Below are 72,089 nucleotides of genomic sequence, written 5' to 3' on the forward strand. Positions count from 1 at the left end.
TGTCTTACAGTACTGAAAAAATGCAGTGTAAAAATAGTATGAAAACGGATTGAGCATAAAACATTTTCACAAGGTTTAGAGATGCATTGTTGTCATTTTCCCATTTATTTCCTATAAACTCTTAACTGCGTGTATCTTATATAATTCAGCAAGCTTTGAAACACAATTATTTTGTAATCACATTTCAGCCTTTAGTCTAGAACATTCTAATGTTCCATGCTCAGCTCTTATCTAGATGTTCAAGTCTTAGTCCTAGCCTGTAAGTTGGTAATATAGTGTGCTCTCATTCCTCCTTGCTGTTTCCCATCTAACTCTGAGCCTCCATCTTTACAACGAGTTCCTGTCTGTATTGTTCGAAAGACCGCAGTTTTACTGATGTAGATCAGATAATATTTGCTTTAAATGTGGAAATATATATAAACTAAATGTGATGTGCAAAACACATCAAAATAGGAACATTCATGAAATTTATAATCACCACAAACGGGCCGCTAATTACAGAGATGTTTTATTCGCCGTCAGTCCAGATTGTAATTTATAAGTAAAACTATCTGATTTTTGAAGAAATGTATGTATGATTCTGTATTGATCTGCATATTTAAAAGTAATCGAACTTATAATGGCAGACTTTCTCTTAAATTATTCCATAGACTATCTTTCAACTCCTCATTAAATATGATTGCTAAATATTTAGTTATTTAGGTGTGCGTTATAATGCAAAATTTATTGTTACAACTTAGATAAAAACTAAACACTATACATTCTGACTTCACGAATAGAAAATGCTTATATAACGATTAGTTTGTAAACCGCACTCTACTTTCAAACATAAACTAAAATGACCGTGTACTTTATCATCCTAAAATGTCCGTGTACTTTATCAATTTGGTTTTAGTTCATTTTTACCTTTGAAATAACTAGAAGTTAAACAATACACGCTGAAAACTTTAAAATACATAAAAATTGCTTAAAATAAGATTTTTGTATGAATTATTTACGGCTTACATGAGGTAAACCGATTGATTTGTCAAAAGCCGTGTACTTTGCCTTAGATTTCAACTCTGAGAAATCAGTTGGTCAAGATTTTCAGAAAAACTTTAGGATATTAGAGAAAGTTCTTTATTATCGTCGATAGAGCTCTTAAATGCGGGGTTTATGGACTTTATTTCACAAAAATTCTCCAAATATTAAGAAAGTTATCTTTAAAAACCTTACCTGAATCGACTTGTTGACATTTGTTGCCGTGCACTTTACCAAATAAGTCACGTGAGTTATCCACCGTGTTTTTAGAGTCTGGAATACTCGGAAAATGTTTACGTCGTTACGCGTTAGTTGTGACCGGGCAGATTACAACAAATATTTTCCGACGAGCAAATAAACTGCTCTAGCTCGACTTTTGCTCGAACAATATCTTGCCAGGGGAAGTAACTGTTCCATTTTTTAACTTATTTTCAATAGTCTTGGGCTATATTAATTGTCTTTTATAAAGATCACTCGATGACATCGATGACTACACAGCACAGACGATAAAGCCTCATTCGTCCTTTCAAGAGCAGGAATGACAACGATGACTACACAGCACAGACGATAAAGCCTCATTCGTCCTTTCTAGAGCAGGAATGACATCAATGACTACACAGCACAGACGATAAAGCCTCATTCATCCTTTCTAGAGCACGAATGACATCGATGACTACACAGCACAGACGATAAAGCCTCATTCGTCCTTTCTAGAGCACGAATGACATCGATGACTACACAGCACAGACGATAAAGCCTCATTCGTCCTTTCTAGAGCACGAACGACATCGATGACTACACAGCACAGACGAGAAAGCCCCATTCATCCTTTCTAGAGCAGGAATGACATGGATGACTACACAGCGCCGACGATAAAGTCTCATTCGTCCTTTCTATAGTAGGAATGAAAACGATGACTACACAGCGCCGACGATAAAGTCTCATTCGTCCTTTCTAGAGCACGAATGACAACGATGACTACGCAGCACAGACGATAAAGCCTCATTCATCCATTCTAGAACAGGAAGGACATAACGAGCAATAGGGGCTATATGTAAGTCATGACCAACCTCCCTACCAAGTTGGAGGATCTTAGGCCAAAGCATACTTTAGTTTTCAATTGAACAAAGTTTTTGTATCCAAGATAACCTTGACTATGACCGTTGACCTACTAGCCTCAGAGTTATATACAGGTCATGACCAACCTCCATACCTAGTTATAAATCGGACATTTTTTGTGCTAAATATCACCCTTTGACTCAGAATCAATAAGGGTCATCTGCTGGTTATGACCAACCTCCTTACCACGTTTGAAGGCAGAACGCCTAAGCATACTCAAGTTAGCAATCCGACAAGGTTTCGTGTTCAAGATCACCGCGACTGTGATCTTTGACATACTGTTCCGTTTTTCATTTTATATGTGGAAACAGGATATAGAATAACATTAAATAGAAGTTTATTAAAAAAGCGCGCCAAAATGTCAAATGTCCATGAAATTGTGCTCAAGCCTTGTGTGCCTCGACGTTTGAATTAGATGTGAGAACGGGCAGAATTTTTAAAACAGTGAAAAATATCAAATTGATATATTCATTGTTTGAAACAGTGACATATCAAGTGTTACAATACTTAAAAATCAGCATTTTTAAAACAACTGGAAGAGATATAACAAAAAGAAACTATATAAAGTAAGACCATCTTTATTTGAGGTTTGAAAAGTGATACAGTAAAAAACTAGAATTTTTTTTTCTCTTCAAAACAAAACATAAATTCTTAATTTAATATATTGGATTACAATTTAATACAATTTGTTTAACAACTGATTGATATAGATAATGTAAATTCTGATTATCTTCATGCAACTGTAAAGTTTTTTTGTATTTTTTGTATTAATATTTGTTCATTATTTTTTATGAGCTTCCACGATGACATTTTTCATTGTTTCTTTTTGGAATTGCCCTTCTACGACAATCCGTTTATTTTGTCATAAACCATCAACAAATACAAATAGCTGCAACAAAAACAGTCAAACAGTGCGCTTAATGATAAGTATATATACTTGTGCAAGGTGAACTTTTAACTTATAATTCGATATGTTTAACAAAATCCCTCAGAAAAAGTCGAGAAATATTCTTATTTTTTAAATGTGTTTGAATAACTTTTAGATCATTATATAAATAGCACATAATGTTTATCTGTTTCGATCTTCTTTCACAAATGAAGTAGGTCTTGTAAATACTGAAATCTGACTTAAAAATAATATTTATAATATTATATTCTTTTTGATAAATTTTATAGCCTATGACAATACTTTTAAGTTTAAAAAAAAAACAATTGTATTCCACATCTTTTAAAAACTGCCTGTATATCACACCAGAACGTCAGCAAAAGGTGGCATTTAACTAAAAAGTGTTCATAGTCTTTTACTTCATTGCAGTGTAGACATAACAGACAATCGTTCAACTTCCACATGAACGTTCAACTTCCACATGAACGGGTTTAAATTTGTTGATATAATATTGTGTAACAACTTTATCTTCAACTGTTTTACTTTATTATCAACAATGGATTTCGTTGTTTATTTATTATGTGTGTTGGCAATGTACATTATACAAGTCGGAAAGAAACTGTCAGTCATATCAGCAAAGGTTTTTTACGAATCTGAATTTTTTGAAAAGGAAACATACAAAAACAATAACAATGACAACAACAAAAGCTTCAATTCTTTATTTTTTTAACAATCATTAACTTGCTGTCTTTTTTGCAAGAAGAACACTTTTTGTCTCAATGCAATGAAGAAACAGACAACTATAGTTCCAAAATCTGTGATCTATTATAAATATCATAAAACTATGGCTATTTTCATCTAAAAAGATTTAAATTACATTCAATTAAACAAATGGTATACAAATCTTATAAAGTACAATAAAATAACCTATAAAATATAATATTCTATCCTATAAAATACAACAAAATAGTCTTTAAAATATAGTAAAATATTATATAAAATACAAATTGAATAGACTATTCTATAAAATACAATAAAATAGCCTTTAAAATACAATAAAATATCCTATATCCTATAAAATACAATGAAATATTCTATATAAAACAGTTAAATAACCTATAAAATACAATAAAATAGCCAATAAAATACAATAAAATAACATATAAATACAATAAAACGTCCTATTAAATACATTAAAAACCTATAAAGTATGATGCAAACAGCTATCCTTTTAAAATATCTTATACAATCCAAGACAATTTTGATTTGATTAAAATACAATAAAATATCCTAGCAAAAAAATATCTTAAAACATGAAATTGAGCTGCCGTAAAATATGAAAACAATTCTTTGAATATACAATGTCTATGAACAATTTATGTTTTTTTAATACAAGTTTGAACTGAAACTCTGACCTATTGATTAAAAAATAAACCTGTTTCACTGAACACTATTTTTGACTACAGTTACAATGACAATCATATCATGGGTCATTTTGACCTATATTTTAACAAATAATTGACTAATTCTTCATAACATTGTTAAAGTTAACATCGTTTTTAAAGATGCACTCTTACTCCCAAATAAGATTTACCACATTTAATAATAATGTTTTAATATACCAAAAAGGATGAATACACGTCGAAAACAATGGTTCTTATTAAGGATACCAAGTTTAATTTGAAAGAAATGTGAATAAAACACGGTATTTATACTATAGACTATAGTAAATCACAGTAAATCTTTTAGCATTCACCAATCATTTAATATTTTTGCACTTTCTCTATTAAATACAAGGTTACGATCTTGTTATCAGTAATTGATAGTTTCCATAAATGCATTATTTAGTTAGTAGTTAAAGGTTTATCTGTCAAAATTTATGTTTGTTATACATGTGTACGTAATGATTTTGAACAAGAGTGTCACTTAAAAATCATTGTTAACATCATTGTTAACATCAATGGTGTTAACTTTAAAATCTTCATGGCGCTGGAAGTTAAATCGATACACTTGTGATCTGCAGTTATTTCCAACAAAATGAGCAAACAGTTTTAGTTTCATATTTAATGCAAATACATAAGCACATCATAGAATATTTCAACTTTTAAAGTTAACAATTATGACGTTTACTAGGTTGTTAACTTTAGCGACGTTCTGAACCATCCGCCCATTGTGTATGATATCGTTTCTGTATTAAACTTCTTCTTTATCATTTCAAAAGGCAAAGATGAAACACAATGTAATATACATATGATTCAGAAGCATAATCACAGTCACAGATAAAAACTGCAGCTAGAGATCCTGCCATAATTGAGTATTTTCATGATCATAAATTTTAGAGATCAAAGTTACCTAGAAAAACTACAAGACTACACTATGATCACAAGCTATTTCTATATAATAAAACATTACACTGTAAACCATAACATATCATTTTGAGTTACCATGTATCTGTATAAACATTTTTATGTAAATCTTGAAGAAACAATTTGATATATTCACCCAGCTTTTGTTGTAAATGCTGTAATCTATACATCTGATAAATAGACAACTGTTTCAGAGTTTAATTACAATCAACATACATTGTCTTCATCCATTAACAAACATTACTATGTTACTGCCAAGACATACATCAATTATAAATACAAACAAATCTGTTACAGGTATAATGATGATACATGATTATTGCATGTACTAGGTGGATACTTAGTTAAAAAATACACACATACTAAGTGAGCAATATAATTAATCCTGAAATATATTGGAAACAATTTAATTAAATTGTACAACAACTGTATTGAATATATACAGACATATCTTCATAAGACTTACAGCATAGCATAAAATGGTTTTCAGGTTCAACAGTATTCTGTGAACATAACAAATTCTGTTTTCCCTAATGTTGTTGCTTTATCTTCCCATTTCTCTGTTTTCCCTAATGTTGTTGCTTTATCTTCCCATTTCTCTGTTTTCCCTAATGTTGGTGCTTTATCTTCCCATTTCTCTGTTTTCCCTAATGTTGGTGCTTTATCTTCCCATTTCTCTGTTTTCCCTAATGTTGTTGCTTTATCTACCCATTTCTCTGTTTTCCCTAATGTTGTTGCTTTATCTACCCATTTCTCTGTTTTCCCTAATGTTGTTGCTTTATCTACCCATTTCTCTGTTTTCCCTAATGTTGTTGCTTTATCTTCCCATTTCTCTGTTTTCCCTAATGTTGTTGCTTTATCTACCCATTTCTCTGTTTTCCCTAATGTTGTTGCTTTATCTACCCATTTCTCTGTTTTCCCTAATGTTGTTGCTTTATCTACCCATTTCTCTGTTTTCCCTAATGTTGTTGCTTTATCTTCCCATTTCTCTGTTTTCCCTAATGTTGTTGCTTTATCTACCCGTTTCTCTGTTTTCCCTAATGTTGTTGCTTTATCTTCCCATTTCTTACTCTAAACAGTGTGAATAGAGACTGAATTTGGATAATATATCTTGTTTAGCATTGTTGATGTAATTTTCAACTCCAAAGTCAGTTTAACCATACAAAAATTAATCAATTTTGTTATATCAGAAAAAGCGTCATGCCATATTTGTATATACTCGTCTCTTATTCTCTGCGTAAATATATTAAGTATTTATGAAGATACATGTAGTTAGTACTATCATCCAGAACAAAATAGCTAACAATATTTAAACAATATTCCCAAGACAAAAATAGTGCATATAGTTAAACAATGGAGAACAACATGTATTTTGACATCTGTAAAGTTATGCACTTCTTAAAATTTCTTAAAATTGGTGGTAATTCATGACTCTGTAAAAATAAACATACATGAGAAGAGCAATACAGAACATATTAATAACACTGGTATACAGTTTATAACTATTGAAAACTTGTAGCAAGTTATTTTAAAAGCTGGTCATACAAGAGAAAGTTATCAAATATCTTAAAATAATTCAACCATATAATATGGAAAGGATTAACTAAATCTTTTAACAATTATCTTTCTATTTCTCCTATATTGAAACAAAAAGTGTTCTTTTATATTTCATAAATGGCAACATTTAAGGGCATCAGTGGTCTTGACATAATTGTGTCAAAGTCAAAACATCCACAGCAATCAGTAATGACAGTCCAAAAGTTAATAGGTTGAACAAGTGAAAACAATGATTAAGGTACTTGTTTTTCAACTTAGCACAATTTTTTTTTATTCTCATCCAAATTTGCCCTTATCTGAAATAACTCGACCATACTTCTTTATTTTACAAAAAAGTGGTTGAAAATGGGAGAAAACACAATAAATTAACATACCAATTAACATTTACAAGTTATTTTTGATAAAAAATGTTAACATAAGTGTCGACCAGCCTCTTAGAATATGAATGAGAATCCAAGAGTATTTTTCGCTGGCTTTGCATTAAAACAAACGCTAAAGATAAATACATCGGTTTTTTCATTCAAGTTTTAAACAAATAGCTTAATAGCTTCAGGCACTATTAAGAATTGTCTTATACAAATCATCAATTTTTACACTTTACGATAATTCAGGGGCTCCACCCCACTGTCTAGTTGGGGGTAGACGTTGTCTCCTGTATGGTTAAACAACGCCGTCCCATTGGTCAAATGATCATTCTCAGAGAGGAATTTCACATTCTGTACCGAATTCATGTGGAGAGATTCTTCCTCGGGTTCGTCAAGAGGTTTCAGTGAATTACGGAACTTCTGAAACATCAATTTATTTTCAATAAATTCTTAAAAGCATAAAAAGTTCGATCAAAGGGAATAATTTGACTTAAGTTAAAGCCACATATGCATATTTTGATTGGTATTAAAGTTTTATACAAAGTGTCATGGGCTTACCGGTATCTTACTCCATTTTCACTATTAATACAATTGTTTTGATTAACCAAAAAATGATGAATAAATGTCGAAAACAATGGTTCTTAAGAAGGATACCCAGTTTAATTTGAAAGAACAGTGCAGAAAATACGGTATTTCTACCTTATGAAATGATAGTAGATCTCAGTAAATCTTTTAACACTCACCAATCATTAATATTTCTGCATTTTCAACTATTAAATACACGGTTACAATTTTGTTATCAGTAATTTATTTTTTCCATAAATGCATTATTTAGTAAGAAGTTTAAGGTTTATCACTTAAAATCAATGTTTGTTATACATGTGTTTGAATTGATTTTGAATAAGAGTGTCACTTTAAACAATTTTGGAGGTATGGACAAGGCAATAAAATGTACAATGCCTATGAGGACAGGGCTGTCGCCGCTGACAACAATGGTATGACATTATTTTCCAAAAACAGAATAGTATAATAATAATATTTAGTATAATAAGTATGATAGTTTAACAAAAGATATGGCTTTAGCAATTGTACAAAAAATAAACATCATGAACAAAATATATTCTAATATATAATATATTTTACCTCCCACAAGGAATTTCCTTTAGTTGAGATCACAGTGTGCACCATTCCAGCTGGAATACACACAATGGACATGGCGGCTAGCAGCCAGCCCAGCACTGTGGCCCAGGTAGGATACTCATACCCGGCCATGGAGAACGGCTTGTACTGAACCAGGCTGAATATCCAGATGCCCTGTAAAGGTGAGTGTTCATACTTTAAATTTTATGAAAGATAAAAACAGACATCTACAACTCTATTTCTGTCATGACTCGTTCAAAGATTATTCTCTCTTAAGCAGTAGATATTTATCATGATTATTTAGTTTTGTACCATCTAATTACACCAAATTACCGGTAGTTACATTCCAGTAGAAATTTGTATTATAGTAAATCAGTTAAGTTCTTGGTTTGGTCAAAGCTTTCCATAATGTTTATTGATTGGTCAATATTTATCCCTTACTAACCAATCAAATCGTTTTAATGAGTCTACTAGCTAAAAATAAGGCCAAAAATAACCTGTGGATACTTGTTTATACAATAAACTGCTGAAATACAAATCTTCCATCAAAACTAACTTACTAGAATGAGGAGCGGTGAAATGAAGTACCAACAAATAATGAAGAAAATGGGTGGCGCAGCCCCGCTTGACTTCTCAATGTCTTTTGCAAGACGCCTAGCACCTGTGAGGATGAATATCACCAAAGTATGATTAAAGGTTTTTAGTACATGGAGAATAAGTGTTTGTTCACTGTAAATTGCAACATATTTCATCCTATGAACACCAAAAGCAAATATTTCACTTGAGGCGTATTTACTTTTGGTATTCATGAGGTGAAATCTATTGCAATCTTGCACTAAGACAATTTCTTATTTCATTATTATATTTTTTATGCTCTTGTTTAACGGAGGTTTTCAACTTAATCCATTATAGTATGCAATCCTGTGCTGTCAGTTGCTTCTTATTCAAGGATTAGAGAGTATTAAACATTTTTATTTCATTACTAGAAAGGCTCACCATAAAACCATGTGATGGCAATGACTTCGAAGAATGCCAGGTACATAAGGGACATGGCAGCTGCATAGTAGTCGATCAGTTGGAAGAAATAGATACCACCCTAAAATGTAAGGGTATAACCAAAACACTCAGTCATATTGCTTAGTCATTGGTGCAAAATATTGTAAAGTTTCTTCATCATACCTAAAACTCAGTAATGGCCGATAATAGTTTTAAAAACATTGCAAATGAACAGACTAGAGTGTACAAAGGCCAGCCTGTATTTAGCATTATAAACTAGCTGATTGAATATTTTTCCCATGCACTAGTTTAGATGTCCTTTCAATGCAAAAGTAAATACAAAGAAGTAACAATGCCCGTAATATTTGACCCTAAAATCTGTAAAGGTCATAATCAAGCTTCTTTTGAGGCTGGGTATATACTGGTAGTCATTTTTAAGCAAAAATTTGCACTATTACCCGGTACAGACATACATCAGCACAATGTGTTAGGGATGAAGTTTTGTCTTAAGATCATAACCCTGATATATATAAAATAAGAATAGCCTACCTGAGTAACATTAGGAAGGCCACATAGGTAGGATACAATGCAGACAACCAGGACCAGTATCTCCTTCCTCCTTAGGTACTTCTTCACTTGGAGACCAAAATGGTCCTGTATGGTGGTCACTATTACCTCCACAGATGCAAACTGAAGAGTAGTTAGAATTGTTGGAACCAGTTAAGAATTTACCAAGTTTGCAGGCAAACAAATAGTGATTTTAATTTATTGACAGAAAAAGTCCTTAAATACATGATTAAACTAAAGTTGTCACATTATTGATGAATTCTTCACAAGACCTCAACTTTTTTTCCAAAACGAACTAACAATGCCAAGTCAATTGAAAATTCACATTGCTGTACAGTCACCTCCCAAGTCATGGTCAGCATTAATTTTGTTCTTTAAGTGTAAAATAGGTCAAGAATGATAAATATAAGAATTTTTCGTTTTGAAAAAAACTCTTTGATATCTATACCTGACTGTCAATTCCCAGAGTAACAAGCATGAGAAAGAACAAAACAGAGATGAGCTGGGACACGGGCATACTGGTAAACGCCGCAGGGTAGATCACAAACACAAGGCCGGGACCTACAACAGAAAAATGAGTTGACAGTATCACAACCAGAATTTAATTGGTGAGTTCTGGTGTTATAGACTCGTCTACAGTAATGCTTTCATTATAATGTAAAATAGGGCCAATAATTATTTTTGTTCAGAACTTTGTTTAAGTTAAAAAAGTTGTTAACTTTGTCATTGTTAACTTTCAAATAATTACTGCTCTGGAAGTTTAGTGGATACAACTGTGATCTGCTGTATTTCTAACAAGATTTGAGACAACTGTTTAAGCTATACTTGTTTAGATTATACATGTGAGCATATAATTAAATATTTTATGTTTAAAAGTTAACAATGATATCATTAATCACGTTGTTGATTTCAATTAAGTTCTGAATAATCTGCCAAATATTTAGTTACAATTCAGTTTATGACAGAATCCGACGATGAGATGTATATCCATTTATTCTGGTACATAAAGATGGATGAATACCATCATGTTCAGTCTGTGCATGTTTAATTATATGCCATGCTTCATAATTATTTGTAAACCTTTTTCATTTCATTTCATGTTGAGACCATGTAACAATTTTTGAATTACAATTGCAATGAAATTCGGCCATTTTGAAACTTGGACTGTTTGTCCTACATTTGCAAACACTGTTTATCATATCTTTGTTACAAATTATATCATTTTGTTCTTGTTCTATCTTTTATAGTGAGTCAAAAGATTGTTTTACAAACAACAAAAATGAAGCATATAAAAATCAAGTTTAGTCATGTTTCAATTTAAATTTGGTTCTTTAAGTTATGCCCAGTACTATTCTGTATTTCTTTCAAGGTTACTATTATTCAACAGTCCAATTAATTCTCTCTCCTGGATAAAATGAACTGGAACTGAAGAACATTAGTCACGGGTCAATGTAAATTTTGTTTTTTAAATTTTTAAGTTATGCACAGTAATATTCTGTATTTCTTTCAAGGTTACTATTATTCAACAGTCCAATTAATTCTCTCTCCTGGATAAAATGAACTGGAACTGAAGAACATTAGTCACGGGTCAATGTAAATTTTGTTTTTTTAAATTTTTAAGTTATGCACAGTAATATTCTGTATTTCTTTCAAGGTTACAAATTATTCAACAGTCCAATGTATGTTCTACGCCAGATAAAATGAACTTGAACTGATGGACATTAAAGATAAAAATTCCACATCTTGTTTAAAATCTGGTGTGTATACCTTCCTTGATAACATCTTCCACATCCATGCCCTGGTTATAAGCCAGATATCCCAGTATGGAGAATATAGCCAGGCCCGCAAGGATACATGTTAACGCATCCACTATGCCTATGACCAGCACATCTCTGAAGTTTATAAAGGAAGATGAATTAGTTATTTTAAACAATCATTGTTAAATTCACTCAATTTCAGGAACCTTAACCTCAATTCTTATCTGTTTTTTAAAGCTGAAAAATAGGAATAACTTGGCAATTATTCAAGCCTTGTAATTACAAATGTGTACAGCAAGCTTCATTCAAATATCTCCACAGCAAGGAGGGCAAGCTAAAATTATTTGTTCTTTACTAAGAAACAGTGTTATAGTATTGTTTTTCCTTAGATTATACAGGCGCAAAACTGAACAAATTTTTTAAACAGAGTGTTTATATATGATTTTGTGTAAAATTCATAGACATTGTCAACTTTTATATAAAGTTTTGTTCTGATATCTTAAAATGGATTACCGTAATGATACTATTAGGTTGACAGGATATATTTCATTTTAAGAGCCCTGTGCCCTAAATATATAAAATAATTTTCCATTCAGCAAACTTCTTAAAATCTGTTGATAATCAGCCATGAATAGAGTCATATAACTAAAATACTGAATACGCTTGTCACAATTGTCCATGAGCTTAACTAAATGAAATATGGAGCGAGAGTTGCTAGATGGGGAAACACAGAACTAAGAGCTTACTTGAGGATTCTATGGCTTTTGCTGTTATAGCTGGACATGGTGATGATGCCACCGAAGGCAATTCCCAGGGAGTTGAAGGTCTGAGCCGCAGCAGCTACCCACACCTACAAAAACTGCCTTTAACCACACGAACAAATACATTACATGAGCTGTTGATCATTTATTTATTTTTATCATATGTTATGAAGTCATTGTATGCATAGTGACATTTGATGCATTGCGTCTGCTATGTTGATTCTCAAAATGTAGTGGTGATTCCTCTGCGGTCTCCTTATAAAAGCAACAATAAAGCAATGATGAGCAACAGTTATCCTTAAACACTTTATTTCTGATATGAGTCAAACAACTTACATTTGCATCTTTGAGGAGTTCCCATCGTGGAACAACAAAGTAGAGGACCCCATTTATGGCCCCTGGCAGTGTGAGGCCTCGCACCAGCAGTATGACAAGGACGAGGTACGGGAATGTCACAGTGAAATACACCACCTGAAAAATGACAGCAGGTTGTAGTTAGAAGTTTATTTCATTCATGTAGTCAGAGGCGTAGCTTGCCCTCTATTCATGTGGATTCATAATTGTGCTAAGTGGGTCCGGGGGCATGCCCCCTTGGAAAATTTTGAAAACAATGGTGCAATCTGGTGCTTTATTTAATACTGGTAACTGGACAGTGTTAGGATCATGTAGTCAAGAATGTATACTGCAACTTTGGCTGATTTTTGTCTTTTTTTTCATCCTCATACTCGCGTATAGGCAGCTACGCGCCTGGTAGTAACATGTTTGCAGCTTTATGCATGTTGAAAAAATCATGTTTAAAATACCATTAATGACTGATTTAATATAAGATGCTAGTGTATATACGCAGGCAAAAAAATCTGTGAAATACTCGAAAAAAACACTTTAAATCTATGTTATAGATAACCAATTTACAAAGTTCGAATAAATCGGCCTTGTGTTTCATTATCTTAGATGGAATACCACTTTGTTCAAACCCTCTTTACTGACAACTGAGGGTAAACAACTCTTCCAAGCATGCATATTTGTGCCAGCATGTTCAAGGGAGTTACCTTTCCTGTGAATCGTGGTCCTTTCCATATACAGAAGTAGACGAGTATCCAGCACATGAGCAGAATGAGAGAGAGGTCCCAACGTAGGGCGCCCGGCTCATCGATGCCGGAAGTCTTTTCAAGAACACGCTGTCTGAAAATCATAGAGTGGCATATTACAGTAACTTGAGGGACTTGGTTATGTTAATAGTTAAATACTATGTGACTGACTACTGGTTGAAAAGGGGAATCATTTTATGGACAGACTCAAGCCAACTCTAGCCTTAGCATTAATCCTTAACTCTTGAGCTACAATTTTATCAATGAATGAATTTTTCAATAACTGAATGTTTAGGTTTTCAAAGTTCAATAGACTGAGAAGTCATTGAGAGTTCAGTGAGCAAAAAATAAGACCATTTTATCTCAAAAACCACCACTTTTAGCTGGTTATAAAAAAAAGTGTTGATCAACTACAACTATTACCTTTAAAAAGTCATCTAAATGGGTTAAACTATTTGAGGTTTCTCATTTGTAATAATGTACATGTAACTAATGGTACTGTACTGAATGTTGTTCTATTAACATACATAACATTAACCTGAGCCAATTAATCAAATAAATAACACCACTTGGAACATTGAGAAAACAATCAATGAGGCTTATTATTAGCTAATATCTGCAGGGTTATCTTTTAGAACATTTAGAACATTTTCTGTGAGACTGAATGACAAGTAAAACAATAGTAATATTGATCATTGCAGTCAATACTTTTGTAGTACACTGTACAGAAAAAAAAATCAGGCACATAATTGGATAAAAACAAGAAGTTTACTATGCCTGAAGTTTTAATTATTGTAACAGATGGTGTTTGTAAAACATGTATACGCCCCTAAAGGTAGCCAGTAAGTCATTTTGCATTAAATGTAAGGCAACGACCAACATTCCTTCCAAGTTTGAGGTTAGTAGGTATATCTATTTACCAGTTCTAAATGTTGCTTTAGGAGATGTGTTTTAGTTTCTAGTAAAACATGGCAGCTCCACCTGACAGCAGTATAGTAATTAAAATGGTCAATTGACGTAGTATCCAGTATGTTTATAATAGCACAACAATGGTCAATTAAAGTGGTATCCAGTATGTTTATAATAGCACACCAATGGTCAATTGAAGTGGTATCCAGTATGTTTATAATAGCACAACAATGGTCAATTGAAGTGGTATCCAGTATGTTTATAATAGCACAACAATGGTCAATTGAAGTGGTATCCAGTATGTTTATAATAGCACAACAATGGTCAATTGAAGTGGTATCCAGTATGTTTATAATAGCACAACAATGGTCAATTGAAGTGGTATCCAGTATGTTTATAATAGCACAACAATGGTCAATTGAAGTGGTATCCAGTATGTTTATAATAGCACAACAATGGTCAATTGAAGTGGTATCCAGTATGTTTATAATAGCACAACAATGGTCAATTTCCTACAACTTTCAACTTTCAAACTAAACCTTTTAAGTTATTAATCATAAAAAAGAATACCTGTTTTGAAAGATGACCATGACTGTGGTCACTCTCGTGACAGTTTAATGTTATCAAGGTTGAGGACCTTAAGTCCAAACAATCTTTATATATTGATCTTACAAGGTTTAAGTGTTAAAGGTCAATGTGACCTGCTGACCTCAAAATCAATAGAGGTCATCTACCAGACATGACCAAACTTTCTACAAAGTTTAGAGACAAAAGGTCCAGGCATAAAGTAGTTTTTAGTGTACTGGTAGTGTGTTTTTTAATGTTCAAGGTCAATGTGACCATGACATTTGACCCACTGACATAAAAAATAGAAGTAATCTGCTGGTCATGACCAATCTCTCCCAACCCTAGGCCCAAGCATTATCAATCAGACAAAGATTGGTCCACTGATAGACTATATAAAGTGCAGAAAATACCTCAAGCCATAATAAAGGGATAATCTTACAGCTTTGTCTTATTTATTCATAAGTATATTAAGCACTTTATCCTTTCTTAATGCTTACAAATAATTTCATTCAGAAGTTACTTTTTATTAAAAGATCTTTCACTAATATACATATATGCTAAATGATTGAGATTAAGTTATACCATACTTCCATGGGACAGGATTATTTCTCGATACGCATATTGCGAGTCAATAAAACACAAGTCAAGTAAGATGCTTATAAGTTTAAATGAAACTACCTGGTAGTGAGCCATTTATACACAATATACAAGGAAAGTAATAAAACTGAAACACAATATCATAATAACATTCTTGTTAAGTATTTGTGACTTAACCTATGTCATGTTCTAGGTTTGTCATCCATAAATCCTTCAACAAAATGAATATCTAAAAGGTCATGTATAAGCAGTTGGGAGTAATGAAAATTATATTTTGTACATTTCATTTATGGAATGACAATTAACTCAGTTTGGTCATTCAGCAGTTAGTCTGCTGTTATTGATTTGAAGGTAAACACGGTTTATTTAAATCATAAACAAAGGCAGGGTCAGAAGAAAAATATCATTTGTAACACTAAGAGGCTTAATGTTTGTTAATATAAATTTTGCATTATTCCTTTATAATAAGTGGATCTCAAGTATAATTCTAGTTACTGTGAATCTACCTGTATAAACAATTATTTGAATTGTAATAGGCTGGTGATTTAAAACGTACTTGTAAATATGACCAAAAACATAATACAAAATTGTATTGACAATTGTTCATTTAAGTGTAAGATCGTAATATATTTCATTGAGTAGGCACCAAAAGAATTATGAAATATTTACTTTAAATGAAATATATTGCGATCTAAGAACGAAACGAACAATTTTTCATTTTTATTATCTTCCTCAAAGGGATATAGAATGACAGTTAATTTTTGTTTTTCAGAAATGCATGCCAAATTGTATTGAATTTGTGTCCCAGCCCAGTGCACACTGACATTTGATTTGGAATTTACAGCAAGCTAAAATTACAAAAAGTGAAAAATATAAAAATATTATTTCACTCTTTGAAACTGTGTAATATCATTTCTATTTCACTAATTAGCATAATCTATAAACCACCGAAATCCATGCAATAAAATTTCGTAACATTGTCAAGAAAATAAAATAATACTAAAAATTGTGTGAGTAAATAAAATACTTGAACACACCAGTTATGTTTTAACTCTGAAAACTGCCTCTTACAAGCTATTCTGTCAAATTTAATCAAAATCATGCGAAGTTTCAGGCGCCTGCACAAGTAAAGAGCCCAGGGTCGGGCTTAAACACAAGACCATTTGACTAAAAAAGAAACATCTATACCACAAAATCACCACATTATTTGTGACAAATGCCAAACAATGCAAGAATATGTCTCTATGACTTACTCAAAGAAGTCTTCTGATGGGGAGAGGCTATCATTTGAACGAGAGACGATTATTGTTGCGTTGGTAATTGGGTCCAATATTGTTTTATTGGCCCCGTCAAAGCAATGTTCGGAGTTCCAGTCATGATTGCAGTCGGCCCAAGGCAGAGTTGAGGTGAACGAGCTGAACATGTAGTAGAACGCCCACGATATGATCACGTTGTAGTATGTCGTAAATAAGAAGGAGATCACAACTGTGGCAAGCCCAGCTCCTAGGGAAAAAATGTTTGTTTAAGGTAACTTTCCCAAATTTTTAAGGTAGGGTAGGTAGGGATTTTTTTTTATTTTTATTTTCTTTTTTTCAAAATCTGTCATAAGTTCAGAGTGTTTCCTTGCGCATGGCAGTCTTTCCTACATTACTGTCATTGCCTGACTTTGTTTTATCATATAAACAATAATTCTGATCGTCCAATTCGCATTTATCCGCCCTTCGTAACTCTCTATTCGCTAACAAATTTTTTTTTGCTCAGAAACGGAAAAAGATTGGTAGGGTCGGGTTACCCGAAACAGACATATTTTTTTTAAGGCCTAACAACCGACTTTGGATCCGGTTGCAGATGATTGTTGTTTAAGGTTTAATTAAAACACATTAATGCAAGCAATGACTTTGTAAACAATCAACCAAGCATGAGTGTTTACATTCACATATTTATTGTTCTGTAGCTGGCTTGAACATACCTTTGACACTTAGTCAACATGATAAATATGAATATATGCCCAGGCAGTTCTGGTTAATACTCTTCTTTGTTCCAATAATCTTGTCATTATATTGTAATATTTATTGAATACTTATATTTCACTTATGTTATAATGTCAATATTTAAAACCTATATTTTACTTAATTACAAATATCATTGATAAATGCCATCTAGTATGTTCTGTGTTAATCTTTAATACATGACTCACCTTAGTGCAATAACTCAATAACTGCATATGGAACTAGAAGCAGATATTGAGTTACTGCACTATGGTGACAACATTTTTTTTTTGTTCCAATAATAAAACTTTGACTTAATTGATACTGTGTATATAAAATAACAATCATATTAAACCTATTCTGGTTTAACTGAACAGTTCCATCTTGATGCTTCATGTTTAAGATACAATTGATCAATGATCAAGGGTCATTGTTGACTTATTTTATTGTGTACATGTATCGATATTGTGTAAACTGCTTAATTAAATGAAATAAGCTTTGTAGTTGCATCATGTTCTGCTTCCCCAGAGCAAACCAAAATTAGGACCATTGTCAGTGAAATTCTGTGGTATTCAATTTAAATATGGTCTTTCTATGCTCATTTCTTCTCAATGCCATGTACTGCAAATTTCTCTATCAAAGCCTACAAACTTCATTATTACAATAGGTTTACCATATAATGAATGAACAAATACATTTTTTATGCATAATTTGCCCACAATATAATGATACAAGAAAAACATACATTAATCAAATGTACCATGCACGAACAATTAAGTTAAATTTATAAATAATACTGCACGTCTAAAAAAAACTATTTTGCAATCATGCCTTTAAATAATGACAAAATGCTTAACTTTATTTATTTTGAACACATGTTTAACTTTTTGATTTTTGATATGTCAATTACACTCTCGCATGTAACTGTTATAGCCATGCCACGAGTTTATGTTATAGTAACATCAATTATATGTTCTGTTCCATTCTGTTTCTGTAACTATATGCATTCTTGTACCTCCATCAATCATGCTAAAATTAAAAATTCCAGGGGCCATACCCCTAACCCACATCATTTTAAGTCAAACTATGCCCCTACTCATTAACACATGACATTCAGGACCCAAAGCCTTGATCATTATTGCTACTTCCAATTATACATATTAGTTGAAATCATGTATGGACAAATAGAATGGCAGAATGTTTCAAGATATTCCACTTTTTATATTGTTAAGCACTTTTTCTGCTGTACTTATTAGTGAAAACCTATTTTATTAAACAAATATTTCAAACATTGCAGCATAATGTATGTCATTCTATCATATACATGATATATTGAAACAGATTAAAACAAAAGCAGAGCTTATAATGTTTCTTTCTGAATAATTTTAAACGAGGTTTACAGAGTTTCCGCAAAACACTGCACGAGGGTTAAGATGAACCTATCTTACACGAGCAGCTATGGTAGATGATTTTTCTTCCACTTCGTTTTAACAAAATAAAGTCAAAATAAATGTATTTTTTGCTTGAACTATTTTGTGCGCAGTTAAAATAAATGCGTTAGGATATTTGATAATTTGTGGTTGTCATGGATATGCGCGTAGTGTTTCAGATTTGGTTAATGGTCAAATCAATTTTTAAAGCTGCACTCTCACAGGTATACCATTTTTACAACTTTTTTACTTTTTGTCTTGGAAAGGGCAATTTTTTGCGTAATATCTGCAAACCAATGATATATGATTGCTGACAAAAAATCAGATCGTAGATTTTCATATTTCCGTTCGAAAATTAATGTTTTATGGCTTAAACCTTTACTAACAGTTTAATAACAAGAGCTGTCACAGATCACAGCGCGCTTGACTATTCCGCCGCTTTTCAGTGTAAGGATTGAAAAGTTTTGGCGAAACATGGATCACTGTAAAATTAGATTAGACTTCAATGCAATACATGATGTATTTGACGAGATATTAACATAAATGTTGTTACATGCAAAATTTTAACCAGAATTTCAATAATAAAGGGCCGTTAAACAGTTAAATTAACTTGGTTATTCAAGTAGGTTGAGTGGTTGAGTACCATTGTTTAAAGTCTCAATGCATTACATGAAGTAGTTGCTGATATATTAACCTATGTGTGCATACATGTAAAACCTTAACCAGAATTTCTAAGTCGCATAATAAAGGGGCAAAAATGATATAATATGCAAGACATAGTTATCTTTCCTGATTTATTAAGAAGGTTGAATGGTTAGGAGCCTGTGTATATAGTTTCAATGCAATACATGATGTATTCGAATTTCTATGTCAAATAAAAAAGGGCCTAAATTTAAATTTAATGCAAACTAGAGTTATCTTACTTGGTTGAGTACCATTGTATAAGTCTCAATGCAATACATGAAGTAGTTGCTGAGTAATTGACTAAAATGTGGTTACATGCAAAACCTTTACCAGAATTTTTAAGTCGAATAATAAAGGGCATTTATTTTGCATTATATGCAAACTAGAGTTATCTAACTTGGTTGATTAAGTAAGTTGGATGGTTAAGTACCATTGTATAAAATCTCAATGCAATACATCAAGTAGTTGCTGAGATATTAACCTGAATAACCAGATATTAATGCTGAATTCTCCTTAGAACTATTTAAAGCTGCACTCTCACAGATTAAACGTTTTGACAACTTTTTTATTTTTTGTCTTGGAACGAGACAATTTTTGTGAAAATCCATGTAAACCAGTTATATATGACTGCTGACAAAAAAAATTAGAACAGACTTATATGTTTAAGTTCAAAAATTGATGTTTTATACATTTTTCTTAAACCGTTAGTAACGGTTTAAGCCATAAAACATTAGTTTTCGAACGGAAATATGGAAATCTACAATCTAATTTTTTGTCAGCGATCTTATATCATAGTTTTGCAGATATTTACGCAAAAATTTGCTCTTTCCAAGACAAAAAATAAAAAGGTTGTAAAAAGGGTATATCTGTGAGAGTGCAGCTTTAAAGAAACAGTTTTAAACTGAAATTGAAGGTCTTTTATAATAGGTACTTATTGGTTGAATTACAAAATATTGGGTATTCATATCAAAGTTCTTATATTATACTGTTCCTTTATACTTTCAGTGAATATCATATAACCGGATGCTTTAACTTAATTTTGCACTGAAAAAAATACAGGTGGAATTTTTGTAAGCGGACAAGAGGATAATCATGGTAATGAAAAAGGCCATTTATGTGTAACTGACAAAACCATTCCTACTTTCATATTGATACATTGCATAAGCATGTCCATAGGTAGACGCAAAAGGTAAACATGACAAGAAGTCAATTAGGTGGGGCTTTGTCAATAGCAAAAATAATTTTAACCATTAAATAGTTTTTCTTTTATTCGAGGGCTTCATGGAAGCTAATCGTTTAAGCCTAGTGCATGACTTGCAAATAAACAATAACAGGATATATGAAGGATAGAATATGATTATAATGTTCCAGTGCATTTACCATTTTTTAGGGTAAATAATACTTCAGTACTAAGTGACATTAGGTATAATTGGTTGAGTTGCTTCTAGAATTTATTTAATTTTAATAATAAGCCGTTCTATTTGAAAGTAACTTCTCTGGCACAAATTACCTTTGAAAAAAGGGCAGAGCCTGTTGATAGCCCCTATTGGCCCCTGCTGTGTCAACTGGCCCACCGCCATCTCCATGTAGAGCAGAGGGATCCCACACAGGACCAGCATAATGAGAAACGGGAGTAGGAACGCCCCTAGGAACACAAAATATGTTTATTTAAACATGTTTATTTTATTATTATTGTGAAAAGAAGAAACAGGTTGTGTAGTTCATTTTATTTTGCTAGGCTCATTTTTTCAGTTTGTTTTGCTTTTTGCCAATTTCACATTTTCTGATATTATTATTTATCAATTGGCAAATATCTGTAGATTATATTTTTTTAAATATTCTGTAAATTAAAATTTTGTAGGTTTTAGATTTGTGAAAAAAACAACACTTTAAGAATAAAAAACTCTCACAGAATTTAAAGGGACTTGTTTAAATTTTATGGGGTCAGACATCGAAAATATTACTTGCATGTAAAATGTGAACATAAATTCTTGTTCTAACAATTAATGAAACATCATCAAGTTTAAGTTTAAAATTAGAGTTCTATTGTTAATAATTATTGAAATGTGACAAATATGCTTTATTTCACTGAAAAGCGTTCATAACGCTTTTTAAATTATATCATTCAATGCTTTGGTTTACAAAAATGCTGTTTTAAAATAAGTATCTGCAGGTTGCTGTTTGATGTTTGTTCATAATTGTAAATAAGATAACTAGATTTCAACAACATTAAAAAAAATGCAGCCATTAAATCTATGAATAGGTCCCTTTACATGATTTGGAATATGACAACTTTTTCATTAATATGATAATCATTATACATGTTCTTGGAGATACTACCCCCACCACAACCCCCACATTTCTAGCTTGGAAAGCACCAACAAAACTCACATGCGCCCCGGCCATTAGAATCTCACCCAGGCTACATGTTTCTTTGTGAGGGCCATAATAGCTTCTTATTAACCAAGACACAAATAACCAAAATTCATGTAGTATTTCATGATATATTTACCAAATTTAATCACATTTCAAACCATCACCCATCATAATGAAGCCTTAAAGAAAATCTATCTGATTAAAATCCTCAATTTGGTGCAATTATTCAAGAAAGATAGGAAGGTCGCGTACCTTAGTAAGATTTGGGGTGAATGACCTCTTAAATTGCTTTCAATATTTGACTGAAACCAGTCAATACTTGAAAAAAGAGAGAGTAAATATTTGCCAATAAAATTAGGCCATATTTTTTCAGCCTGTTCAAATAATCTTCTATCCTTGATATTTGCAAAATCTTGCAATACTATCTCTAACCTTCACAAATAAACAAGTAAATTAAAGTCTTATATTATAGGATAATTACACTAGCATATCTAGATCTATGTCTGCATATCATTTACAGACAAATGTGCTATATATATGCCTTATTATGCTTCTATGTGCATCCAGATAACATGTCTACATGCATCCAGATAACGCTTCTACAGGCATCTGGATGATGCTTAAGCAGGCATCCAGATAACGCTTCTACAGGCATCCGGATAACACTTCTACAGGCATCCAGTTAACGCTTCTACAGGCATCAAGGTAACGGGTCTGCATATCATTTACAGACAAATGTGCTATATATATGCCTTATTATGCTTCTATGTGCATCCAGATAACATGTCTACATGCATCCAGATAACGCTTCTACAGGCATCTGGATGATGCTTAAGCAGGCATCCAGATAACGATTCTACAGGCATCCAGATAACACTTCTACAGGCATTCAGATAACTCTTCTACAGGCATCCGGATAATGCTTTTACAGGCATACAGATTTATAACAATTCTATAGATCTAGGTAAAGCTTCCCGGATAATGCTTCTATAGGCATCTGGATAGTGCTTCTTAAAGGCCAATGTCCAGTGTATTTGTTTATTTTCTCAGGGCCATTTAGGGTCCATTTCTAGAATAAAACCTCCAAAACTGCACAGCAGGATACTCAGATCGGAGACCTAATAAGAGGGCACAGGGCAATTAGAAAACGATCAATACACAGAGATTGGAGGGGTGGGGTCACTAGGCCTTCTCCAGGCATCTGTATTAGGCTTCTACAGGCAACCGAATAATTCTTCTACAGGCATAAGTATAATGTCTTATACAGGCATAAGGATAATGCTTCTACAGGCATAAGGATAATGCTTCTACAGGCACAAGGATAAAGCTTCTACAGGCATCTGGATAATGCTTCTACAAGCATCCGGATAACACTTCTACAGGCATCCAGATAATGCTTCTACAGGCACACGGATAACGTTTCTACAAGCATCCGGATAACGCTTCTACAGCCATCCAGATAATGCTTCTACAGGCATCTGGATAATGCTTCTACAAGCATCCGGATAACGCTTCTACAGCATACGGATAACGGTTCTACAAGCATTCGGATAATGCTTCTTGATCAGGCATGCAGATAATGCTTCTTAAGGCATCTGGATTAGGCTTCTTCAAGCATCCAATTAGCCTAATCCATATCTATAACTCTTCCAAAGTTTACAGGCATTAACCCAGTATGGCCCTTATTTGGTCTAGCCAAAAACTTCTCCTGAATTACATTTAGGGTAAAATATGCTTTTCTGAAAGTAAATTTCTTCTTATCTTAAAATATTTTAATCTTAATATTTGGCTTGACATTTTAAATATCAGATATTGTTTTGGTAAACTTGAATGCTTGAAAGTTCAAACTTAATGTCAAACAACTGCTCGCATGGTGTTCTACCACACACAAACTTCCCAAAAATGTCAAACAACTGCTCGCATGGTGTTCTACCACACACAAACTTCCTAAAAATGTCAAACTGACTCGCTACATACATGCCATATCCCCCGGCGGGGGGAAAATTCCCCGGAATTTCGATCCATCCCCCGATCTCCCGGCGGGAGATAAAAATCCCCCGGAATTTAAAAAAAAAAAAAAATTTTTTTTTTTTTTTTTAAATTTTACATCAGGCAATAATGACAAAGTGAAACCACAGTATGTGAGTGTAACTCTCCAAAAGGAAACTTTTACAACAAGTGATCAATTAATTTGTAGTAATTATCAAAGGCAAAGAAATATTACTATTTTGGAAGGAAGAAATTAATAATATAATTTAATTGTCTCGAAAACATATTTTTCCAATGACATATTTTGTTCTTCAAGTGCATTACAGTATGACATGACAGTGTATCATAAAAATATGATAAATCATGACATAAAATAATTCTGTATAATGAAAAAGTTAAGAGGTTTTCAAAGCAAACTATATGTGAATACATTTTTTCATAAGTTGCGTCTAAAAATACTTTAAAATTTCGCCAACTTAGACCTGCTAAAAAAAATCCCCCTGAATACAACCAAAATCCCCCTGAATTTTCAGCCTTTTGAACAAATCCCCCTGAATGGTCTCCAGAAAATATGGCATGTATGTCGCTAAATGGTATCAAGTATATGACTAGTATAAAGTAATGATTGCTATGGTTACTATTTATGCAAGTCATTTCCAAAGACATGTGCATCAAGCATACAATATATGTTAGTTATGAGCAATTGAGTCAACATAATTATGTATACGATATAACCAAAGCATTTTCAACGGATTTTGTATTTAATATTTTTGTTATATAAGCCGATAAAACCATGTACAAATTAAGCTTCCCGTGCACCGTTGTTACATAATTACTGAATGAAATGTAAATACCTCCGCCGCTTTTGTAACACAGGTACGGAAATCTCCATACGTTTCCTAAACCAACTGCGTACCCGGCCGTGGCCAACAAATATTCCACATTTCGGCTCCACTTTTCACGTCCCTCGACCATCTTGCTGTTGACAGAATGCTACTTTCAGTTTAACTGCTGGTTCAGTTGCTGTCAGGTGCAGTATATCAATAGCAGGGTTCCGATTCGTTGATCACTGACATACTTCCCACGAGCATACCCCGCGCTATAGTAAATGGCATTAAATGCGCAACACACACACGAAGTGTTTACTTAAGCGTTAAAAAAATTCTTTGTTTCCACTAAGACGATCGACGCTATTTTTTCCTGTAGAAAGTTTTCAATATAAAGTGGTCAATTTTAACATGTTCACTCAAATAAATTCACTTATTTTTGCGTTTTGGTCGATATGTTTTGTTTTTTTTTCAGTAATTTTCTAATCAAGCGAATTCATTTGGGTGAACAATTACATGTTAAAAGTTGACTATTTTATATTTAAAACCTTCTACAATAGTGGTATACCCTGTTATATGTCGTTAAACCCTTCTACAGTAGTGGTACACCCAGTTATATGTCGTTAAAACCTTCAACAGTAGCGGTATACCCTGTTATATGTCGTTAAAACCTTCTACAGTAGCGGTATACCCTGTTATATGTCGTTAAAACCTTCTACAGTAGTGGTATACCCTGTTATATGTCGTTAAAACCTTCTACAGTAGTGGTATACCCTGTTATATGTCGTTAAAACCTTCTACAGTAGTGGTATACCCTGTTATATGTCGTTAAAACCTTCTACAGTAGTGGTTTACCCTGTTATATGTCGTTAAAACCTTCTACAGTAGTGGTATACCCTGTTATATGTCGTTAAAACCTTCTACAGTAGTGGTATACCCTGTTATATGTCGTTAAAACCTTCAACAGTAGTGGTATACCCTGTTATATGTCGTTAAAACCTTCTACAGTACTTAGTGGTATACCCTGTTATATGTCGTTAAAACCTTCTACAGTACTTAGTGGTATACCCTGTTATATGTCGTTAAAACCTTCTTCTTTATAGAATATACTAGATGAACCATTTCAGGTGAGACCTTGACCCCGAAAACCACTATCAACAATTTATATGATTCGGTTCTTTAATTTAAACATAACCATGTAGCAAAGTAAAAGAAAATTTTACTACGTGTCATACATTGATCGGTCTTTATCCGTTTATGGAAACAGGACGCTGGGGGCAAAACTTTACCAAAATAGTTTCTGTAGCAGGGTCCGGGTACAACCACGGGTTTCCTTGTATTTTAATGCCTATGGAAGCGTTTTCTGGCTCATGATAGCACCTTTTCTGAAAAATGACACGCGGGCCCCAGACCTACATTTCGTACGTGGACGTACACCAGTGAGGGTTAACATTTAAAAAATCAAATGTTGCTGAAATCCCCCTTTTTTGGAACGCAATAATAATGGGATTTTTATGGAGTATTCCAGACTTAATCTGGTGGTGCGCGGTACGCAGAAATCTGAATATAAGAGCATAACTGGGCATTATCGGGTACGCAAACTCTCTAAATGTCCATACTCATTTACTGATGATTTATTTCCCTTTTAACGTATTATACGGAGTATTCGGAACGCAAGGAGGTTGGGGTGTAACAGCTTTAGTCACGGAGTAAAATACCAAATCCGCAGACCTTTGTGCATGCTAATGCAGAGAGTAGCTAAAATTATGCTCATATAATTATATCATGTGCAGTAACCAATGTAACAGGAATATTCAAGCCAGAAGAACTGTTCACGAACGTAATTATAGCCAGCATTTGCAATGTAAATCAACTTAAAACATAAATATTACAGATTTTTTTTGTGAACGTTAAAGACTAACAAGAAAAACTGTGATACAAAGTTTCACAACGGGCCCACAAACAGATCTACCATGTAAATATTTTGAAGTTGGTGATGGCTGATGTCGAGTCAAGGCTATGAAGGAATTAAAAGGGACCTATTTTGGTAAAACATTAGTCTATGCACAACTACAGTTTATATTTAACACTTCTTCCAGGTTTCAGTACAACTATCTGTTTTGTGACAGACAGACAGCAATAAATCAATGTCTCTTGCTTACTCGGGAAAAGACATAAATAAATTGACACTAACTTTACAATGCATCAGAGTCAAGTTTTCATATATGTTACATAGATCAGCTGAGGAATTGGTCAGTAACTTATCAATACGGCAGTATCGAGTTTCCTTAAAGCATAAATTGGTCAGCTAAGAAATTGGTCATTTAATTCTGAATGAGGCAATAATTGGTCATCTATATGCACTGGACCATGAAATGTAATGACCATACAACAATTTAACACCCCGAGAGGCTTTGTGCTAAATGTGACAACACGCCTTTGAGGCTTAATGGACTATACAAGTTAATGAACAAATAATAAATAAAAATGAAAAGATTACACTTATTTCGCCATTAATGATTCATGCTTTATTTTTACATCATATGAACATTTCATTAGCAACAGTTTGCCTTGTTTTCCACAAAACAATTTCGAAAATACAACAGATTAAAGAGAAATCTATTTCATTTAAAATGATCAATAATGGATTGGCAAACAACATTCTTTTGATCGTTCTTTGATGTAGTGCAGATAGTTTTCCACAAGTTGTGAGGCTAACATTTAAAGCTACATTTACAATTAAAATAATTGGTTCAAACAATTATAAATGAAACACCTAAAAAAAGTAATTTAATCCGTGATATCTTCTCATCTTTTCACCAAACCAGCAAAAAAAAAAAAATTACTCAATTCATTTCAATGAACTGCCATTTTCAATAAAAAATACACAAACATCCGTCTTTACGTACACTTTAAGGAGTATATAAAATAAATTAAATAAACAAAATAAGTCTTAGAAAATCTTTAATTTCAAAACCTATTTTTTTCCTTCTTTGTCTATATGGTCAGCAATTGGTCAGCAACTCTACTCTATTTCTATATCGTCAGCTAACTCGTCATCACTTTAGTACGTGCCCAGAAACGTCCCGAAAACAAACGTACGAAAGACAACTCTGTAAAAATGAAGACTGTGTCTACATTATTAATGTCAAAAGTAACACCGTTTAAATGACGAGACAATCATTATGGTAAGAACGATAACTCATGTATTCAAGGGAAAAATTGACTGGGTCTACATTTTCAGCTCAAAAGTACTGATTTTTTTAGGAAAAAGAGACGCATATTTTCAACCAAGTTCTTAAGTCTCCATAAACCTTTTACTCACCACGTATTAAATATAGCGGGCCGCTGCAGCGGCCCGCAATGACAACAACATCATAAATCAAAGCGCTGAAAGACTATCTGCGGGCAAACATGTGAGAGTTGCAAATTTTATTGAAGGGCACATAGATAAAAGTGAAAAATGTGCCGAGTGCCAAGAGCGCTTGTGCCCACACTGAGCGAGGAAACAAACATATCTATATCTATTTTATGGCGTCTTGTGTCGTTTTGTTTATGTAAATGTCACTTCAATCGTCGTAATACCCCTTCCGCATTTATCTAACGTTACAATGCACGCCCCTTTCAATCGTTTCTAAAGGGTTTTCGTTGCTTTGATTAGATATCATACGATAGGAAAATACAATACATCATATATATGTATATCATTTCCTTTTATGAACAAACACGTTTTGTTTAAGGAAAATCATTTTTTTTACAAACAACTTCAGCAATAATTCCATTCAAAATGCACAGCGTATCACTTCAGTCAACGTATCCCCATGTATTTGAAGTTACAATGCATGCCCCTTTCAATCGCTTCTAAAGGTTTTTAGGTGCTTTGATTAGATATCACACGTAAGGCAAGTTTTATGAACATACACGTTTTAAATGTTAAAGGAAAATGATTTTATTTTTACGAGCAACTTTAGAAATAATTCCTATCAAAATGCAGAGCTTATCAGATGGGTCGTTTTCCAGCGATGAGGACAAACATGTGGTCAGTTAATGTATGTAGAAACTATTTTTAGAAAATCTGTCAGTTTATGTAGTTGAAACTATTTTTAGATTATCGGTAATTGTCTGTTCTAAGAATGGGAATATGATTGTGCTTTGTCATGTTTTATTGATAAATAAATGTTATTTATGTGTTACGTAAATATCTGTGTAGAAATAATACTAGTGCTGTTATGAAGGCTTCGCACACTTTAGATCTTTTACAGGTTAAATCCGAACTACTTTGCTTCATCAAACGTATGCATGACTCACTGTCGTATCAGGGCATGTGTGTTAGAATAAATTGAAAGCCTTATGTCCAAAACAATGTCAAGAATACACCGGAACGAAGCTATTACGCAAAAAAATGAAAACATCTTATAAGAATAGTATTTTGTAATTGTATAGCAGGCAAATCATAGTATTTGAAGCATTAGCAACGCGAAACCTGAGATACAACTATTTTGACTTTCATACAATCATTTTTGTTTCTTATCTCATAAAAGTAATATCAAAAATACACCATTACAAATAAGCGTGTTTGAGGGTCACACCAGGTTATAATAACAAACCCTGCAGGCGATTGGACACTTGCGGTCGGTAATAATTTCTAGAACATCTTGGGCTTAACTCAGAGTGAATATCAGTATGTTACCTTCCTACCAGAGCCTCCATTATTTTGACCCATTAATCTGATAAATATAACGATCTAAAAATAGTTATATCCTGCTAAAAATAAAACGCCGGGATACAGAAATACAGCGCGGAAATAGCCGAACAAGCAAGAACTCATACTCGGACCGCAATACAACTAATCTATTTTTATGATTTCGTAGTCATTCTGCTAAACATAGAGCGCATTGAGACAAAAAAGGGGTTAAAACGACATGAATAGAAGTAGTTCTTTGGAGTTTGCGGTCTTAAGACTACCTGCGCGCATGCGCAGATAGTCTAAAAACAGGCCCGTAAACAAATATAAATCATTTTGATGTGGTTGTCCAATATCACTTAATTGCTGAAAAAACGAATACAGAATGACTTTCTTTCGTAAAAATAATTTGCAAAGCGAAAGGATCAAGACATTGTTCGTCATCGCGCTGGGACATCTAAAATGCCGACACCACGAACGCGCTGCGATATACCAAGTGCCTCCACCATGCACGCGCAGTTAAGTCCGAAGTGCCGCTACATTGAACGCGCTACGATATACCAAATTCCGCAACTACGCACGCTCTGTGACATCAAAAGAGCTTCCACAATGAACGTGCAGTGCCATCCCAAGTGCCGCTACCTTGAACACGCTGTGATATCCCAAGTTCCGCCATCTTGCACGTGCTGTGGCATCCCAAGTGCCGCCATCATGCACGTGCTGTGACATCGCAAGTGCCCCACCCCCATGAACGTGCTGTGACATCGTAAGTACCGTCACCATGCACGCGCTTTGACATCCCAAGTGCCACAGTGACATCCCAAGTCATACACGTGCTTTGACATCGCAAGTGCCCCACCCCCATGAACGCACTGTGACATCGTAAGTACCGTCACCATGCACGCGCTTTGATATCCCAAGTGCCGCAGTGACATCCGAAGTGTCGCCATCATGCACGCACTGTGACATCCCAAGTGCCGCCACCATGCACGCGCTGTGACATCCCAAGTGCCGCTGTGATGTTCCAAGTGCCGCCATCATGCACGCGCTTTGACATCCAAAGTACCGCCACCATGCACGCGCTTTGACATCCCAAGTGCCCCAACCATGCACGCGCTGTGACATACCAAGTACCGTCACCATGCACGCGCTGTGACATCCCAAGTTCCGCTGTGATATCTCAAGTACCGCCAGCATGCACGCGCTTTGACATTCAAAGTACCGCAACCATGCACGCACTTTGACATCCCAAGTGCCGCTACCTTGAACGCGCTGTGATATCTCATGTGCCGCCATCATGCACGCGCTTTGACATCCAAAGTGCCTCCACCATGCACGCGCTTTGACATCCCAAGTGCCGCCATCACGCACGCGCTGTGACATCCCAAGTTCCTCCATCATGCACGCGCTGTGACATCCCAAGTTCCGCTGTGACATCCCAAGTGCCGCCACCAAGAACGCGCTGTGACATCCCAAGGGCCGCCAGCATGCAAGCACTGTGACATCCCAAGTTTCTCCATCATGCACGTGCTGTGACATCCCAAGTTCCGCTGTGACATCCTAAGTGCCGTCACCATACACGCGCCTTGACTTGCCTGAAGGTCAATTGCAATACGCTATGACCATTGATTAATAAGAAGATAACTGAATAGATCAACTGTACGGGCCTTAAATATTTGAACTACAACACCGTTAACCCCCTTACATGTCGGGGAAATGTGCTTCGCCATCTGTACGTGGGCGAGGGGTAAATGTACTGGAAAAATAGACATAAGTGCACATACCAGTCAAGTAGCTATTTTGCCAAAATGACTTTTGATATCATTTTGATAGTAAAAAATAATACAAAACACAACATTGTATCATGAGTTTATTAATAGGACCTCAGTTTTGTTGAGTAAATCTATAACTGGATTAGGGCAGTCTGAATGTGAATGCAAATTTCAGTCACTAAACTCATGTTACTTTTAAATACACTTGTAATTGGACAGACGGCGGGGTCAAGACATAATGTAGCCAAAGGGTGCACGTAGACCTTCATTATGCAGCCAATGGACGCACGCACACGTTCATAATGCAGCCCATGGGCGCACGCAGACCTTCATTATGCAACCAATGGGCGCACGCAGACCTTCATTATGCAACCAATGGGTGCACACACACGTTCATAATGCAGCCCATGGGCGCACGCAGACCTTCATTATGCAACCAATGGGCGCACGCAGACCTTCATTATGCAGCTTATGGGCGCACGCAGACCTTCATTATGCAACCAATGGGCGCACGCAGACCTTCATTATGCAGCTAATGGACGCACGCACACTTTTATAATGCAGCCCATGGGCGCACGCAGACCTTCATTATGCAACCAATGGGGGCACGCAGACCTTCATTATGCAGCTTATGGGCGCATGCAGACCTTCATTATGCAGCCTATGAGCGCTCGCAGACCTTTATTATGCAGCCAATTGGCGCACGCAGACCTTCATTATGCAGCCAATGGGCGCACGCAGACATTGATGTAATAGTTGGGCAAATACAAAGCATATGTAATGTAGGTTTGGTTCATCAGTACCGGCATCGATTTTAGACCTTCATTGACTCGTCCACCTCAGCGACACTTAATTGATTATACTCGATAACGTTACATCACTAAATATTTGTCTATTATTTTTATACACAATATTGTTTATTTATCACTTCATTGCGCTTTTTTATGTTTATGCATTAATATTTCCTTTAATTTGATGCATACCCGCCCAGAACGCCACTGCACCCGGGAAAATATGTTGATGCCCTCCCCCAAATCCACAAACCCTCCTCCAAGATTTTAATTGCCTGGAATATTACCCTGACCCCCAGATCATTGACTAACCTCCATGTTACAGGTGCAAATTTTGGACATTTTTTAGTCTGATTTAGAAAGTAGTAAAACATATGTATAATTATCTTGTAATTATTATTAATGATGTACATTATTTGTATTTCCCATGGACAATGACGCCCTTTCGGCTGTTCTATAATCTCGTAGGTGGCGAAACAAGGACAAAATATTCAACGAAAATCTTTGTCGAAACTGACGCATGTAGAAAGTTAGAATTGAGGACTTTTCATGTTCGTTTTCGCTCAAATTACTTACTATTTTGCGTTATTTCTCATTCAAGTTTTGTAAAATTTTGAATTTTAATTACCTGAGGCTGTGTTTTCTGTTATAGAGATTTTATGTTCAATCATATTGGTTTAACCACCTTAATGTTCACCTAATTTTAGTTAATGCACATTTTGAGACCTGATTCTGGTTAACATTGGTTGACATGTATATTTAATTGCATGTTGTAGGACATATTGAAGAAAGAAACTACATCTACAAGTCATTATTGAACGACCATACAAAACATAAGTGACAAAGATGATTAATAGTTGTTCAAGATAGACGGACATACAGACGGACAGATAGATATACAGACAGGCAGGCAGGCAGAAGTATGCAAAAACGAAGGTCAAGCTTTTATATAAATAGGATTTCTAGTAAATAATTTGCGACGAATCCGAAATAGGGTTGTTCGGGTTAGTGGAAACAAGCATATCATTTTACGCCTAATTGAAGATTAATAACTATTTTGTAACTGACCCGATCTAGATGATTATTTTCTCTGTCAGTCCATAAGTTACCTTGTATTTGCTCACGACGGACTTTCGGTATGAATTCAAGGACAATAACTCTTAATGTCACTAACCTGATCCAGATGAATTCAGCTATGTCTGATAGTGATATATTAATGGCTGCAGACGGATACAGCGCATAATTACACATCGATGGTGGGTCAGATTTTCACAAATCTAATTTTAGAAAACTTGAGAGGCTTCTTTTGCGAAATTGTAAAAAACCCAACAGTACACAAGATCCAAACAAGAGCTGTCACAGTATGTGACGAATGCCCCCGAATGTGACATTGACCTACGAACAAGGTCAGTACATGAAAAGTTGATCTTGCCTTTACGTGTCAAATAAATATGACAAGTTATTTTAAATTGCCTCTGAACATAAAAAAATACCACCAATACTTGACAACCTACACTGCTATGTCCTTATATTCAGAATTCCCTTGTGAATAAACACTGTATCTTTCACCTCAGAGGTAGGGACATGGGTCTTGCACGCGACACGTCGTCTTCGTATGTGGAACACATGTAGCAAGTGATTTTAAAATCTGTCCATACAAGGGAAAGTTACAGCCCGGACACGACAACCTATACTCTATGTCCTTATATGCAGCACTCCATTGTGAATAAACACTAAGTGTGACCTTGACCTTTGAGGCAGGGACACGGTTCTTGCACGCGACACGTCGTCTTGTAATGTGGAACACATGTGGCAAGTTATTTTAAAATCTGTCCATACAAGGGAAAGTTACAGCCCGGACACGACAACCTATACTCTTATGTCCTTATATGCAGCACTCCATTGTGAATAAACACTATGTGTGACCTTGACCTTTGAGGCAGGGACACGGGTCTTGCACGCGACATGTCGTCTTGGTATGTGGAACACATGTGGCAAGTTATTTTAAAATCTGTCCATACAAGGGAAAGTTACAGCTCGGACACAACAACCTATACTCTATGTCCTCATATGCAGCACTCCATTGCGAATAAACACTATGTGTGACCTTGACCTTTGAGGCAGGGAAACGGGTCTTGCACGCGACACGTCGTCTTGGTATGTGGAACACATGTGGCAAGTTTTTTTAAAATCTGTCCATACAAGAGAAAGTTACAGCCCGGACACGACAACATATACTCTATGTCCTTATATGCAGCACTCCATTGTGAATAAACACTAAGTGTGACCTTGACCTTTGAGGTAGGGACACGGGTCTTGCACACGACACGTCGTCTTGGTATGTGGAACACATTTGGCAAGTTATTTTAAAATCTGTCCATACAAGGGAAAGTTACAGCCCGGACACGACAACCGATACTCTATGTCCTTATATGCAGCACTCCATTGTGAATAAACACTATTTGTGACCTTGACCTTGGAGGTAAGGAAACGGGTCTTGCACGCGACACGTCGTCTTGGTATGTAGAACACATGTGGCAAGTTATTTTAAAATCTGTCCATACAAGAGAAAGTTACAGCCCGGACACGACAACCCATACTCTATGTCCTTATATGCAGCACTCCATTGTGAATAAACACTAAGTGTGACCTTGACCTTTGAGGCAGGGACACGGGTCTTGCACGTGACACGTCGTCTTGGTATGTGGAACACATGTGGCAAGTTATTTCAAAATCTGTCCATACAAGGGAAAGTTACAGCCCGGACACGACAACCTATACTCTATGTCCGCCATTGTGAATAAACACTAAGTGTGACCTTGACCTTTGAGGTAGGGACACGGGTTTTGCACGCGACACGTCGTCTTGGTATGTGGTACACATGTGGAAAGTTATTTTAAAATCTGTTCATACAAGGGAAAGTTACAGAGCCGGACGGACGGACGGACGGTGCGATTTTAATATGCCCTCCTTCGGGGGCAAAAAAAGCAGTAACGTCAATCTGACCTCAAAGGTTCAGAAATGTTCAAATTACCGGCTGCCACGTGGGATGGAAAAGTTTTATTAGGAAAACATCCTAGTTGCAATATATTGCGGAGCGGAGCGCGATATGAAAAGGTTCGTGCAGTTGAATATTTTCGGAAAACCGCGGGCGCCATTCATTTCTCGCGAAGTAGACAGCATAAGATGTCAAAATATATATGTTTTTAAAAGGTACAAATATTGTACATTTTTAAAAAAAGACCAATATTGAATACATTATTTTTTATGTTCATATATTTTAGTCTATATGAAACAAATAAAAACATATATAACCATGGGCCATCGTTATATTGCAGCACGACAATGCTGTGCGAAACTATTTTCCAAGTTTAATGCAGATTATGGCCAAGAAAAAAACCCACATAAGCACAACACTATTAAACCATTCCCCAATTTATGATTTCATACATTGCTATGTTTCAAGCATATTTTTAGCTTGTAATGTAAGGTTGACAAAATAAGTTCACTTGCCCCTTCGCTTAAAAGTGCTACATCATGCGTATTTCATGCGTGTTCGTACCAACCGGAGTTCGATAAATAGTTTTACTCGTCTAGGTTCCCGCCATCTCGATAACAAAACAACATATTGTTTTTACCTGAAATCCACATGTTTTATACCTTTTGTATATTTCAGTCTTTTTGTTACCAATATCAATCAATTTTAATAATTTCCATACATTTTACTCAATGTTATGTAGATTGAATGTGGCCTACTGTAAACCAAAATCGACAATTTCAAAGCATATAACTATAGGCAATCATTCTTATGTTGATTACACAACATAAAATTTCTGTCTAATGGTTGCGAAACAATCACCGTAATTATGCAGCTCAGTGATATATTTTTGACATTTTACTCCCATTTCAATGGCATACAAGGCAAACAATAAAACAGAAGGTTCTCACCGTAGGACCTTTTCAAACGTATGACCCCCAAACAATTGTTTTATTTCAAACTTTTTTCATAAACATAGGTTATTACGAATGCAATTAAACACATTTTAATCCGTTTCCGTACATTCCCTACATGTTAAGTGGGGTTGGCCAACCCGAATTGACATTTTCAAAGCAATTTTGTTGCATGCCGATAAAAATTAAACTGATAAACAGACCCTATGCAGTTATTTCCTGTCACCATACAAATACTATTTTGTTTTACATCTTAAGTTCTATATTGATATCTATAAAAAGCAGATGGCTCATACTAACATGAAAGGTCCAGAAATATTCAAATTACCGGCCGCCATGTCGGATGGAAAACTTCTTTCCAGTTGAAATATATTGCGGAGCTAAGCGCGATATAAAAACGTTCGTGCAGTTATCCATCTTTCAAAAACCGCGGGCGCCATTTATTTCTCACGAAAGCAGACCACATAAAATGTAAAAAAATACGTTTTTGAATAAAAAGTACAGAAATTGTAACAACTTAAACAACTTTACATTCTGGAATTCATATGTTTGAGCTTTTAATATATATTAGTCCTTATGAAACCAATAAAAAACAAATTTACTTCCCATTCATATTTTTCTACATTTATGTTTGGTTGGACTTGGCCTACTGCCAACAAAATCGACATATGTTGAAATACAAATAAGTTAAGTGTTCATAAAACATGCCAATGTAGAATGGCCAAGACGAAATTTCATTTTACCGTTTAAGGTGGCAAATATAGCCACCGGGCCATCGTTATATTGCAGCTTGCCGATGCTGCGACAACATATTTTACAATTTCAATGCCGCTTATGGCCGAATAAACAACAACATACACACAACACTATTAAACCTATCCGCAAATTGATGAGCTCATACATTTGTTATTATTTTGACCTTAGGCCAGAGTTTTTTTTTATTTTTCGTTTTACGGGAGCTACATATTGCAAAACCCAAATAAGAAAAAAAAATCCTAACTTTATTTTTATTCTTTCCGCCGCCCGTTTTTCGATCTCCGATAGAAAATAAAATTTAGTGTTTTTTTAACCTATTGCTAATTTCACAACAACAAAAATTTATCGCGCACAATTTCCAAGATGGCGGAAGCCCGTGCGCTTCTTGCTTATGATGTTAACTGAAATATGTTTCATTGTTTTGTGATATCACATGCATATTATATGCCATGATGAAAATAAAACTTGAAACTTGCTTATTATCATCATCATCTAAGCGCTTGTAAGGAAAATGGCCGCCTTTTACGAAATTTTAAAGTGGATTGAGTTTGAAGACTGTTGTTCATAAAATCAGTGCGTTTGTCATATTGTGATATTTCGGAACGGAATTGTATGTTCTTTATACCACAGCAGAAAATCTCTTTAATATTTCTGTGTGTAGGCCTGTTTGGAATTTGCTGTACAGGTTCCGACTACAAATGAAGAGGAGAATGTGACATTGGATTTGGCTTGTTTGTCTAAAGACAATTAAGTTATACCAACATATCGCATACCATTTTAATGGGCATTGGCTCCTCTTTTCATGTCACCCATTTTAAAATGGATTGTTTGTATGTTGATTAAGAAACTAAAAAAATGGACTCTACTGTGAAATCTGGTAAGTTACATACCTTGTTTCTTTTCTTGTATATCAAAGACATTAAATTTCTTCAGATGTGTTGTTTATATCAATATATGTACCCACACTGATATTAATCAATATTTTAGACACAAACAATGTGCCAGATGCCTTATGTTTTGCCAGTGCAGTTTCAGTGACTATAAAAAGCACAACAAAAGTATATATGCTCATATTTAAATCATGCATATATAATAATTTATGTGTAATTTTACTAATTTTTATTTTAAAGTGCAGTGTTAAATACTGTGAAGTTACAGTTAAAGAATATATTTACATTGGTGTGAATCAGTTGACTTGTGGCGTTTAGGGAGTAAAATGAATATCCAAAATTAATGTTAAAATAAGTTCCTTAAACGTGCATTATGCACCAGATTATGCACCAGTCAATTGTTACCACGGCCCCCCAGGTCCGGGGTATAAAGGGGATAACGAGAGAAATGAGCCCCGCAGTGCTGAGTGAATGCGGTGGTTTTGTTTTCGCGCCGAAAATAGTGGGGAATGGGCCTTACCTCGGGGTGCAGGGGAATTTGGCGTGGATTTGACCAGTAGACTGTAGTTTGTCTCTACGCAGGGCGGGGTTTTACCAAGGATTGGCTGGACTGAAAGTCAAAGTCTTCGCTATTCTCCAGACCTGGGAGGGGGGCTGGTTACAATTGAATTGACCTTACGACAGCGGCTTCTAAGCCACGCCCCCTGATATCAAGGAAGCGAACTCTGTCTATGTCCGTCAAACAAACGAGGAAGTAATGGCGTCTCGCGTCGTTTCGCTTTCCGATATTCCTGACAAATTATCATAAATGTGACATTACAATGCGAAAAAAATAGAAGTCAAAGGAATTTGTAACTGGCTGCTACATCGGAAGGCTCGATATATCTTTAGAAAATGACGATATCTAACATTGACGGGGTGAAATCTATCCAAGTCAGAGAAAATCGGATAGCCGCCATGTTGTCAACATTGACATCGATACAAAGGAAAAGCGTGTGTGACAGTGTGACGCATACTGTAAATGCAAACAAGGGTAAGTTTAACTTTTAATAACACCGGTCCTTCTTACAGTATTGTTGAATTAAAGATTAAATCATCGCACAATATGAGTAAAGCATTTATGGCCCGAATGGGGAACCCGGAAGTGACATTAAATAACAGTTACATGCCAGCTATACAGTATAACCTTGTATTCTATAGTATGAGCAGAAATGGTTTATTGGGGTTATGCATAAAAAGTTTCAGTTTTAAGCGATTGAACACTCCCCCTTATGAATAATAATGTAATAGTTGACAAGTGACAATCGTGGGTGATACCAATCTGTAACTTTTGCATTGCTCAAACATTCACATGCTTTGATTTTTGTTCTTACAGAAATTGTGGAACATGTTCACACACTCTGGCTTTAAAAGTAGACCCGAGAGGAAAATTGCCCCCGGTGTGGGGTTCGAACTCACAACCACCAGAACACTAGCCCAGCTCTCTAACCAACTAAGCTGACCGGGCAGCTGGTTCTAACCCACACACACTACCCTCCCCCCATTTACCGGATAAGGCTGGTGGAGGGTCTCCTGCTATTTACCGTTGACACTATTAAAGTATTCTGATTGATGGAGATAAGGAAGTCCCCTTATTATTGTCTTCAACAAGCCTACCGCAACAGGGGACCTAGCATAAGACCGGAAACCGCCCCCCCCCCCCCCCCCCCACACACACATGATATTTGCCAGTCCAGGCAATGTCAACCGCAAGAGAAAACCAGTGATGACAAGATTTACAAATAATCGGTAGGACCTATTTTAAAGCTTTTTATAACATTTAGTTTTACTTTGCTGTACAAAAGTAATGGACTATTTGTCCAGAGAAAAACAACAACCACAAAACATTAGCTATTATCTTGTCAATATTTCATTATGATATACATGTAGGAAGCAAACATCAAAGGCAGTAGCATTTACAGCTAGTATTAAAATATTTAACAATACATGTAACTGATTTATTTTAATATTGGCATCTTTTATTTATTTCAGGAAAGTGTGGTCTTTTGAAGAGAGTTCTTGAAGTTGTTCAGCATGTTGTTTTGATGGATTCTTGGAAGGATGTACCTCTATGATGTTAGCTTCAGTTCTGGATTATAACACCAGTTGTTGCATATTTAACATCAGATTTATTAAATACATTGTTGTTTTGCAAACATTATTTAAACTTTGATATTTCTTTGGTGTTTATGTATGATATTGTAGGTGAATATCTCTTTATTGCTATGGCAAATATATTTTAAAATATATAGCATTAGCAGAAGTTATTTTTCACTGTTAAAGCTGCACTTCCACAGATTGGTCATTTTGACAACTTACACAGGATTTGATTGCATTTATCATATTTTGGCTCGGAGAAGTTTGCTTTGTGATTTATATTTTAGGTCTTAATTTAAAGAATGCCAAAATAAGCCGATTCTGAGACAAAAAGTGTCAAACTAGAATTCTGTGAGAGTGCAACTTTAAGAATACTATTAATTGAGTGTGCATATGATCCGGACTCTGAACATTGGATGAACTATCATTAAATATTGTAGATTTACGTAAATGGCCAAAAATATAAGAATAACAATGAAAATATGTACATGTTTGACTTGTTCTTTATTCAGTGGCGTAGCTACATATAGGCCTTGTAGGCCTGGGCCTACAACTTTTTTGGAGAATGTCAAAATTAAATAACCCGAAAAAGCAATAAAAACTAATAGCTACTCAAACTTAGAACAAACTCAAAAGTTTGTTTTATTATGACCAATGCAAGTTCGGTGCTTATTTAAACTATGTGCAAGGTGATTTTATTTTAATCATTGCATATTTAATAAAGTTTGTGTAGTTTGCATGTACAATGGATGCACTTGTGCTTTTGGTTTTTCTCCTGAAATGCTTCTTAATTTCAGCATTTTGCTTCTTATTTAGAAAGAAACTTTGGGGTGGAGATGGGGGCTTATCCCCAAACTCACATAGATCCATCGGGCCTTAAAGTTTTTAAGGCCTAGCTACGCCCCTGAATGAATAATATTCATAATAAGTCTTAAGTCTTTACAGCACATGTTTGGCAGAATCAAGTTCTAATGAACATAACAATTGATTTAAATGTACAGTGAAATAAATTGTTTTATACAGAAAATAATACCTTAACGATTCAGACCGATCTGTTCTCGTATTTTTTTGGTGGCTCAAATATTTATTTGAGTTTTGGAGGAGGCCTAGCTGGTGTGAGCTGGTCAAATACAGTAGCTGCTTGAGGGTCAGGGTTTTCTTGATTGGATTTCCCGTCGACAAAGTGCTGATATGAAAATAAGAAATCTATGAAATGTGTCGGAATGACAGCTGCAAAAGCCATTGTTTACATAGGATCCATACGCGTAGATGAGATTCGGAAGCATGCGATGGTTCGGACAAAAATTTAGTTGTACGATATTTCCTGATTTGCTTTGAAAGCAAAGCAGTTTATAAAAACTACATAACGGTATCAACAAAAATACCCCTTTCTTGAATGAAATCAATCGTGTCCATGTTGAACCTGATATTAAATGGCCATTAATGCCGATTTGACAACACAAGCCAAAGCATAAATGTACGATGTTTATAGTTTAAAAATAGTAACACTTATTTAGGTCATGCACGGACAATTTCAGTATTAAATAAATTTTGAGTGGATTGAAATAAGTAGTTTTGTTCAAAAAATTCTTTTGTACAGACGTATAGATGTTTCGCCTTTGAACGATCTTTCAAAATTTCCAAGTTCAGCTGTTGATGAGGTCTTCCACAGAGTCTGATACAGCACTTGTATTTTTCTAAATAACTCGCTGGTTTCGAATACGGAACGAATTGGAAGCCATTCTAAGTCGGCCTGGCTACCTTGTATCCGAATTACAAGTGCCATGACAACACCTTTTTACCATAATACTTAAAAAGGCGAGGAATTGCCAGCGCATGTATATGACGGACTCTGGTCAGTTTGACGGACAAAATGGCGGATAGCAACACGGCTTATCAGCCCTGCATTCTGATTGGCTGATAGGACCTGTCAATCAAATCCTGTCGTAAGGTCAATTGACTGGTGCATTATTGTGGCTACTTGTGAAACAGGCAGTATGGAGTACGAAACAAGTGTGCACAACTTCAAAACATACATTCTTTAAATGTTTTCGAATTTTTTTTATGAAAAATCCATCTTATTTTTATTTTTTTCTCGACGCTCATTTTTCGACATCTTTTTCTTAATTTTATTCCCTCCTCCTGGCGCTTATTTTTTGAAAAATTTCCCGTAAAACGAAAAATAAAAAACTCTGGCCTCATATGAAATTATTTCATTTGTACCTGCGCCCGAAAGCGCTTCAAAATGCGTTCTCATTACCATCGAGGTGCGGGACATGTTTTCATACTTTTTTATCATCTAGGGACCAATTGCTTGCATAAAAACAACACTCTTTCGAAACCAAAATCACTTTCTCAACGTTTTGTCTACATGGTAAGTAGGGTTGAATGTGGCATACTGCAATCCAAAATCGATAATTTTTTAAAGCAAATTATTTCACACGCGGTTAGGAACGTTCTTGAATAACCAACAACAAATTCCTTGTGTAATGGTCGCAAATTCGACCACCGTAATTTGGCAACCTTGTGATGCAGTGTTCACTATTTCCTCAACTCGAATAGCATTTAGTGTCAAAAAATAAACACACGGTTCACACTGTTAAACCATTTTCAAATAAATAACCGTATACAATTATTTTATTTCAAACAAATGTTCTTTTCATTTTGAAAGCAATAAAAATCATTTCAATTCTTTCCCGTACGTTTTCCTACAAGTTATGCAGGGTTGAATAACATAAATCGACCGTTTTTGAAAGCAGGTGATTTTATTTTGCATGCGATTGAACAATAATTCCAAAAAACTACCAACACTAAATTGCATGCATTCATTCAAGTTTAATGGTAGCAAATATGAAACTCCTTTCGCAGTGGGATAAAGAAATTGTGACTTATTTACCCTTTCAATGGAATTTACGGCAAAAACAAAAAAAAGTTAAGTGTTGATCAACCTTTTCGTAAATGATAATCAAATAAATTTTTCTTTTCGTTTTAAACACCAGTTTAGTGTTTGTGGTTTATCACAAAAATATACTACACAACATTACAAATGATATCTTTAAAAACAGTAAAGACTTTTTTTAAATAAAATTATTCGTTGAAGGATCAGCATTTTTATCTCCATTACAAATATTTTTTTCTATATCGAAATAACATTGTCAACTCTTCCCATAGGTTTTTGTACATGTTATATAGGGTGGAATTTGGCAACTGCCAAGCGTAATTGAGATATATTCAAAGCAAATAATTTTACATGTTAACAAAACATGCAATGAAAACTACAGGTAAAAGCCCAGTAGTCAAACATTTAAAATAAGCCCTGTTTAAGGGCAAAAAGTAATGACTTAAACGACAATGACCTAGCGGCAAACATATAAACAACATATACACAAATACAAACACCAAAAACAGACAACAGCAATCATGAACGTATGAACGATTATTTTCGTTTTGAAACATATTTTGTAGCGTTCCATGTCATTCCCCACGAAATAAGACCATATAATGGGACAATAAAAACATACAATAACAAGTGTTTGTTCTGGAATCAAACCGTTTCTTCCATTTTCATATAAGTTCATATAATCACCAACAACAGATTCCATAGCGTTCTATTTCATTCCTCGCTAAACAAGACCAAACGAAATGAAACCACACAATGTGACAATTAAAAAAACCCCTTACAGTAACAAGTGTTTGTTCTGGACTCAAACTGTTTTACCCTTTTCATATAAAAACCAACAACAGATTCCATTAATGAAGATAAATTTAATGTTGGCTAATGTGGCCATCGTGAGTTTTGCTGCCTAGCAATTCAGAGTTGACATTTCTTTCGCTATAATACAAGTAAGGGGGAAAAGATAAACGCCCTTCGCTCAAAAGTGCCACGTTTTGCATTTTTAATGCATGATCGTACCCATCGCAGTTCGATAAATAGTTTTATTTTATCCTACAGGTGCCCGCCACCTCGATAACAAAAATATTTTTTGACTGGAATCCACATGTCTAATACTTTTCGAATATATCACTCTTTTTTAAACCGATATTAATATTTTTTAAATATTTTCCATACGTTTTACTACATGCCATGTAGGTCGAATGTGGCCTACTGCAAACTCAAATTGACAATTTCAAAGCAAATAACTGTAATGCGGTTAACATTCTAATGTCGAATCCACAATAACAAATTTCTGAAACGGCCTACGTAATTTTGCAGCCTAGTGGTGCAGTGTTAACATTTAACCTCCATTAGAATGCCATATAAGGCAAAAAAAATAAAATAAAGGTTCTCACTGTTGGACATTTTCAAATGTATGATCTCATACAATTGTTTTATTTTCAACGCTTTTCATACACTAAAGCCATTTCGAAAGCAATGAAACACATTTTGATCTGTTTCCGTACATTTCCTACATGTTATGTAGGGTTGGCCAATCCGAATTGACATTTTCAATGCAATACCTTTGCATGCAAATAAAAACAAGAGATGCTTGTCAAACATTATGCCGCCCCCTGAGCGCCATGTTGTCAGGATTATATGGACAATTGAATGAAATAGGCATGGACCGAAATGACAGCTGATTTGTCGCTAACATTGTATGCCGTTGAGGCAGTTTTAAGATTATGACCATTCAAAGTTTTAGGATAGAGTGTGTTATGACAATGACCTTTGACTCTATGACCTCAAAATCCATAGTAGTCATCAGCTGGTCACCAAAAATCTAAATGTTAAGTTCGAGGGCCATGGGTGCAGGCATTGACAAGTTATCACACAGACAAGCATTTTTCGTTCAAGGTCACTGTAAACTTGACCTTTGATCCAATGACCCCTTAAATCATAAGGGGTTATCTACAGGTCAGACACAACTCCAAGTCAAGTTTGAGGGCCATGGGTGCAGGCATTGTCCAATTATCACTTGAAACATTTTCGCATTCAAGGTCACTGTGAACCTGACCTTTGACCCAATGACTCCTAAAATCAATAAGGGTCATCTCCTGGTCAGGACCAACTTACATGTCAAGTTTGATGATCATAGATTCAGGCATTGTTGTGATATCACTGGGAGAAGATTTGTTAACCTTTTTGCTTTAAAGGTTACTGTGACCTTGACTTTGGCCTGATGACCCCCACAGTCAAGAGGGGTCATCTACTGGTTAGGCCCAACCTTCATGTCAAGTTTGATGACCATAGGTCCAGGAATTGTCAAGTTTGCTTTCAAGGTCACTGTGACCTTGACCTCTGACCCCTTAAATCAATAGGGGTCATCTACTGGTCAGGCCCAACCTCCAAGTCAAGTTTGAGGGCCATGGGCGCAGGCATTGTTGAGCTATCACTCGGGCAACCTTTTATCGTTCAAAGTCACTGTTACCTTGACCTTTGGCCAGATGACCCCTAAAATCAATAGGGGCCATCTATTGGTCAGGCACAACCTCCAATTCAAGTTTGATGGCCGTGGGTGCAGGCATTGTTGAGTTATCACTAAGACAACCTTTTACCATTCAAGGTCACTGTGACCTTGACCTTTGGCCCGATGACCCCCCAAAACAATAGGGGTCATCTACTGGTCAGGCCCAACCTCCAAGTCAAGTTTGAGGGCCATGGGTGTAGGCATTGTCGAGTTATCACATGGACAACCTTTTACCATTCAAGGTCACTGTGACCTTGACCTTTGACCCGATGACCCCCCAAAACAATAGGGTTCATCTACTGGTCAGGCCCAACCTCCAAGTCAATTATGAGGGCCATGGGTGCAGGCATTGTTGAGTTATCACTCGGACAACCTTTTACCATTCAATGTCACTATGACCTTGATCTTTGACCCGATGAGCCCCAAAATCAATAGGGGTCATCTACTGGTCAGGCCCAACCTCTAAGTCAAGAATGAGGGCCAAGGGTGCAGGCATTGTCGAGTTATCACTCGGACATCCTTTTACCATTCAAGGTCACTGTGTCCTTGACCTTTGGCCCGATGACCCCCAAAAACAATAGGGGTCATCTAATGGTCAGGCCCAACTTCCATATCAAGTTTGATGACCATAGGTCTAGGCATTGTTGAGTTATCACTCGGACAAGCTTTAAAATTATTTTACCATTAAAGGTCACTGTGACCTTGACCTTTGACCCGACGAGCCCTAAAATCAATAGGGGTCATCTACTGGTCAGGCCCAACCTTCACGTCAAGTTTGATGACCATACGTCCAGGAATTGTTGAGTTATCACTCGGACAAGCTTTGGTCTACCGACGGACCGACCGACCGACATACCGACATGCCTGTGCAAAGCAATATACCCCTCTTCTTCGAAGGGGGGCATAACAAAACATTCCAATCTCGAACTAGTAAACGACCCTGTACAGTTATTTCTTGTCATTATACAGAGATGATTTCGTTTAACACCTTAAGTTCTCTAATGATATCCATAAAAAGCAGTTGGTTCATACTAACCTGAAAGGTTCAGAAATATTTAAATTACCGGCAGCCAGGTTGGATTGAAAACTTCTATTCGGAAAACATCCCAGTTGCAATATATTGCGGAGCGAAACACGATATAAAAAGGTTCGTGCAGTTGATTTTTTTCGGAACACTGCTGGCGCCATTCATTTCTCGCGAAATAAGACCACATGAGTTTTAAAAAACAATCCTTCTTTTTTCAAGTACAAAAATTGTACAATTCTTTTAAATCAAGTATACCTTTTTTGAATACATATGTTTGAGCTATTCATATATTTGTGTCTAAAGGAAACCAACAGAAAACACTTGTATGACTTTCCATTCGTTTTTTTTTCTATATTAATGTTGCGTTGCATTTGACCTACTGCCAACAAAATCGATATATGTTCAATACAAATAAGTTTGAATGTTAAAATACATTCCAATGTAGAATGACCAACACGACATTTCATTTTACCGTTTAAGTTGGCGATTATAGCCACCGGGCCATCGTTATATTGCAGCTTGGCAATGCTGTGTTGAAATATTTTCCAGTTTCAATGCCGTTTATGGTCAAATAAACAACAACATACACACAGCTATACAATGTTATACTGCAGCATGGCGATCCTGTGTTAAAATATTTTCCAGTTGCAATAATGTACATGGCCAAACAACAACGTACACACAACAATATTAAACATTGCCCCCAATTCAACATTAGTTTGACCTTATATGAAAATATTCTATTTGCACATGCGCCCAAAACGCCTTCGAAATATGTTTTCATTGCGTGCCAGTATCATCGAAGTGCGTGACATGTTTGCATACTTTATCATACAGGGGCCAACCACCTGCATAAGAAAACAACACCCGTTCGCAACCAAAATCACATCTAAACGTTTTTCTACATGTTAAGTAGGGTTTAAAATGGAATACTGCTTACCACAATCGATATTCATTTAAGTTCAATGGTGGCAAATATGGAAAATATTGATTTTCGCAGTTGGATCAAGCAATTTAGACTTATTTACCCTTTCAATGCCTGTTACGGCAAAAAAGTGCAGTTCAACCTTTACCCTAATGATAATCGCATACAATTAATTTTCTTTTGTTTCAAACACACGTTTAGCGTTAAATGTCGTTTGTCAGGAAAGTACACTACACAACGTGACAAATTACATCCTTAGAAAACAGTAGTTTTAAATTAAATTATTTGTTCAGGGATCAACACTTTTTGCCCCCTTCACATATACTTTTTTTCCTCTACCGAAACCAAGAAATAACATTGTTAACTCTTCCCATAGGTTTTTGTACATGTTATATAGGGTGAAATTTGGCAACTGCCAAGCGTAATTAAGATAAATTCAAAGCAAATAATTTTACATGTTAACAAAACATGCAAATAATGCAATGAAAACTACAGGTAAAAGCCCAGTAGTCAAACATTTAAAATAAGCCCTGTTTAAGGGCAAAAGGTAATGACTTAAACGACAATGACCTAGCGGCAAACATATAAACAACATATACACAAATACAAACACCAAAAACAGACAACACACTCGTCAAAATAGAGTTACTGATAAATATGGGATAACCGCATATGAACGGTCCGTGAATACAAGTTCACTCATTGTCGATTTTCCAGCAATGAATTAAAATATATTAAGTCAAGTTTCCAAAATGCGAAAATAGCCTCCTTGATTTTTTTATTGGTGGTGCAATGTTGATATTTTCCGTTTTAATGACAGTGAAAAATTAGACAAAAGTTGTTGTTGTTAAAGCTGTTCAGCAAGTATGACCGTGTAAACCATTTTGTTCGTTTTGAAACGTATTTTGTAGCGTTCCATGTCATATCTCACGAAATAAGACCACATAATGGGACAATAAAACATACAATAACAAGTGTTCTGGAATCAAACCGTTTCTTCCATTTTCATATAAGTTCATAAAATTACCAACAACCTCGCTAAACAAGGCCAAACGAAACGAAACCACAATTTAAAAAACAACACCATACACTAACAAATGTTTGTTCTGGAATCAAACTGCTTTTACCCTTTTCATATATTTTCATACCAACAACAGATTCAATTAATTAAGATAAGTTTAATGGTGGCTAATGTGGCCATCGTAAGTGTTGCTGCTTTACAATGCAGTGTTGACATATTTTCGCTTCAACAGTTATGTGGAAAAGGTAAAGGCCCATTCGCTCAAAATTCCCCATTTATGTCTTTCATGCATGCATATTCATGTACTTTTTCACATAAAATCCACATGTTTTGTACTTTTCACATATTTTAGTCAATTTGAAACCAATATCAATCCAATTTAATTTATTTCAATATTTTCCCATACGTTTTACTACATGTTATGTAGGTTTTATGTGGCCTACTGACAACCAGCAAATATCTGTGCATGCGGTTAACACTCTTATGCCGAATCCACAACAACAAATTCCTGTTCGGCCACCGTAAGTTTGCAGCATAGTGATTCAGTGTAAACGCCAAAGACATAGAACATAAAAACAAACAAGATCCGTCGTAAGACAGCACGCTCGACTACGCCGCTTTGACTTAAAATACAATAACGATGTAATAATACCAAGTTTGGTTTATTTATGTCAAACCTAACCAAACATATTCAATACATAAGGTGACTTTGATGCTGCCCTCCCACCAGCCCTCCCAAACAATGACGCAAGTCATTCAAATAACTCGATTTCCCATTATGATAATGTGGTTAAGAATATACAAATATGCCTTTCAAAGGAAATAAAAAAAATAAAAAAATAAAAATCAAGGTCCATAATTTGTATTTAGGCTTAAAACGGAGTTATGTTTCTTGTTGTAAGATGGTCGTAAATAATTTGAAATTCAATTTAGTGCATTTAATGAACGGTATAGAAGTTTTTTTTATTAAAACTTGCCCTTAACGTTTACTTGCATAAAACTTTAACCTAAGTCAATCAGGGGCCATAACTTGTATTAAGGATATGGAGTTATGTAACCTCATTGGGTGATGGTCCTGAACAAGTGTGTGAAGTATTAAGTCAATTGAATGAAGGGTATAGAAGTTATTAAACAATATAATCTGCCCTAAAACTTTAGCCTAAGTTCCATATTCAATCAGGGGCCATAATTTATATAAAAGATAATATGGAGTTATCTAACCTCATTATGTGATGGCTCTGAACATCTGTGTTAAGTATTAAGTCAATTGAATGAATGGTATTGGAGTTTTAAGTGAAAATCCCAACTTGCCCTAAAACTTTAGCCTGCCCTAAAACTTTAACCTTAGTCAATAAGAGGCCATAACTTGTATTTAGGATAATATGGAGTTGTGTAACCTCATTATGTGATGATTCTGAACAACTGTGTGAAGTATTAAGTCAATTGAACAAAGGATATAGGAGTTATTAATAAATATTCCAACTTGTTCTAAAACTTTAACCCAAGTTCCATAGTCAATCAGGGGCCATAATCTGTGTAAAGAATAATATGGCGTTATCTAACCTCATCATGTGATGGCCCTGAACAACTGCGTGAAGTATAAAGTCAATTGAATGTTGGGTATTGGACTTATAAGTGAAAATCCCAACTTGCCCTAAACCTTTAACCGGGCGCAGACGCTGGGGCGAGTAGTATAGCCCACCTATTCTTCGAATAGTCGAGCTAAAAATCACAAACAAGAAACATGGAAAAACAGCACAAAACTCAACAAACAGCACATTGTATACATACTATATAAAACAAGACCTGTCACAGAGACAGCGCGCTCGACTATCCCGCCGCTTTTCAGTGTAAGGATTGAAAAGTTTTGGCGAAACATGCATGGATCACTGTTAGATAAGATTTTAGTGCAATACATGATGTGTGGAGATATTAGCATAAATGTGGTTACATGCAAAATTTTAACCAGAATTTTTAAGTGTATTAATAAAAGGCCATTATTTGCAAAACACAGTTATCTAACTTGATTATTCAATTAGGTTGGGTGGTTGAATACCATTATATAAAGTCTCAATGCAATACATCAAGTAGTTGCTGAGATATTATCCTATGTGTGCTAACATGCAAGACCTTAACCAGAATTTCTAAGTCGCATAATAAAGGGGCAAAAATTATATAATATGAAAGATAGAGTTATCTTACTTGATTAAATAAGAAGGTTAAATGGTTGGGAGCCTGTGTGTAAAGTTTCAATGATGTATTTGCTGAAGCACTGACTTAAAAGTGGTTACATGCAAAACCTTAACCCGAATTTCTATGTTGAATAAAAAAGGGGCCATTATTTGAATATAATGCAAACTAGAGTTATCTTACTTGGTTATTCAAGTAGATTGGATGGTTGAATACCATTTTATAAAGTCTCAATGCAATTCATCCAGTAGTTGCTGAGATATTAACCTATGTGTGCTTACATGCAAAACCTTAACCAGAATTTCTGAGTCGAATAATGGGCAATTATTTGCATTAAATGCAAACTAAGAGTTATCTCACTTGGTAAATTAAGTAGGTTGGATGGTTGAGTACTATTGTATCAAGTCGCAATGCAATACCACAAGCAGTTGCTGAGATATTAACCTATGTGTGCTTGCACGCAAAACCTTAACCAGAATTTCTAAGTCAAATAATAAAGGCCTATTATTTGCATTAAATGCAAACTAGAGTTATCTAACTTGGTTAATTAAGTAGGTTGGATGGTTAAGTACCATTGTATCAAGTCTCAATGCAATACCTCAAGTAGTTGCTGAGATATTAACCTATGTTTACTTGCACGCAAACCCTTAACCAGAATTTTTAAGTCAAATAATAAAGGCCTATTATTGGCATTAAATACAAAGTAGAGTTATCTAACTTGGTTAATAAGGTAGGTTGTATGGTTGAGTACCATTGTATAAAGTATCAATGCAATACCTCAAGTAGTTGCTGAGATATTTACCTATGTGTGCTTGCACGCAAAACCTTAACCAAGGGTTGACGCCGACGCTTGGGTGAGTAGTATAGCTCTCCTTATTCTTCGAATAGTCGAGCTAAAAACTAGGTATGTTTATCAAGGATTGTTAGGTACCACCTTAAGTTTACTTGTGACGAATATGAAAACCGCAATTTCGCAGGCCGAAAAACCCCATAGGAGATATAACTCGTAGACCTTGATAGAAATTGAATGGGCACTAGTGTTAAGCTGCAAAAAGGAAGTGCACATAGGGTAATGCTGCAGTTGGATGCATAAATGGAAGGGACAAACATGGTTTCATGTCTACGTAGAGGTGAAGGGAACATGTGTCAAGTTTGAAGGTTATGCATCGAAAGAGGACGAATAGTGTCCAATTGTAATTTTATATCAAGAGCAGACGGAGGAAACACTTATCAAACGGCAGTTGTAAAATTGGATACGGCAATACATTTCAGGCTGTCATTTAATTTAAATGTAGAGGTGTAAGTTTACTTATATTAAAAGGTGAATAGAAGTAGTGTCACACTAAAGTTTTATAATGATGTGAAGGGGACAAAACTGTTAAGGAAAGGTTATACATACACTAAGGAGCAACTAGAATCAAGCTGCTATATTTGTAGACGTCAGCGGTACAATACATATCAATCCTTTTTTCATGTCAGGCTGCAGGTCTATGTAGAGATGGAGTGGACAACTATTGTCTGGCTGTAGTTTTATGTAGAGATGGAGTGGACAACTAGTGTCAGGCTGCAGTTCTATATATCGATGGAGTTGACAGCTAGTGTCAGGCTGCAGGTCTATGTAGAGATGGAGTAAACAACTAGTGTCAGGCTGTAGTTCTATGTAGAGAAGGAGTAAACAACTAGTGTCAGGCTGCAGTTCTATGTAGAGATGAAATGGACAACAAGTGCCAGGCTGCAGGTCTATATAGAGATAAAGTGGACAACAAGTGTTAGGCTGCAGTTTTGTGTTGCGATGGAGTGGACAAATAGTGTCAGGCTTCAGGTCTTTGTTCTGATGTAGTTGACAACTAGTTTATGGCAGCAGTTCTATGCTGAGATTGAGTGGACAACTAGTGTCAGGCTGCAGTTCTACCTAGAAATGGAGTGAACACCTAGTTTATGGCAGCAGTTCTATGTTAAGATTCAGTGGACAACTAGTGTCAGGCTGCAGTTCTATGTAGAGATGGAGTAAACAACTAGTTTAAGGCTGCAGTTCTATGCAGAGATGGAGTGGACAACTAGTATATGGCAGAAGTTCTATATAGAGATTGAGTGGACAACTTGAGCCAGGCTGCAGTTCTATGAATAATTGTTATGGACAACTAGTGTCAGGCTGCATATCTATGTAGAGATGGAATGGACAACTAGTGTCAACCTGCAGTTGTATGTTGAGATTGAGTAGAAAACTAGTGCCAGTCTGCAGTTCTCTGTATAGATGGAGTGGACAACTAGTGTCAGGATGCAGTTTTATGTAGAGATGGAGTAGACAACTAGTGTCAGGATGCAGTTCTATGTAGAGATGAAGTAGACAACAAGTGCCAGGCTGCAGTTCTATGTAGAGATGGAATAGACAACTAGTGCCAGGCTGCAGTTCTATGTGTGGATGGAGTGGACAACTAGTGTCAGGATGCAGTTCTATGAAGAGATGGAGTAGACAACTAATGTCAGTATGCAGTTCTAAGTAGAGATGGAGTAGACAAAAAGTGTCAGGCTGCAGTTCTATGTAGAGATGGAATAGACAATTAGAGTCAGACTGCAGTTCTATGTAGCGATGGAGTAGACAACAAGTGTTAGGCATCATTTTCTTGTAGAGATGGAGAGGACAATAAGTGTCAGTCTGCAGTTCTATGTAGAGATGGAGTTGACAACTAGTGTCAAGCTGCAGTTCTATGTAGAGATGAAGTGGACAACTAGTGTCAGGCTGCAGATGTATAAACAGATGGAGTGGACAACTAGTGTCAGGCTGCAGTTCTATGCAGGACAAGTAGTGTCAGGCTGGAGTTCTATGCAGCGATGGTTGGAAAACTAGTTTAAGGCTGCAGTTCTATGTAGAGATGGTTGGACAACTAGTGTCAGGCTGCAGTTCTATGTAGAAATGGAGTGGGCAAGTAGTGTTAGGCTGCAGGTCTATGTAGAAATGGAGTGGACAACAAGTTTATTGCTGCAATTCTATGTAGAGATGGAGTGGACAACTAGTGTCAGGCTGCCGTTCTATGAATAGATGGAGTGGACAACTAGTGTCAGGCTGCAGTTCTATGTATAGATCTAGTGGACAACTAGTCTCAGGCTGCAGGTCTTTGTAGAGATTGAGTGGAAAGTTAGTGTCAGGCTGTAGGTTTATGCAAAGATGGAGTGGACAACTATTGTCAGTCTGAAGGTCTATGAACAGATAGGTGTGGGCAACTTGTTTACGGCAGCAGTTCTATGTTGAGATTAAGTGGACAACTAGTGTCAGGCTGCAATTCTACGTAGAAATGGAGTGGACACCTACTTTATGGCTGCAGTTCTATGTTAAGACAAGTGGACAACAAGTCGTCACCTTAGTGCAATAACTCAATAACTGCAAATAGAAATAGAAGCAGATATTGAGTTCTTGCACAAAGGTGACGAAGTGTAAGGCTACAGTTCTATGTATAGATGGAGTAGACAACAAGTGTCAGGCTGCAGTTCTATGTAGAGATGGAATAGACAACTAGTGCCAGGCTGCAGTTCTATGTATAGATGGAAAGGACAACTAGTGTCAGGATGCAGTTCTATGTACAGATGGAGTGGACAACTAGTGTCAGGCTGCTGTTCTATGAAGAGATTGAGTGGACAACTAGTGTCAGGCTGCAGGTCTATGTAGAGATGGAGTGGAGAAGTAGTTTATTGATGCAGTTCTATGTAGAGATGAAGTTGACAACTAGTGTCAGGCTGCAGTGCTATGTAGAGATGAAGTTGACAACTAGTGTCAGGCTGCAGTTCTATGTAGAGATGAAGTTGACAACTAGTGTCAGGCTGCAGTGCTATGTAGAGATGAAGTTGACAACTAGTGTCAGGCTGCAGTGCTATGTAGAGATGAAGTTGACAACTAGTGTCAGGCTGCAGTTCTATGTAGAGATGAAGTTGACAACTAGTGTCAGGCTGCAGTGCTATGTAGAGATGGAGTAGACAAGTAGTGACAGGCTGTAGGTCTATGTAGAGATTGAGTGGACAACTAGTGTCAGGCTGCAGTTCTATGAAGAAATGGAGTAAACAACTAGTGTCATGCTGCAGTTCTATGTTGAGATGGAGTGGAAAACAAGTGTCAGGCTGCAGTTCTATGTACAGATTGAGTGGAAAGCTAGTGTCAGGCTCCAGGTCTGATGGAGTGGACAACTAGTTTATTGCTGCAGTTCTATGTAGAGATGGAGTGGACAACTAGTGTCAGGCTCCAGGTCTGATGGAGTAGACAACTAGTTTATTGCTGCAGTTCTATGTACAGATGGAGTGGACAACAAGTGTCAGGCTGCAGTTCTATGAAGAAATGGAGTAAACAACTAGTGTCATGCTGCAGTTCTATGTTGAGATGGAGTGGAAAACAAGTGTCAGGCTGCAGTTCTATGTACAGATTGAGTGGAAAGCTAGTGTCAGGCTCCAGGTCTGATGGAGTGGACAACTAGTTTATTGCTGCAGTTCTATGTAGAGATGGAGTGGACAACTAGTGTCAGGCTGCAGTTCTATGAAGAGATGTAGTAAACAACTAGTGTCAGGCTGCAGTTTTATGTAGAGATGGAGTGGACAACAAGTGTTAGGCTGCAGTTCTATGTAGAGATGGAGTGGAGAACTAGTATATGGCAGCAGTTATATGTAGAGATGAAGTGGACAACTAGTTCATTGCTGCAGTTCTATGTAGAGATGGAGTGGACAGCTAGTGTAAGGCAGCAGTTCTATGTAGAGATGGAGTGGACAACTAGTGTCAGGCTGCAGTTATATGTAGAGATGAAGAGGACAACTAGCGTCAGGCTGCAGGTCTATGTAGAGATGGAGTAGTGTCAGGCTGCAGGTCTATGTAGAGATGGAGTGGACAATTAGTGTTAGGCTGCAGTTCTATGTAGAGATGAAGAGGACAACTAGCGTCAGGCTGCAGGTCTATGTAGAGATGGAGTAGTGTCAGGCTGCAGGTCTATGTAGAGATGGAGTGGACAATTAGTGTCAGGCTGCAGTTATATGTAGAGATGAAGAGGACAACTAGCGTCAGGCTGCAGGTCTATGTAGAGATGGAGTAGTGTAAGGCTGCAGGTCTATGTAGAGATGGAGTGGACAACTAGTGTGAAGCTGCAGGTCTATGTAGAGATGGAGTTGACAACTAGCGTCAGGCAGCAGGTCCGATGGAGTGGACAACTATTTTATGGCAGCAGTTCTATGTAGAGATGGAGTGGACAACTAGTGTCAGACTGCAGTTCTATGTAGAGATGGAGTGGACAACTAACAACTAGTGTCAGGCTGCAGTTCTATGTAGAGATGGAGTGGATAACTAGTGTTAGGCTGCAGGTCAATATACAGATGGAATGGACAACTAGTTTACGACAGCAATTATATGTTGAGATGGAGTGGACAACTAGTGTCAGGCTGCAGTTCTATGTAGAGATGGAGTGGACAACAAGTGTTAGGCTGCAGTTCTATGTAGAGATTGAGAGGACAACTATTGTCAGGCTGCAGTTCTATGTAAAGATGGAGTGGACAACTAGTTTATGGCAGCAGTTGTATGTTGAGATGGAATGGACAACTAGTGTTAGGCTGCAGGTCTATGTAGAGATGGAGTGGACAACTAGTGTTAGGCTGCAGGTCAATATAGAGATGGAATGGACAACTAGTGTTAGGCTGCAGGTCTATGTAGAGATGGAGTGGACAACTAGTGTCAGGCTGCAGGTCTATGTAGAGATGGAGTGGACAACTAGTGTTAGGCTGCAGGTCAATATACAGATGGAATGGACAACTAGTTTACGACAGCAATTATATGTTGAGATGGAGTGGACAACTAGTGTCAGGCTGCAGTTCTATGTAGAGATGGAATGGACAACTAGTGTAAGGCTGCAGGTCTATGTAGAGATGGAGTGGACAACTAGTGTTAGGTCTCAGGTCTATGTAAAGATGGAGTAGACAACTAGTTTAAGGCAGCATTTCTATGTTGAGACGGAGTGGACGACTTGTGTCAGGGTGCAGTTCGTAGTAGAAATGGAGTAGACAACCAGTGTCAGGCTGCAGTTCTATGAAGAGATGGAGTAGACAAATAGTGTCAAGCTGCAGTTCTATGTAGAGATGCAGTAGACAACAAGTGTCAGGCTGCAGTTATATCTAGAGATGGAGTGGACAACTAGTGTCAGGCTGCAGTTCTATATAGAGATGGAGTAGACAACTAGTGTCAAGCTGCAGTTCTATGTAGAGATGCAGTAGACAACTAGTGTCAGGCTGCAGTTATATCTAGAGATGGAGTGGACAACTAGTGTCAGGCTGCAGTTATATCTAGAGATGGAGTGGACAACTAGTGTCAGGCTGCAGTTCTATGTAGATATGGAGTGGACAACTAGTGTCAGGCTGCAGTTCTATCTAGAGATGGAGTGGACAACTAGTGTCAGGCTGCAGTTCTATGTAGACATGGAGTAGACAACTAGTGTCAAGCTGCAGTTCTATGTAGAGATGCAGTAGACAACTAGTGTCAGGCTGCAGTTATATCTAGAGATGGAGTGGACAACTAGTGTCAGGCTGCAGTTCTATGTAGATATGGAGTAGACAACTAGTGTCAAGCTGCAGTTCTATGTAGAGATGCAGTAGACAACTAGTGTCAGGCTGCAGTTATATCTAGAGATGGAGTGGACAACTAGTGTCAAGCTGCAGTTCTATGTAGAGATGCAGTAGACAACTAGTGTCAGGCTGCAGTTATATCTAGAGATGGAGTGGACAACTAGTGTCAGGCTGCAGTTCTATCTAGAGATGGAGTGGACAACTAGTGTCAGGCTGCAGTTCTATGTAGATATGGAGTGGACAACTAGTGTCAGGCTGCAGTTCTATCTAGAGATGGAGTGGACAACTAGTGTCAGGCTGCAGTTCTATGTAGATATGGAGTAGACAACTAGTGTCAAGCTGCAGTTCTATGTAGAGATGCAGTAGACAACTAGTGTCAGGCTGCAGTTATATCTAGAGATGGAGTGGACAACTAGTGTCAGGTTGCAGTTCTATGTAGATATGGAGTAGACAACTAGTGTCAAGCTGCAGTTCTATGTAGAGATGCAGTAGACTACTAGTGTCAGGCTGCAGTTCTATCTAGAGATGGAGTGGACAACTAGTGTCAGGCTGCAGTTATATCTAGAGATGGAGTGGCCAACTAGTGTCAGGCTGCAGTTCTATGTAGAGATGGAGTAGACAACTAGTGTCAGGCTGCAGGTCTATGTAGAGATGGAGTGGACTACTAGTATATGGCAGCAGTTCTATTTTGGGATGGAGTGGACAATTAGTGTCAAGCTGCAGTTCTATGTAGAGATGGAGTGGATAACTAGTGTCAGGCTGTAGTTTTATGTAGAAATGGAGTGGACATCTAGTGTCAGGCTGCAGGTCTATGAAGAGATAGAGTGGAAAACTAGTATCAGGCTGTAGTTCTACGTAAAAATGGAGTGGATAACTATGTAGAGATGGATAGGACGACTAGCATCTGTCTGCAGGTTTATGCAGAGATGAAGTGGACATCTAGTATATGGCAGCAGTTCAATGTATAGATGGAGTAGACAAAATGTGTCAAGCTGCGGTTATATATAGAGATGGAGATGCCAACTAGGTTATGGCAGCAGTTCCATGTAGAGATGGAGTAGACAACTAGTGTCAGGCTGCAGTTCTATGTAGAGATAACGTGGACAACTAGTGTTACGCTGCAGTTCTATGTTGAGATGGAGTGGATAACTAGTGTCAAGCTGCAGTTTTATGTTGAGATGGAGTGGACAACTAGTGTCAGGCTGCAGTCCTATGTTGAGATGGAGTGGACAACTAGTGTCAGGCTGCAGTTCTATGTTGAGATGGAGTGGACAACTAGTGTCAGGCTGCAGTTCTATGTTGAGATGGAGTAGACAACTAGTGTTAGGCTGCAGTTCTATGTTGAGATGGAGTGGATAACTAGTGTCAGGCTGCAGTTCTATGTTGAGATGGAATGGATAACTAGTGTCAAGCTGCTGTTCTGTGTTGAGATGGAGTTGATAACTAGTGTCAGGCTGCAGTTCTATGTTGAGATGGAGTGGACAACTAGTGTCAGGCTGCAGTTCTATGTTGAGATGGAGTGGATAACTAGTGTCAGGCTGCAGTTCTATCTAGAGATGGAGTGGACAACTAGTGTCAGGCTGCAGTTCTATGTTGAGATGGAGTGGATAACTAGTGTCAGGCTGTAGTTCTATGTTGAGATGGAGTGGACAACTAGTGTCAGGCTGCAGTTCTATGTTGAGATGGAGTGGATAACTAATGTCAGGCTGCAGTTCTATGTTGAGATGGAGTGGATAACTAGTGTCAGGCTGCAGTTCTATCTAGAGATGGAGTGGACAACTAGTGTTAGGCTGCAGTTCTATATTGTGATGGAGTGGATAACTAGTGTCAGGCTGCAGTTCTATGTTGAGATGGAGTGGATAACTAGTGTCAGGCTGCAGTTCTATGTTGAGATGGAGTGGATAACTAGTGTCAGGCTGCAGTTCTATGTTGAGATGGAGTGGATAACTAGTGTCAGGCTGCAGTTCTATGTTGAGATGGAGTGGATAACTAGTGTCAGGCTGCAGTTCTATGTTGAGATGGAGTGGACAACTAGTGTCAGGCTGCAGTTCTATGTAGAGATGGAGTGGACAACTAGTGTCAGGCTGCAGTTCTATGTAGAGATGGAGTGGACAACTAGTGTCAAGCTGCAGTTCTATGTAGAGATGGAGTGGACAACTAGTGTCAAGCTGCAGTTCTATGTTGAGATGGAGTGGACAACTAGTGTCAGGCTGCAGTTCTATGTTGAGATGGAGTGGATAACTAGTGTCAGGCTGCAGTTCTATGTTGAGATAGAGTGGATAACTTGTGTTAGGCTGCAGTTCTATGTTGAGATGGAGTGGACAACTAGTGTCAGGCTGCAGTTCTATGTTGAGATGGAGTGGACAACTAGTGTCAGGCTGCAGTTCTATGTTGAGATGGAGTGGACAACTAGTGTCAGGCTGCAGTTCTATGTTGAGATGGAGTGGACAACTAGTGTCAGGCTGCAGTTCTATGTTGAGATGGAGTGGACAACTAGTGTCAGGCTGCAGTTCTATGTTGAGATGGAGTGGACAACTAGTGTCAGGCTGCAGTTCTATGTTGAGATGGAGTGGACAACTAGTGTCAGGCTGCAGTTCTATGTTGAGATTGAGTGGATAACTAGTGTCAGGCTGCAGTTCTATGTTGAGATGGAGTGGATAACTAGTGTAAGGCGGCAGTTCTATGTAGAGATGGAGTGGACAACTAGTGTCAAGCTGCAGTTCTATGTTGAGATGGAGTGGACAACTAGTGTCAGGCTGCAGTTCTATGTTGAGATGGAGTGGATAACTAGTGTCAGGCTGCAGTTCTATGTTGAGATGGAGTGGACAACTAGTGTTAGGCTGCAGTTCTATGTTGAGATGGAGTGGATAACTAGTGTCAGGCTGCAGTTCTATGTTGAGATGGAGTGGACAAATAGTGTCAAGCTGCTCTTCTGTGTTGAGATGGAGTTGATAACTAGTTTCAGGCTGCAGTTCTATGTTGAGATGGAGTGGACAACTAGTGTCAGGCTGCAGTTCTATGTTGAGATGGAGTGGACAACTAGTGTCAGGCTGCAGTTCTATGTTGAGATGGAGTGGACAACTAGTGTCAGGCTGCAGTTCTATGTTGAGATGGAGTGGATAACTAGTGTCAGGCTGCAGTTCTATGTTGAGATGGAGTGGACAAATAGTGTCAAGCTGCTCTTCTGTGTTGAGATGGAGTGGACATCTAGTGTCAAGATGCAGGTCTATGTAGAGATAACGTGGACAACTAGTGTCAGGCTGCAGTTCTATGTTGAGATGGAGTGGATAACTAGTGTCAGGCTGCAGTTATATGTTGAGATGGAGTGGATAACTAGTGTCAGGCTGCAGTTCTATGTTGAGATGGAGTGGACAACTATTGTCAGGCTGCAGTTCTATGTTGAGATGGAGTGGACAACTAGTGTCAGGCTGCAGTTCTATGTTGAGATGGAGTGGATAACTAGTGTCAGGCTGCAGTTCTATGTTGAGATGGAGTGGACAACTAGTGTCAGGCTGCAGTTCTATGTTGAGATGGAGTGGACAACTAGTGTCAGGCTGCAGTTCTATGTTGAGATGGAGTGGATAACTAGTGTCAGGCTGCAGTTCTATGTTGAGATAGAGTGGATAACTTGTGTTAGGCTGCAGTTCTATGTTGAGATGGAGTGGACAACTAGTGTCAGGCAGCAGTTCTATGTTGAGATTAAGTGGACAACTAGTGTCAGGCTGCAATTCTACGTAGAAATGGAGTGGACACCTACTTTATGGCTGCAGTTCTATGTTAAGACAAGTGGACAACAAGTCGTCACCTTTGTGCAAGAACTCAATAACTGCAAATAGAAATAGAAGCAGATATTGAGTTCTTGCACAAAGGTGACGAAGTGTAAGGCTACAGTTCTATGTATAGATGGAGTAGACAACAAGTGTCAGGCTGCAGTTCTATGTAGAGATGGAATAGACAACTAGTGCCAGGCTGCAGTTCTATGTATAGATGGAAAGGACAACTAGTGTCAGGATGCAGTTCTATGTACAGATGGAGTGGACAACTAGTGTCAGGCTGCTGTTCTATGTAAAGATGGAGTGGACAATTAGTGTCAGGCTGCAGGTCTATGTAGAGATGGAGTGGAGAAGTAGTTTATTGATGCAGTTCTATGTAGAGATGAAGTTCACAACTAGTGTCAGGCTGCAGTGCTATGTAGAGATGGAGTAGACAACTAGTGTCAGGCTGCAGTTCTATGAAGAGATTGAGTGGACAACTAGTGTCAGGCTGCAGTTCTATGAAGAAATGGAGTAAACAACTAGTGTCATGCTGCAGTTCTATGTTGAGATGGAGTGGAAAACAAGTGTCAGGCTGCAGTTCTGTGTACAGATTGAGTGGAAAGCTAGTGTCAGGCTCCAGGTCTGATGGAGTGGACAACTAGTTTATTGCTGCAGTTCTATGTAGAGATGGAGTGGACAAATAGTGTCAAGCTGCTCTTCTGTGTTGAGATGGAGTTGATAACTAGTGTCAGGCTGCAGTTCTATGTTGAGATGGAGTGGATAACTAGTGTCAGGCTGCAGTTCTATGTTGAGATGGAGTGGACAACTAGTGTCAGGCTGCAGTTCTATGTTGAGATGGAGTGGATAACTAGTGTCAGGCTGCAGTTCTATGTTGAGATGGAGTGGATAACTTGTGTCAGGCTGCAGTTCTATGTTGAGATGGAGTGGACAACTAGTGTCAGGCTGCAGTTCTATGTAGAGATGGAGTGGACAACTAGTGTCAGGCTGCAGTTCTATGTAGAGATGGAGTGGACAACTAGTGTCAAGCTGCAGTTCTATGTAGAGATGGAGTGGACAACTAGTGTCAAGCTGCAGTTCTATGTTGAGATGGAGTGGACAACTAGTGTCAGGCTGCAGTTCTATGTTGAGATGGAGTGGATAACTAGTGTCAGGCTGCAGTTCTATGTTGAGATAGAGTGGATAACTTGTGTTAGGCTGCAGTTCTATGTTGAGATGGAGTGGACAACTAGTGTCAGGCTGCAGTTCTATGTTGAGATGGAGTGGACAACTAGTGTCAGGCTGCAGTTCTATGTTGAGATGGAGTGGACAACTAGTGTCAGGCTGCAGTTCTATGTTGAGATGGAGTGGACAACTAGTGTCAGGCTGCAGTTCTATGTTGAGATGGAGTGGACAACTAGTGTCAGGCTGCAGTTCTATGTTGAGATGGAGTGGACAACTAGTGTCAGGCTGCAGTTCTATGTTGAGATGGAGTGGACAACTAGTGTCAGGCTGCAGTTCTATGTTGAGATTGAGTGGATAACTAGTGTCAGGCTGCAGTTCTATGTTGAGATGGAGTGGATAACTAGTGTAAGGCGGCAGTTCTATGTAGAGATGGAGTGGACAACTAGTGTCAAGCTGCAGTTCTATGTTGAGATGGAGTGGACAACTAGTGTCAGGCTGCAGTTCTATGTTGAGATGGAGTGGATAACTAGTGTCAGGCTGCAGTTCTATGTTGAGATGGAGTGGACAACTAGTGTTAGGCTGCAGTTCTATGTTGAGATGGAGTGGATAACTAGTGTCAGGCTGCAGTTCTATGTTGAGATGGAGTGGACAAATAGTGTCAAGCTGCTCTTCTGTGTTGAGATGGAGTTGATAACTAGTTTCAGGCTGCAGTTCTATGTTGAGATGGAGTGGACAACTAGTGTCAGGCTGCAGTTCTATGTTGAGATGGAGTGGATAACTAGTGTCAGGCTGCAGTTCTATGTTGAGATGGAGTGGACAACTAGTGTCAGGCTGCAGTTCTATGTTGAGATGGAGTGGATAACTAGTGTCAGGCTGCAGTTCTATGTTGAGATGGAGTGGACAAATAGTGTCAAGCTGCTCTTCTGTGTTGAGATGGAGTGGACATCTAGTGTCAAGATGCAGGTCTATGTAGAGATAACGTGGACAACTAGTGTCAGGCTGCAGTTCTATGTTGAGATGGAGTGGATAACTAGTGTCAGGCTGCAGTTATATGTTGAGATGGAGTGGATAACTAGTGTCAGGCTGCAGTTCTATGTTGAGATGGAGTGGACAACTATTGTCAGGCTGCAGTTCTATGTTGAGATGGAGTGGACAACTAGTGTCAGGCTGCAGTTCTATGTTGAGATGGAGTGGATAACTAGTGTCAGGCTGCAGTTCTATGTTGAGATGGAGTGGACAACTAGTGTCAGGCTGCATTTCTATGTTGAGATGGAGTGGACAACTAGTGTCAGGCTGCAGTTCTATGTTGAGATGGAGTGGATAACTAGTGTCAGGCTGCAGTTCTATGTTGAGATAGAGTGGATAACTTGTGTTAGGCTGCAGTTCTATGTTGAGATGGAGTGGACAACTAGTGTCAGGCAGCAGTTCTATGTTGAGATTAAGTGGACAACTAGTGTCAGGCTGCAATTCTACGTAGAAATGGAGTGGACACCTACTTTATGGCTGCAGTTCTATGTTAAGACAAGTGGACAACAAGTCGTCACCTTAGTGCAATGACTCAATAACTGCAAATAGAAATAGAAGCAGATATTGAGTTCTTGCACAAAGGTGACGAAGTGTAAGGCTACAGTTCTATGTATAGATGGAGTAGACAACAAGTGTCAGGCTGCAGTTCTATGTAGAGATGGAATAGACAACTAGTGCCAGGCTGCAGTTCTATGTATAGATGGAAAGGACAACTAGTGTCAGGATGCAGTTCTATGTACAGATGGAGTGGACAACTAGTGTCAGGCTGCTGTTCTATGTAAAGATGGAGTGGACAATTAGTGTCAGGCTGCAGGTCTATGTAGAGATGGAGTGGAGAAGTAGTTTATTGATGCAGTTCTATGTAGAGATGAAGTTCACAACTAGTGTCAGGCTGCAGTGCTATGTAGAGATGGAGTAGACAACTAGTGTCAGGCTGCAGTTCTATGAAGAGATTGAGTGGACAACTAGTGTCAGGCTGCAGTTCTATGAAGAAATGGAGTAAACAACTAGTGTCATGCTGCAGTTCTATGTTGAGATGGAGTGGAAAACAAGTGTCAGGCTGCAGTTCTGTGTACAGATTGAGTGGAAAGCTAGTGTCAGGCTCCAGGTCTGATGGAGTGGACAACTAGTTTATTGCTGCAGTTCTATGTAGAGATGGAGTGGACAACGAGTGTCAGGCTGCAGTTCTATGTTGAGATGGAGTGGACAACAAGTGTTAGGCTGCAGTTCTATGTAGAGATGGAGTGGAGAACTAGTATATGGCAGCAGTTCTATGTAGAGATGGAGTGGACAACTAGTTCATTGCTGCAGTTCTATGTAGAGATGGAGTGGACAACTAGTGTCAGGCTGCAGTTATATGTAGAGATGAAGAGGACAACTAGCGTCAGGCTGCAGGTCTATGTAGAGATGGAGTAGTGTCAGGCTGCAGGTCTATGTAGAGATGGAGTGGACAATTAGTGTTAGGCTGCAGTTCTATGTAGAGATGGAGAGGACAACTAGCATCAGGCTGCAGGTCTATGTAGAGATGGAGTGGATAACTAGTTTATTGCTGCATTTCTAGTGTCAGGCTGCAGGTCTGATGGAGTGGACAATTAGTGTTAGGCTGCAGTTCTATGTAGAGATGGAGAGGACAACTAGCATCAGGCTGCAGGTCTATGTAGAGATGGAGTGGATAACTAGTTTATTGCTGCATTTCTAGTGTCAGGCTCCAGGTCTGATGGAGTGGACAACTAGTTTATTGCTGCAGTTCTATGTAGAGATGGAGTGGACAACTAGTGTCAGGCTGCAGTTCTATGAAGAGATGTAGTAAACAACTAGTGTCAGGCTGCAGTTTTATGTAGAGATGGAGTGGACAACAAGTGTTAGGCTGCAGTTCTATGTAGAGATGGAGTGGAGAACTAGTATATGGCAGCAGTTCTATGTAGAGATGGAGAGGACAACTAGTTAATTGCTGCAGTTCTATGTAGAGATGGAGTGGACAGCTAGTGTAAGGCAGCAGTTCTATGTAGAGATGGAGTGGACAAATAGTGTCATGCTGCAGGTCTATGTACAGATGGAGTGGACAACTAAGTTATGGCAGTAGTTCTATGTAAAGATGTAGTGGACAACTAGTGTCAGGCTGCAGGTCTATGTAGAGATGGAGTGGACAACTAGTGTTAGGCTGCAGTTCTATGTAGAGATGGAGTGGAGAACTAGTATATGGCAGCAGTTCTATGTAGAGATGGAGTGGACAACTAGTTCATTGCTGCAGTTCTATGTAGAGATGGAGTGGACAACTAGTGTCAGGCTGCAGTTATATGTAGAGATGAAGAGGACAACTAGCGTCAGGCTGCAGGTCTATGTAGAGATGGAGTAGTGTCAGGCTGCAGGTCTATGTAGAGATTGAGTAGACAACTAGTGTCAAGCTGCAGTTCTATGTAGAGATGCAGTAGACAACTAGTGTCAGGCTGCAGTTATATCTAGAGATGGAGTGGACAACTAGTGTCAGGCTGCAGTTATATCTAGAGATGGAGTGGACAACTAGTGTCAGGCTGCAGTTCTATGTAGATATGGAGTGGACAACTAGTGTCAGGCTGCAGTTCTATGTAGAGATGGAGTGGACAATATGTGTCAGGCTGCAGGTCTATGTAGAGATGGAGTGGACAACTAATGTCAGGCTGCAGTTCTATGTTGAGATGGAGTGGATAACTAGTGTCAAGCTGCAGTTCTATGTAGAGATGGAGTGGATAACTAGTGTCAGGCTGTAGTTTTATGTAGAAATGGAGTGGACAACTAGTGTCAGGCTGCAGTTCTATCTAGAGATGGAGTGGACAACTAGTGTCAGGCTGCAGTTCTATGTAGATATGGAGTAGACAACTAGTGTCAAGCTGCAGTTCTATGTAGAGATGCAGTAGACAACTAGTGTCAGGCTGCAGTTATATCTAGAGATGGAGTGGACAACTAGTGTCAGGCTGCAGTTATATCTAGAGATGGAGTGGACAACTAGTGTCAGGCTGCAGTTCTATGTAGAGATGGAGTAGACAACTAGTGTCAGGCTGCAGGTCTATGTAGAGATGGAGTGGACTACTAGTATATGGCAGCAGTTCTATTTTGGGATGGAGTGGACAATTAGTGTCAAGCTGCAGTTCTATGTAGAGATGGAGTGGATAACTAGTGTCAGGCTGTAGTTTTATGTAGAAATTGAGTGGACATCTAGTGTCAGGCTGCAGGTCTATGAAGAGATAGAGTGGAAAACTAGTATCAGGCTGTAGTTCTACGTAAACATGGAGTGGATAACTATGTAGAGATGGATAGGACGACTAGCATCTGTCTGCAGGTTTATGCAGAGATGAAGTGGACATCTAGTATATGGCAGCAGTTCAATGTGTAGATGGAGTAGACAAAATGTGTCAAGCTGCGGTTATATATAGAGATGGTGATGCCAACTAGGTTATGGCAGCAGTTCCATGTAGAGATGGAGTAGACAACTAGTGTCAGGCTGCAGTTCTATGTAGAGATAACGTGGACAACTAGTGTTAGGCTGCAGTTCTATGTTGAGATGGAGTGGATAACTAGTGTCAAGCTGCAGTTTTATGTTGAGATGGAGTGGACAACTAGTGTCAGGCTGCAGTTCTATGTTGAGATGGAGTGGACAACTAGTGTCAAGCTGCAGTTTTATGTTGAGATGGAGTGGACAACTAGTGTCAGGCTGCAGTTCTATGTTGAGATGAAGAGGACAACTAGCGTCAGGCTGCAGGTCTATGTAGAGATGGAGTAGTGTCAGGCTGCAGGTCTATGTAGAGATGGAGTGGACAATTAGTGTTAGGCTGCAGTTCTATGTAGAGATGGAGAGGACAACTAGCATCAGGCTGCAGGTCTATGTAGAGATGGAGTGGATAACTAGTTTATTGCTGCATTTCTAGTGTCAGGCTGCAGGTCTGATGGAGTGGACAATTAGTGTTAGGCTGCAGTTCTATGTAGAGATGGAGAGGACAACTAGCATCAGGCTGCAGGTCTATGTAGAGATGGAGTGGATAATTAGTTTATTGCTGCATTTCTAGTGTCAGGCTCCAGGTCTGATGGAGTGGACAACTAGTTTATTGCTGCAGTTCTATGTAGAGATGGAGTGGACAACTAGTGTCAGGCTGCAGTTCTATGAAGAGATGTAGTAAACAACTAGTGTCAGGCTGCAGTTTTTTTGTAGAGATGGAGTGGACAACAAGTGTTAGGCTGCAGTTCTATGTAGAGATGGAGTGGAGAACTAGTATATGGCAGCAGTTCTATGTAGAGATGGAGAGGACAACTAGTTAATTGCTGCAGTTCTATGTAGAGATGGAGTGGACAGCTAGTGTAAGGCAGCAGTTCTATGTAGAGATGGAGTGGACAACTAGTGTCAGGCTGCAGGTCTATGTAGAGATGGAGTGGACAACTAGTGTCATGCTGCAGGTCTATGTACAGATGGAGTGGACAACTAAGTTATGGCAGTAGTTCTATGTAAAGATGTAGTGGACAACTAGTGTCAGGCTGCAGTTATATGTAGAGATGAAGAGGACAACTAGCGTCAGGTTGCAGTTCTATGTAGAGATGGAGTGGACAACATGTGTCATGCTGCAGGTCTATGTACAGATGGAGTGGACAACTAAGTTATGGCAGTAGTTCTATGTAAAGATGTAGTGGACAACTAGTGTCAGGCTGCAGGTCTATGTAGAGATAGAGTGGATAACTAGTGTCATGCTGCAGTTCTATGTAGAGATAGAGTGGATAACTAGTATCAGGCTGCAGTTCTATGTAGAGATGGAGTGGACAACTAGTGTGAAGCTGCAGGTCTATGTAGAGATGGAGTGGACAACTAGCGTCAGGCAGCAGGTCCGATGGAGTGGACAACTATTTTATGGCAGCAGTTCTATGTAGAGATAGAGTGGACAACTAGTGTCAGACTGCAGTTCTATGTAGAGATGGAGTGGACAACTAACAACTAGTGTCAGACTGCAGTTCTATGTAGAGATGGAGTGGATAACTAGTGTTAGGCTGCAGGTCAATATACAGATGGAATGGACAACTAGTTTACGACAGCAATTATATGTTGAGATGGAGTGGACAACTAGTGTCAGGCTGCAGTTCTATGTAGAGATGGAGTGGACAACAAGTGTTAGGCTGCAGTTCTATGTAGAGATTGAGAGGACAACTATTGTCAGGCTGCAGTTCTATGTAAAGATGGAGTGGACAACTAGTTTATGGCAGCAGTTGTATGTAGAGATGGAATGGACAACTAGTGTTAGGCTGCAGGTCTATGTAGAGATGGAATGGACAACTAGTGTAAGGCTGCAGGTCTATGTAGAGATGGAGTGGACAACTAGTGTTAGGTCTCAGGTCTATGTAAAGATGGAGTAGACAACTAGTTTAAGGCAGCATTTCTATGTTGAGATGGAGTGGACGACTTGTGTCAGGGTGCAGTTCGTAGTAGAGATGGAGTAGACAACCAGTGTCAGGCTGCAGTTCTATGAAGAGATGGAGTAGACAAATAGTGTCAAGCTGCAGTTCTATGTAGAGATGCAGTAGACAACAAGTGTCAGGCTGCAGTTATATCTAGAGATGGAGTGGACAACTAGTGTCAGGCTGCAGTTCTATCTAGAGATTGAGTAGACAACTAGTGTCAAGCTGCAGTTCTATGTAGAGATGCAGTAGACAACTAGTGTCAGGCTGCAGTTATATCTAGAGATGGAGTGGACAACTAGTGTCAGGCTGCAGTTATATCTAGAGATGGAGTGGACAACTAGTGTCAGGCTGCAGTTCTATGTAGATATGGAGTGGACAACTAGTGTCAGGCTGCAGTTCTATGTAGAGATGGAGTGGACAATATGTGTCAGGCTGCAGGTCTATGTAGAGATGGAGTGGACAACTAATGTCAGGCTGCAGTTCTATGTTGAGATGGAGTGGATAACTAGTGTCAAGCTGCAGTTCTATGTAGAGATGGAGTGGATAACTAGTGTCAGGCTGTAGTTTTATGTAGAAATGGAGTGGACAACTAGTGTCAGGCTGCAGTTATATCTAGAGATGGAGTGGACAACTAGTGTCAGGCTGCAGTTCTATGTAGATATGGAGTAGACAACTAGTGTCAAGCTGCAGTTCTATGTAGAGATGCAGTAGACAACTAGTGTCAGGCTGCAGTTATATCTAGAGATGGAGTGGACAACTAGTGTCAGGCTGCAGTTCTATGTAGAGATGGAGTAGACAACTAGTGTCAGGCTGCAGTTCTATCTAGAGATGGAGTGGACTACTAGTATATGGCAGCAGTTCTATTTTGGGATGGAGTGGACAATTAGTGTCAAGCTGCAGTTCTATGTAGAGATGGAGTGGATAACTAGTGTCAGGCTGTAGTTTTATGTAGAAATGGAGTGGACATCTAGTGTCAGGCTGCAGGTCTATGAAGAGATAGAGTGGAAAACTAGTATCAGGCTGTAGTTCTACGTAAAAATGGAGTGGATAACTATGTAGAGATGGATAGGACGACTAGCATCTGTCTGCAGGTTTATGCAGAGATGAAGTGGACATCTAGTATATGGCAGCAGTTCAATGTGTAGATGGAGTAGACAAAATGTGTCAAGCTGCGGTTATATATAGAGATGGTGATGCCAACTAGGTTATGGCAGCAGTTCCATGTAGAGATGGAGTAGACAACTAGTGTCAGGCTGCAGTTCTATGTAGAGATAACGTGGACAACTAGTGTTAGGCTGCAGTTCTATGTTGAGATGGAGTGGATAACTAGTGTCAAGCTGCAGTTTTATGTTGAGATGGAGTGGACAACTAGTGTCAGGCTGCAGTTCTATGTTGAGATGGAGTGGACAACTAGTGTCAGGCTGCAGTTCTATGTTGAGATGGAGTGGACAACTAGTGTCAGGCTGCAGTTCTATGTTGAGATGGAGTGGACAACTAGTGTCAGGCTGCAGTTCTATGTTGAGATGGAGTGGATAACTAGTGTCAGGCTGCAGTTCTATGTTGAGATGGAGTGGATAACTAGTGTCAAGCTGCTGTTCTGTGTTGAGATGGAGTTGATAACTAGTGTCAGGCTGCAGTTCTATGTTGAGATGGAGTGGACAACTAGTGTCAGGCTGCAGTTCTATGTTGAGATGGAGTGGATAACTAGTGTCAGGCTGCAGTTCTATGTTGAGATGGAGTGGATAACTAGTGTCAGGCTGTAGTTCTATGTTGAGATGGAGTGGACAACTAGTGTCAGGCTGCAGTTCTATGTTGAGATGGAGTGGATAACTAATGTCAGGCTGCAGTTCTATGTTGAGATGGAGTGGATAACTAGTGTCAGGCTGCAGTTCTATCTAGAGATGGAGTGGACAACTAGTGTCAGGCTGCAGTTCTATATTGTGATGGAGTGGATAACTAGTGTCAGGCTGCAGTTCTATGTTGAGATGGAGTGGATAACTAGTGTCAGGCTGCAGTTCTATGTTGAGATGGAGTGGACAACTAGTGTCAGGCTGCAGTTCTATGTTGAGATGGAGTGGATAACTAGTGTCAGGCTGCAGTTCTATGTTGAGATGGAGTGGATAACTTGTGTCAGGCTGCAGTTCTATGTTGAGATGGAGTGGACAACTAGTGTCAGGCTGCAGTTCTATGTAGAGATGGAGTGGACAACTAGTGTCAAGCTGCAGTTCTATGTAGAGATGGAGTGGACAACTAGTGTCAAGCTGCAGTTCTATGTTGAGATGGAGTGGACAACTAGTGTCAGGCTGCAGTTCTATGTTGAGATGGAGTGGACAACTAGTGTCAGGCTGCAGTTCTATGTTGAGATGGAGTGGATAACTTGTGTCAGGCTGCAGTTCTATGTTGAGATGGAGTGGACAACTAGTGTCAGGCTGCAGTTTTATGTTGAGATGGAGTGGACAACTAGTGTCAGGCTGCAGTTCTATGTTGAGATGGAGTGGACAACTAGTGTCAGGCTGCAGTTCTATGTTGAGATGGAGTGGACAACTAGTGTCAGGCTGCAGTTCTATGTTGAGATGGAGTGGACAACTAGTGTCAAGCTGCAGTTCTATGTTGAGATGGAGTGGACAACTAGTGTCAGGCTGCAGTTCTATGTTGAGATGGAGTGGACAACTAGTGTCAGGCTGCAGTTCTATGTTGAGATGGAGTGGACAACTAGTGTCAGGCTGCAGTTCTATGTTGAGATGGAGTGGACAACTAGTGTCAGGCTGCAGTTCTATGTTGAGATGGAGTGGATAACTAGTGTCAGGCTGCAGTTCTATGTTGAGATGGAGTGGATAACTAGTGTCAGGCTGCAGTTCTATGTAGAGATGGAGTGGACAACTAGTGTCAAGCTGCAGTTCTATGTTGAGATGGAGTGGACAACTAGTGTCAGGCTGCAGTTCTATGTTGAGATGGAGTGGATAACTAGTGTCAGGCTGAAGTTCTATGTTGAGATGGAGTGGACAACTAGTGTTAGGCTGCAGTTCTATGTTGAGATGGAGTGGATAACTAGTGTCAGGCTGCAGTTCTATGTTGAGATGGAGTGGACAAATAGTGTCAAGCTGCTCTTCTGTGTTGAGATGGAGTTGATAACTAGTGTCAGGCTGCAGTTCTATGTTGAGATGGAGTGGACAACTAGTGTCAGGCTGCAGTTCTATGTTGAGATGGAGTGGATAACTAGTGTCAGGCTGCAGTTCTATGTTGAGATGGAGTGGACAACTAGTGTCAGGCTGCAGTTCTATATTGTGATGGAGTGGATAACTAGTGTCAGGCTGCAGTTCTATGTTGAGATGGAGTGGACAACTAGTGTCAGGCTGCAGTTCTATGTTGAGATGGAGTGGACAAATAGTGTCAAGCTGCTCTTCTGTGTTGAGATGGAGTGGACATCTAGTGTCAAGCTGCAGGTCTATGTAGAGATAACGTGGACAACTAGTGTCAGGCTGCAGTTCTATGTTGAGATGGAGTGGATAACTAGTGTCAGGCTGCAGTTATATGTTGAGATGGAGTGGATAACTAGTGTCAGGCTGCAGTTCTATGTTGAGATGGAGTGGAC

At 37.7% G+C, this 72,089-nt stretch overlaps 2 protein-coding genes and 1 long non-coding RNA gene across 5 annotated transcripts; 1 reads left to right on the top strand and 2 right to left on the bottom strand.

Annotated features, from left to right (window-relative positions):
* Positions 1-3,729: 3,729 nt before the first annotated feature.
* LOC128232753 (sodium- and chloride-dependent GABA transporter ine-like) lies at positions 3,730-25,184 on the bottom strand. Its single transcript, XM_052946473.1, has 13 exons — positions 25,017-25,184; positions 21,308-21,442; positions 16,949-17,198; positions 13,584-13,716; positions 12,871-13,005; positions 12,520-12,623; positions 11,784-11,908; positions 10,465-10,577; positions 9,999-10,139; positions 9,450-9,549; positions 9,014-9,114; positions 8,457-8,627; positions 3,730-7,733 (listed from the first exon to the last, which is right to left on the bottom strand). The coding sequence occupies exons 1-13, from the start codon at positions 25,135-25,137 to the stop codon at positions 7,539-7,541; spliced, it is 1,824 nt and encodes a 607-aa protein (XP_052802433.1). The 5' UTR covers positions 25,138-25,184; the 3' UTR covers positions 3,730-7,538.
* A 13,391-nt stretch (positions 25,185-38,575) lies between these two features.
* On the top strand, positions 38,576-40,856 carry LOC128232445 (uncharacterized). The gene is made up of 3 exons (XR_008260532.1): positions 38,576-38,866; positions 39,209-39,621; positions 39,865-40,856. It is a non-coding gene; the product is annotated as an uncharacterized LOC128232445 (long non-coding RNA).
* LOC128232444 (uncharacterized) lies at positions 39,715-41,907 on the bottom strand. 3 transcript variants are annotated; one of them, XR_008260531.1, is made up of 3 exons: positions 41,572-41,907; positions 41,003-41,155; positions 39,715-39,961 (listed from the first exon to the last, which is right to left on the bottom strand). XR_008260531.1 is itself a non-coding variant. In XM_052945992.1 (3 exons), exons 1-3 carry the CDS (start codon positions 41,753-41,755, stop codon positions 39,856-39,858), a joined length of 447 nt encoding a protein of 148 aa, XP_052801952.1. In that variant the 5' UTR covers positions 41,756-41,907; the 3' UTR covers positions 39,715-39,855. The 3 variants fall into 3 exon arrangements, 1 of the variants encoding a protein (XP_052801952.1); XR_008260530.1 differs by lacking the exon at positions 41,572-41,907 and adding an exon at positions 41,355-41,489; XM_052945992.1 differs by having other exon boundaries at positions 41,568-41,907.
* Positions 41,908-72,089: the final 30,182 nt, after the last annotated feature.

The sequence above is a fragment of the Mya arenaria genome, chromosome 4, assembly GCF_026914265.1.
Source record: "Mya arenaria isolate MELC-2E11 chromosome 4, ASM2691426v1".
In the NCBI taxonomy this organism is placed as follows: domain Eukaryota; kingdom Metazoa; phylum Mollusca; class Bivalvia; order Myida; family Myidae; genus Mya; species Mya arenaria.

Excerpts from the sequence above, each read along its gene's own strand:
- LOC128232753 (XM_052946473.1), bottom strand. The coding sequence starts at position 25,137 with ATGGTCGAGGGACGTGAAAAGTGGAGCCGAAATGTGGAATATTTGTTG. Across the intron at positions 17,199-21,307 it reads GCTCTGCCCTTTTTTCAAAG|GAGCTGGGCTTGCCACAGTT; the intron begins GTAATTTGTGCC and ends TTTTTTCCCTAG. Across the intron at positions 9,115-9,449 it reads TGCCATCACATGGTTTTATG|GTGCTAGGCGTCTTGCAAAA; the intron begins GTGAGCCTTTCT and ends TCATCCTCACAG.
- LOC128232444 (XM_052945992.1), bottom strand. The coding sequence starts at position 41,755 with ATGGCACTTGTAATTCGGATACAAGGTAGCCAGGCCGACTTAGAATGG. Across the intron at positions 41,156-41,567 it reads GGCGAAACATCTATACGTCT|CACTTTGTCGACGGGAAATC; the intron begins GTACAAAAGAAT and ends TTTTCATATCAG. Across the intron at positions 39,962-41,002 it reads GATCGGTCTGAATCGTTAAG|AACTGAAGCTAACATCATAG; the intron begins GTATTATTTTCT and ends GTTATAATCCAG.